This window comes from Nicotiana tabacum, chromosome 6 (assembly GCF_000715075.1).
Source record: "Nicotiana tabacum cultivar K326 chromosome 6, ASM71507v2, whole genome shotgun sequence".
NCBI classification, from domain to species: domain Eukaryota; kingdom Viridiplantae; phylum Streptophyta; class Magnoliopsida; order Solanales; family Solanaceae; genus Nicotiana; species Nicotiana tabacum.
The window spans coordinates 177,574,426-177,646,514 of NC_134085.1; the positions used below are offsets into that span (position 1 = coordinate 177,574,426).

Consider the following 72,089-nt stretch of genomic DNA (forward strand, 5'->3'; position numbering starts at 1 on the left):
TTGGTTGTTGAAAAAGAAAAGGATAAGAAAAGTTTTTGTTTTAGTTTGAAAAACATAAGTTGTTTCATTATTTGTTGAAAAAGAAAGGAAAAAAGAGTCTTTTATTTTTAGTTTGGAAAATAGGTTGTTTTATTGTCTGTGGTAAATGAAAAAAGGAAAAAAGAGTCTTTCATTTTTAGTTTGGAAAAATAGGCTGTTTTATTTGTTGAAAAGGAAAAGAAAAAAGAGAGTCTTGTTTCTAAAAATAGTTTTTATTCGCTTATGAAATGCCAAAAATAAAAATGGAAAAGAGTCATGTTTTAAAATAGTTCGGTTAATTTGCCCGAATTACGCGGGTTTGATTCTCACCGGATGTGAGATACGTAGGCAACCCTCATCGGGTCCAATCCCTTTTTTTTTTGCTAAAATAGCCAAAACCAATAAATAAATAAAAAAACGTGTCAAAATTTTAATTTTTGTCATAAATAAGTCGGGTGGTATCCAACCTCCCCTTTTGCTAAAAATAGCCAAAAAAATATATGTCAAATTTTAATTTTGTCATAAAGAAGTCGGGTGACGCTGTTTTGACAAGACATAGCCGAATGTTCCCAAAAGGGACGCCGGAAGGCTGACTTTGCATAAACAGCCACCTTTTGGGTCATTTTTAGGATTTTTGGTCCAATTGACCCACACAGCCTTAAAAAATCTTCGTCCCCGAGGCGTTGAAGGGCTGTGTTTGCAACACCAGGTTTTTATTGTAATTTGAAAAAAAAATAAAAACAAAGAGTCAACGGTCAGGTAAATACCGTTTGAATTTTTTGGTGAAAATAAGCCAAGCCAGCTTCGGCCACGTCTTAAACCGTTCTTGCCGAAATAGCCTCAGAGTATCTTTCAGTTGTCAAAGGACTATTTTCGTAAAAGAATGGACAAGTTTGTAAAGTGTCATAAAATAATCCTCTCCGGCCTCAAAATTTGGAAAAAGGCCACATTTGCAAAAATAACCGCTTGGTTGCATTTGTCAAACGGAGAAAGGAAGATGGCCATTTGTTTTGGAGTTTGTAAATCTTTTAATTAGAATAGGTGGGTTGTTTGATTTTCGAGTTTGTAGGTCATCTTCAAACCTTTGAAACCCAGTTTTGTTTAATATGAAAATTGAAAAAAAATATTTATTATTGTTTATATTTTATTATGGGCTGGACAATACTGATGCGAAGCTCAGTGGCTAAGAAGCCAATTTTTGATAAAGTGGGAGGACGCTCCGTTCCTTGGTTAGCAAGAGAGAAGCTTGTGGTGGCTTATTTTGTTGTCATTTCTGTTGTCCTGATTATTCTTAGGGCTGTAATCTGAATATTGTCTTGTGTCAAACCTTCTTATATTTCCATTTTGTCATATCAGTTTGTTTAAGTTTTGTCGAGGCTGTGTTAGGATTTTATTCTGGTTGTTTTGTTTGTTTTATTATTCAAACCATTTCGCCGATAGTCTAATGCAAAAGCCGGTCCTTTTTTATTTTCCAGTCAGCTTTTTGTTTAGTCCTTTTATCATTTTTGTTCAATGTCGATTCTAGAGACATGACATGCACACACATTTTGGGCCTAACCCTAAAAGTTATTCATAAAACCCCGGAGAGGTGATCAGAACATTTAAAGAAAATAAGGACGGTTTGAATTGGGGAAAGTAAAGCACAAAGAAAACCGTTTTAAAGCAAGATTCGCCAAATTGGCATGAGGGTCGTTCATGATAATAAGAGTGAGAGTGTCGCCCAATGGTGCTTTAAAAAGGTCAAAAGAAAAAGGCAAATGTATGCATATGGTTATCAAGTCCGACACAATCAGAAGATGTGGCGAATATTTAATGGTGTTGTTTGTGCTTGGCGTGTTTTGAAGACTGGAATGACGAAGGCATTTCGTTCTGCTACCTAAACACTTTATCCTTCGTTACCCCTTTTGAGCCTTGTTTATTTTTTTCTTTCATACCCCTCTTTCGTAATCAGTAGCAAAGAGTAGAAACACAAACATAAAAGATAAGAAAGAAAAAGAAAAAAGAAAAAAAACACAAAAAAAAAACAACAAAACGAAAAAGAAGAAAGGAAAAAAGAGAAAAGAAAAGAAAAATGATAACAAAGAAAAAAAAGTCAAATGAAAAAGAGGAATTGGGAACTACGTTTGACCTGATTCCTCAAAGAGGATACGTAGGCGCTTCACGGCTCGGTCATAGGGTGCATAGGGCGCATAATGTGCGTAATATGCATAGTGTAACATAGTATAACAAAAATAAATAATCCTCAAGCAATAAACTGGGGCAAGGGTTGCGTTTGTGGTAAGCAAAAATTGGTTCCGAAGGTTGTAATTTTTAAACCCCAAATTTATTTTGTTTTTGAGCCTTTAATACCCTTTCTTTCTAGCCTATCCAAAAACCCACATTACGGTCCAAAGAAAGACCTTCTGATCAGTCTGTAAAAGATGCCAAGTCAGACAAATGAGAGTCTTACCGGCGAACATAACATTCTGTTTCACAACAGAAAGGACTCTAATCTCTAGCAGAGAGAGTCATACCGGCAACACTCCAAATCCCCATCTAGAAAGTGATACAAATGAGAGAGTCTTATCAGTGAAAATCTTCACGGACACCATAAGGCGATGAAAGCTGAGAGAAAAACCAAAATGAGAGAGGCTTGATAGTGAAAACCCTTCGGGAACTACAAGTCGAATAAGATTGAGAATCAGATGGGGGATTGCCAATTGAATGTCTTGAAAGACGATTGACGGCGGAGGATAGGTCACATGTGCATGTCATGACCATTAGAGTCGGTATCTGTATTTGATAGGTTTTTATTTATAGTTTCTTTTGTTAAAGAGTCATCTTTTTCCATTGTCTTTTATTCTGTCCCTTTTTATCTTTCTCCTTTCATAGAAAATTCCCCAGTAGAGTCTGTTTGGTCAGAACCAGTGGGAATTGACTTCAAAATATGCCATCAGTTTTACAATTATGCAAGATGAGATCTGGCTAGTACATCCAAGTGGTATAGTCAGCAAGGAACAAGCACGAGGCCAGTGCCAAAAAAGATATCCCCAGCAAAAGGGAATTGACAAAAGGATTGACGAGTGTCAAGAGGGATACCCTTGCCGAAATCACAGGTTATAAACCTCAAGGCCAAGGCCTGTAGACAAATCAGGAAGAGCAATGGGCATGATTTGGGAAATTCATGCAAGACTAACAGGTCGGGAAAATGACAGTTTCCGAGATATGCCACAAAAGAAGAGGGATATCCCCAGCAGAAAGGGATTATCCCCAGCAAATAATATCGTCCCCAACAAGTTATGGAATGCAGAGCAAGGAAGGAGAAAGGGAAAAGCCATCCCAGTGGAGTATCACAACCAACCACCGCGTTTTAAACTAATAAATTTTGTTTGATTTGAAACAGGTAAAGAAAATTGCATTGATGTCGGAAATGCATGCCATAAGGGAGATTGTCAAACTGGGGCAGAAAATTTTCCTTTCATTTAGAAAATTTTCTGGAAGTCAGATACCCATTCGAGGAAGAATAAAGATAACACCAGTCTCAAGGGAAGTGGTCTTTGAACCAGTGTTGCCCCCAACATAATAAGTTTCAATGGAGGAAGTTGTTCCCCAGGAGATAGAACAAAGGGATGACACTTGTGCTCAGAAAAGCAAAAGGCCAATATCATTCCCAACAACCTTCCGAAGAGTGAAACACTAGTTCTGAAGGAATCAGAATCCCCCAACAGTGTTATCCTTGACAGCGTTATCCCCAGCTGATAACATCCTATCCCCCAACAGGTAAGTAAATAATACCCCAACAGGGGTATCCCCAGCAGTTTCGAGGAGTCCAACACAAGTTTGGTGAAAATCGGTATCCTCAGCGGTTCCTTTCGGGGAAAGGCAAAACGAGTCTTAAGGGAGGTAGTCTTTGAAAAAAAAATAGAAAAAGAAAAAGAAAAAAAAGGGGGAAGTAGTTTGCAGAGGAATGAAACATCCTACTTAAAAGGAAGTAGTTTTGGAAGGAGTAAGATAACATATTTACGCAGCAGAGTTATCCTCAGCAGAGTTATCCCCAGCAGGGTTACTCAGCAGTTCGCAGTGTTATCCCCAGCGGATCATCGAGATGTAGAAGCATCATCGACAGAGTTTCGACCAAGTTTCAAGAGGGTCGAAAAACCCAGAATGAGTACGGAAGAAAAGGAAAATTCATCCCCAGCAAAATAATCCCCAGCAGTTTCGAGGGAAGACAACACAAGTAAGTAAATAATTCAGGAATTAGGAAATGGTTCACGCATAGGAGATATATTTCCTCCTAAATTTGTTTCTTTTTTTACTCATAGGAGATGCATTTCCTCCTAAGTTTAGTTTTACCCATAGGAGAGGCATTTCCTCCTAAGTTTAGTTTTACCCATAGGAGAGGCATTTCCTCCTAAGTTTGATTTTACCCATAGGAGAGGCATTTCCTCCTAAGTTTAGTTTTACCCATAGGAGAGACATTTCCTCCTAAGTTTGATTTTACCCATAGGAGAGACATTTCCTCCTAAGTTTAGTTTTACCCATAGGAGAGGCATTTCCTCCTAAGTTTAGTTTTACCCATAGGAGAGGCATTTCCTCCTAAGTTTGATTTTACCCATAGGAGAGGCATTTCCTCCTAAGTTTAGTTTTACCCATAGGGGATGCATTTCCTCCTAAGTTTACTTTAACCCCTAGGAGACGCATTTCCTCCTAAGTTGTAGTTGAAATCAGGAGCCCGCCTGAAGAGAGGAATGGCGTTTATTTTTTTTAAAAGTTGTTGAAATCTCGCCAACCTAAAGAAAGGAATGACATTTTGTTTTTAAAGTTGTTGATGAAGTTGGGAGCCCGCCCATAGAACAGAGGCATACATTTCAGTCTTTACATTTCAAGTGTTGAAGTTGGGAGCCCGCCCATAGAATAGAGGCATACATTTCAGTCTTTACATTTCAAGTGTTGAAGTTGGGAGCCCGCCCATAGAACAGAGGCATACATTTCAGTCTTTTCATTTCAAGTGTTGAAGTTGGAAGCCCGCCCATAGAACAGAGGCATACATTTCAGTATTACATTTCAAGTGTTGAAGTTGGGAGCCCGCCCAGATAACAGAGGAATACATTCAGCATTAATTTTCAAGTATTGAAGTTGGGAGCCCGCCCATACAACAGAGGCATACATCTCAAGATCAAGTCAGAGGACAATAAAACAGAGGGTTACAACAGGAATCCCCAGCAGGAAACAATAAAAATCCCCAGCACCGGGAAGCAGAAGGTTGCAACAAGAGGTCCCAGCACAAACTCAAGTGCATGTGTCAAAAGGAAGAAAAACATCAAAAGAAAAGCACCGGAAGAAATGCAAGCAGATAAGGAAGCAAGGCAACAAAAACAAATTGTACTCTAGCCTAGCTTCTTGTTTTCTTTTAAGCAAGATGTAACAAGGAGATCGGTAAGCAGTAGTAATAGCATGCAACAACAGTAACATTGCAGTCTCACGGTAGTCCCAGCTACCAAAATTTCCCGAACTACATTGACCTGATTCCTGTTTAGCCCAGGATATGTAGGAAACCTTTGAAGCAAAGGTTCGGTCAAATCTTTTTCAAAAAAAAAATGCTTCACACGGAGTACTCGGATGGGCAAAAATCGCTCGCTTTATCTTTGCACGAAAACCCTTCGTGTCTTCGGGCAAAGAGGGGCAGCTGTAAGCACGTGATTTTTGCCCTATATGAGAATTACTCCCAAAAAATTCAAAAATAAAATAATTTTTCTTGGTGTGCAATTTTTGTGATATTTTGTGATATTTTGAATAATTATTTGTATTTGTCTGTGCATGTTTATTTGCTAAATTAATAAAAAATACAAAAATATGTCGCATTTGCATGTAGGAGTTAATTCTACAATTTGTTCGTAATTAAGTTTGTTTACAAAAAATAAAAATTTACAAAAATAGGCATCGTTTGCATTTTTAGCATTTAATGTCCAAATATACAATTTTATGCTTAATTATTACCTAATTGTGCGTTAATTGTTATTTGGAGTTAATTTGCGCTTTTATAACTTAATTTAGTTCTTAATAATAATTTAAGTATTTTTATAATTTAGTTTTAGAGAAATAAAAGAAGAAAAGAGAGCGAAACTATACAAAAAATCGGAATTGGGCCTCTTCTTCAATTTCAAGCCACAGGCCCAAAAAATGGCCCAACCTTCCCTATGACCCAGTCCATTTCGAACTGGGTCGACCCATTCCATAACCCAACACCCCTATTATCTTACAAACAACACAAAACAAAAAAAAGGAGAAAAAAACCCTAAAAAAGGCTAAGTCATCCGCCCCCCTCCTATCTTCTTCTTATTCCTCAAGCTCCCCTCCCTAGCATCAATGGCTGCCCCTCCATCCTCCTCACCCTCACTGCACACAGACACACAATGCACGCAGCAGCCGTTCATGGCTGCTACGACCCCGTTGCCTCCATCTCCTTCGAACCAGTGACGACCCCTCCGCCGAACACCTTCGTTGTTTCTTCTTCTTCGCCCAGCATCCATGGACGCCTCCTCCACCTCCCCAGCTGCTCAAAGCTTTACCTTCTCCATGGAAGCATCATCACCACCATCACTGCTTTATCTCCTCCTCCAAAAAAAGACAGGAGTCCGCCATGGCTACTGTCGCCGCTGCACCAACGAGTTTCTGCCTCAGTCAAAGCTCCGACGTCCAGCAGTAGCTGATGCTACTGCTTCACTGATGCAAGGCTGAACATTCCCCTCTGTTCTTGTTGCTATTGCCCACGCAGCTGTTGCTGCTTTCTTCTCCAACGGCTCCCCGTCGTCCTCCTCGACGAACTGCTGCAGCTGCTTGTCGCGGCAGTCGCTTCTGCTTCACGTTGCTTCATCTTCTTCGTCTCGTCAAAGTTTGAAGGTCTTTCGTTGAGTCGAGGCCCGGACAGATTTGTTTACAATCGAGTTCGTCGTTGATTCATCTCTAGTTAGTTGGTTTTGAGTTTTATTTTTGTCCATATTTCGTTTTTATATTTCTCGAAGTTAAAATCGTTAAATATTTGATTCTTGTTTTGTTCGTTGTTCATCGTTGAAATAATTCTCTAGTGTGTTCATGTGTTTTGATTGAATTAATTTTCAGATTTCAAATGGAAAGTTAATTAGTGGTTTTTCATGTTTATTTCATGTTTGTTTTATTGTTTAGGTAAGAATTTGTTGGTTTGATGTTTGTTAGATTCAAATTGAAATTTAATTGATTATTTCTTCAATTTGTTTCATGTTGTTATATATTTTCCAAAAATTATTAATGTTGTTTGAGTCATTTAATCCGTCATGTTTGTTGTTTTAAAAAATAGATTCATTCATGTTCATACTTTGTTTGGTTGATCTTGAATACGAAATTTGTATAGTTTGATTTCTTGTTTATCATTTATGATTATTTCTTGAATTTGTCTCATAATCTTGTTTAAGTTTAATATAGGAAATGTTGGTTGTAATGTTGTTAGAGTTAATTTTAAGTTCAATATGAGTGAATTTAGAAATCTAAATATACTTGTTTGTTGTTGTTGTTGAATCTGAAAATAGGATTGTTTGTTGCTAAAAATATTGTTCAATCAAATTTTAGTTGTTCTTTGTTGTTCAATTTGTGTTCATGTGATTTGTTGTTGAAATGTTGAAGAAATTGTGTTCATGTAATTTGTTGTTTGAACATTGTTAGAAATTGATCATATTGTCTATATTTTGGTTAAGTTTGATTAATTGATTGTTATAGCTGATGGGGGTAGTTTGGTAATTTGTAGTACGTTCAGGGGTAAAATGATAATTGCAATAAGGTCGGAGGGGTAGTTTGGTAATTGAACATTTTGTAATTCTTTATATTAAGCATGGGGGACAAAATGTAATGGGGTGGGCTTTGATATTATTATTTAATTGAATGGGGGACAAGACAAAATGTAGTGGAGGGAATATGGTAATTATTTATATTAGGCATGGGGGACAAAATGTAATGGGTTGGTTTGATATATTAGTTTAATATAGTGGGGGATGAGTGGGAAGATAATGGGTTTGGTAGGAGAAAGTGATTGATTTTAATTGATTAAAGGGTTGATTATATATAGGAAGTCTTGAATCAGATTTTGGGAAGACACACAGATAGAGAAAAATAGAAGAAAAACACAGAACGAATCTGAGAGAGATAGATATATAGAGAAAAAAAATAAAAAGAGCTGAAAATTGGAAGAGAGAGTAGTACACACCTGATAAATATTCTGATATACGGGTTTAGAAATTAAGGGTTAAACATTAATTAGCTTTTCAAATCTGAAAATTCCCTTAGTTTCTGTCCGTTGTTTGTTGACAGTGTTTCTGGATTTTATTTTGATTTTCAAATCTGTCACTGGGATTTTTGTTGACTGGATTGCTGGTTATTATTGTTGTTGCTGTGTTACGTACTGCGTGGCTGACTTTCTTCTTCTTATTATTGGCAATACCAGGTACACAACTGTAATTTTGGCATTTTGTAAGCTGAAATGAAGAACGGAATGTTAAATTTCTAATTTAGTTTTAGTTTTTTTTAATTGTATTTAGATTATTTCATGTATTATTATTCTGTAAATCACTGTCATTAAGCATGTTATAGCGATATATTAAATAACGCCTTAACCGGATTATTAAGAAATATATTTAAGACTGATTACTAATTAAAACTGTTTAATAATCAAAATAGAAGAAATAACGTAAAAATGGCGTTACGGAATCAGTTTGGCAAAAATTGACTAAGTTCTTTGTTCATAAGGTTTTTTGTCAGCGTTAAGTTAATCGGAATCATGTAGTTAATTTCAGTTAAAACATGAATTAGTTTGCGAATCAAGTATTAGGACATGATGTGAATTAAAACAAGGTTAGTTAAGGTTAAATTGTTTAATTTTTAGAAATATGGCTTAGTAATCAAGTTTTTTTTTTCAATTTTCAGTATTTGTAAATAATTAATTTCAATAAGCTTAAGTCATACTAATAATATGAATTTTAATCCAACTATGGGATAATTTTTTTATTTTTTGACAATTCCATGTTGTTTGTAATTATAATTTTAGTAATATTACTTTCCATTAATATTTGTTTTAAATTAGTAATTAATATGTTATTTTTAAGTATGTAGAGATTGACTTCATAATTATAGACAAACTTAGTAATAATAAAGATGTAGTCATTAAAGGGTATTCATAAAATAAGGGAGGATCTCGCTAAAAATAAATAAATATAAATAATACAAAAATTGCAGTCCTCCAATCTTATTTATTTATTTATTTTTAAAATATAAGAAAATGCCTAGATTCCGAGATGGGCAATTTAGTAGAATTCACAGTCCTACCTAATAATATCATAACGCGTAGTATTTTGGCGCATATTTAATAAGGTTATTTTCTTAAATACGGGTGTACATTTATGTAACCCAAATCACGATCTTGATGAAGTCAAAAATGCATCAACAAATCACGTGTGCACTGGTTGTGGCGTGGTTCGAGATGCGTTTTCACGACGTTGCAATTTTGTATAAAATAAATAATGATAAAAGCGGTTTTAAAAGTTAAATTTGCATATAAGTTCTTAATTGTTTAAAAATCAGATAAACGAGCCAAATATGACAATTGAGCGACCGTGCTAAAACCACGAAACTCGGGAATGCCTAACACCTTCTCCCGGGTTAACAGAATTTCTTATCCGGATTTCTGGTGCGCAGACTGTAATATGGAGTCATTCTTTTCCTCGATTCGGGATTAAAATTGGTGACTTGGGACACCCTAAATCTCCCAAGTGGCGACTCTGAAATAAATAAACAAATCCCATTTTGATTGTCCTTTAATTGGAAAAAACTCCCTTGTACCCTCGCGGGGGCGGAAAAAGGAGGTGTGACAACAGGTATTATTTCAGTCTGCCACAGAGATGCCTCTGTATTATTTGATCCTGGTTCCACTTTTTCTTATGTGTCATCATACTTTGCTCGTTATTTGGGTACGCCCCGTGAGTTTCTTGCTTTACCTGTTCATGTATCTACCCTAGTGGGCAATACTGTTGTTGTAGACCGTGTGTACCGATCATGTGTGGTGACTATTAGGGGTCTAGTGACCCGAGTGGATCTATTGCTATTGAGCATGGTGGATTTTGATGTCATTTTGGGAATCGATTGGCTATCTCCGTGTCGTGCTATTCTAGACTGCCATGCTAAGACAGTCACTTTGGCTATGTCGGGTGTACCACGGATCGAGTGATGTGGTGTGACTGATTATATCCCGAGTAGAGTGATCTCTTTCTTGAAGGCCCAGCGTATGGTTGGGAAGGGTTGACTTTCATATCTAGCGTTTGTGAGGGATGTTGGAGCTGAGACTCCTAGTATTGATTCTGTCCCAGTTGTGAGGGATTTTCCCGATGTTTTTCCTGCAGACCTGACAGGCATGCCACCTGACAGGGATATTGATTTTGGTATTGACCTGGTGCCGGGCACTCAGCCCATTTCTATTCCGCCATATCGGATAGCACCAGCAGAGTTGAAGGAATTGAAAGAACAGCTTCAGGAACTCCTAGATAAGGGGTTCATTCGTCCTAGTATGTCCCCTTGGGGTGCATCAGTTTTGTTTGTGAAGAAGAAGGATGGTACAATGAGAATGTGCATTGATTATAGGCAATTGAACAAAGTAACAATCAAGAACAAGTATCCTTTGCCTCGCATTGATGATTTATTTGATCAGCTTCAGGGAGCGAGGGTGTTATCCAAGATTGATCTCCGTTCGGGTTATCACCGGTTGAAGATTAGGGATTCAAATATTCTTAAGACTGCTTTCAGGACCAGATATGGTTATTATGAGTTTCTTGTTATGTTCTTCGGGCAAACCAATGCCCCAACAACATTCATGCATTTGATGAACAGTGTATTTTGGCCTTATCTGGATTCATTCGTTATTGTATTCATTGATGATATTCTGGTGTACTCGCATAGTCAGGAAGAGCACGCGGAGCATTTGAGAGTTGTGTTGCAGAGACTGAGGGAGGAGAAGCTTTATGCAAAATTCTCCAAGTGTGTGTTTTGGCTTAGTTTAGTGGCTTTCTTGGGGCATGTGGTGTCCAGCGAGGGTATACAGGTTGATCCAAAGAAGATAGAGGCGGTTCAGAGTTGGCCCAAACCGTCCTCAGCCATAGAGATTCGTAGCTTTCTTTGGTTAGCAGGCTATTATCGCCGGTTTGTTCAGGAATTTTCATCCATTGGATCGCCCTTGACCAAGTTGACTCAGAAGGGTGCTCCATTCGTATGGTCGAACAAGTGTGAGGAGAGCTTTCAGAAGCTCAAGACAACCTTGAGCACAGCTCCAGTATTGGTTTTGCCATCAGCTTCAGGTTCATATAATGTGTATTGTGATGCTTCAAGAGTTGGGATTGGTTGTGTGTTGATTTAGGAGGGTAGAGTTATTGCTTATGCTTCTCGGCAGTTGAAGCCCCATGAGAAGAACTACCCCGTTCATGATTTGGAGTTGGCCGCCATAGTTCACGCATTCAAGATTTGGAGGCATTACTTGTATGGCGTATCTTGTGAGGTGTTCACTGATCATCGCAGTCTTCAGCATTTGTTCAAGCAAAAGGATCTTAATTTGAGGCAGCGGAGATGGTTGGAGTTGCTTAAGGATTATGATATCACTATATTGTACCATCCGGGAAAGGCCAATGTGGTGGACGATGCTTTGAGCCGAAGGCAGTGAGTATGGGGAGTTTGGCATATATTCCAGTTGTGGAGAGACCTCTTGCAGTTGATGTTCAGGCCTTGGCCAATCGGTTCGTGAGGTTGGATATTTCGGAGCCCAGTCGGGTGTTGGCTTGTGTGGTTTCTCGGTCTTCTTTATATGATCGCATCAGAGAGCGCCAGTATGATGATCCGCATTTGCTTGTCCTTAGGGACAGAGTCCAGCATGATAATGCCAGAGATGTGACCATCGCTGATGATGGTGTGTAGAGGATGCAGGGCCAGATTTGTGTGCCCAATGTGGATGGGCTTAGAGAGCTGATTTTGGAGGAGGCCCATAGCTCGCGGTATTCCATTCATCCGGGTGCTGCGAAGATGTATTAGGATTTGAGGCAGCACTATTGGTGGAGAAGAATGAAGAAAGATATTGTGGGATTTGTAGCTCGGTGTCTCAACTGCCAGCAGGTGAAGTATGAGCATCAGAGACCGGGTAGCTTGTTTCAGCAGATGGTTATTCCCGAGTGGAAGTGGGAGAGAATCACTATGGACTTTGTGGTTGGAATTCCTCGGACTTTGAAGAAGTTCGATGCTATTTGGGTGATTGTGGACGACTGACCAAGTCTGCGCACTTCATTCTTGTGTGTACTACCTATTCTTCAAAGCGGTTGGCAGGGATTTGTATCCGGGAGATTGTTCGGTTGCATGGCATTCCTGTTTCCATTATCTCAGATAGAGGTACTCAGTTTACTTTGCAGTTTTAGAGAACCATGCAGAGAGAGTTGGGTACTCAGGTAGAGTTGAGCACAACGTTTCATCCTCAGACGGACGGACAGTCCGAGCGTACTATTCAGATATTGGAGGACATGTTGCGTGCTTGTGTTATTGACTTTGGAGGTTCATGGGATAAGTTTCTACCACTTGCAGAGTTTGCTTACAACAACAGCTACCAGTCAAGTATTCAGATGGCTTCATATGAGGCTTTGTACGGGAGGCGGTGTAGATCTCCGGTTGGTTGGTTTGAGCCCGGCGAGGCTAGACTATTGGGGACAGATTTGGTTCAGGATGCCCTAGAGAAGGTAAAGGTGATTCAGGAGAGTCTTCGTACAACGCAGTCACGTCAGAAGAATTATACGGACCGGAAGGTTCGAGATGTGTCCTACATGGTCGGTGAGAAGGTCTTGCTAAAGGTTTCGCCCATGAAGGGTGTTATGAGATTTGGGAAGAAAGGCAAGTTGAGTCCTCGGTTCATTGGGCCTTTTGAGGTGCTTCGGAGGATTGGGGAGGTGGCTTATGAGCTTGCTTTACCACCTAGCCTGTCGAGTGTGCATCCGGTATTTCATGTTTTTATGCTCCGGAAGTATATTGGGGATCCGTCTCATGTTTTGGACTTCAGCACGGTTCGGTTGGATGATGATTTGACCTTTGATATGGAGCCAGTAGCTATTTTTGGTCGCCAGGTTCGGAAGTTGAGGTCAAAGGATATAACTTCAGTGAAAGTGTAGTAGAGAGGTCGGCCCGTGGAGGAGGCTACCTGGGAGACCGAGCGGGAGATACAGAGCAGATATCCTCATCTGTTTGAGGCTTCAGGTATGTTTCTTGACTCGTTCGAGGATGAACGTTTGATTAGGTTGGCGAGGATGTGATGAACCGACTAGTCGTCTCATGAGTTGCCGCTCCATTTCCCCCATTTCAGCTTTTTTATGCTTCGTTATCCGTGTTTTATGTGATCGAGTTTATTAGTTCGAGTTCGGAGAGGATTTGGTAAGAAATGAGACAGTTAGTCTCTTTTAAGAAGGCTTAAGTTGGAAAAGTCAACCGGATGTTGACTTATGTGTTAGAAGGCCCGGAAGTGAGTCCAGATAGTTCAGTTAGCTTCGGGAGGTGACTTGTGACTTAGGAGCGCGATCAGAACGGGTTTTGGAGTTGTAGAGAAGATTTAGGCTTGAATTGGCGAAATTGATATTTTGGCAAATAGAATTCCGAGAGTTGCATTAGCTTCGTTGTGTCATTTGGGATGTGTGTGCAAAATTTCAGGTCATTCGGACGAGATTTCATAGATCTTTTGATCGAAATCATAATTTAAGAGTTCTTGGAGCTCTTAGGCCTGAATCCTATGTTAAATTGGTGATTTGATGTTGTTGTGAGCGTTCCGAAGTTTTGAGCAAGTTTGAACGATGTCATGAGATGTGTTGGTACAATTGGTTTGAAGTTCTGGGAGTTCCGGGTAGGTTCCGGGATGTTTTAGTGCAAAAATCATAGCTGTAGCAGGTCTACAGGGGTTGCAGGCCCCAGAACTCACCCATGCGGTCCGCACAACAATAGGTGTGCCCGCGTTGAGTGCTGCGCGGACCGCACAGACGCGACCACAGTAGGTGTCATGCGGACCGCACAAAATGGTGTGCGGCCGCGGTGGGGAACGATCTGCTGGTCCTACTTCGGAAGCTCATATCTTTTGATCTACAAGGAATTTTGACGTGATTCAAAAACGACCTTCGTGTCTAGTTTCCAGAAAGGTAAAGATATCGCAATTTGGACATCTGTAGCAAAAGTTATGGCCAAAATACTAAAGCCTATCACTGCAGAGGGAGGCCTGTGCGGCCGCACGTTGCCTTTGCGCGGACCGCACTGGCTTGCGCGAACTGCGTGAGTTTTGGTGCGGCCCGCGGTAGCTGATACCTGAGGGGTACCTATAAATACGATGTTTTGGGTTATATTTGATATTTTGACCTAGAGAGCTCGGATTTTGGCGATTTTTCGAAGGTTTTTCAAGAAATTCATCGGGGTAAGTGATTTTAACTTAGATTTGGCTAGAATACATGAATCTATCACTGAATTCATCATTTAATTCGTGATTTGAGATGGAATTTGGGAAGAAAATTGTGAAACCTTTCAAAAAAATGTAAAATGATGATTTGAAGGACCAAATGTTATCGGAATTGGATAATTTTGGTATGGTTAGACTCGTGAGGGTATGAGGATTCTGAAAGTGTAAATTTTACCCAATTCCGAGACGTGGGCCCGGGGCTCGGGTTTTGCTAATTTCGAGATTTTTGATATTTTTCGAATGTTTTTGCTTGGCCTTTGTTCCCTTAGCTTATTGTGACGTATTCGTTCTGATTTTGGATAGATTCGACGCGCGTGGAGGCTAATTCGAGGGGCAAAGGTGTCGCGAGCTAGAGAATTAGCTAGTTCGAGGTGAGTAATGGTTGTAAATGATGTCCTGAGGGTTTGAAACCCCGGATTGCACATCGTAGTGCTATATTGAGGCAAGATACACGCTGGATGATGAGCGTGGGGTCTTTCACTACTGGTGATTGTGACTTGGTCCATCCCAATTGATGACTTTACTGAATATTTGACTGAAATTCATTTGTTGTCATCATGATTTAGGCTGATTGTCATATTTGGGCTTCGTGCCAACTATTTGAACCCTCCGGGGATTTTTTTATAACTGTTTCCTTACTGCTTGACTTATTATTTGAACTCAGTCCTGTTGATATCTACTATTTTACAAACTCAGCCACTTTTACTCAGATTTGAAACTTAAATGATATTTCTACATCATGTTTTGGGGTGAGAACTACTGTTTTACTAATGCCCAAGGGGCTTATGATGATTTCTGGACTGAGTGAGATTGAGGGCTATATGTGAGGATATGCTGAGTGATATGAGGCCGAGGGCCTGAGATACTATTTATGTCATGTGGTGGCTTGAGTGATGTGAGGATACGCTGAGTGATGATGCCACGAGGTGGATTGATATAGCGCTTGGGCCGTAAGGGGCCCCTCCGGAGTTTGCACACCCACAGTGAGAGTGGGTACCCATGTGATTTGAAACAGTGGTAATAATGACACTGTATGATGCAATTTGGTCAGGTAACAATGGCTGACCATTATGCTGAGTGATTGTGAGGTAGCCCGAGGGGCTGATAATGTACTGAGAGTGAGCCCGAGGGGCTGAAACTATGCTGAGCGATTGATACTGTGCCCGAGGGGTAGATTTCTACTTGTTAATTACCTGTTTTACTTGTTTTAAAAAGGAATATCATTTGGTTTCTTCACTGATTTACTGTTTTAAGTGATTTTACTGCTTGATATGGAATTGATTTGTACATTTACGTGTTTTCATACTTTCAGCCATTATTTGTAACTATTACTCACTGAGTCGGAGTACTCACATTACTCTCTACACCGTGTGTGCAGATTCAGGAATAGCAGAGTCCGCACCTGAGCGCTGATTCCTTCCAGGCTAGGCAGTGATTTGGAGTTACGAGGTAGTTGTTGACGTCCGCAGCCCCTTGTCTCTCTTATCCTCTATCATTTATGTTTTCTTCAGACTGTTATATCGGATTCCGTACTGTTGTAGACCTATAGCAGATTCTGTAGTAGCTCATGACTTGTAACACCCCAGTTTGGGCTGTGTCGGGATGGTTCCTGCTATTATTATCGTTAAATTCCGCAATTTATGAGTATTATATTATATGTTATTACTGTTATGATGATTAACTATTTAAAAGAGGTATTCCATTTGGTCTGGTTGGCCTTGTCTTCACGATGGGCGCCATCACGACCGGGTTCGGGGATTGGGTCGTGACAGAAAATGGGGGCCACTTTAATTTTCCTTTCTTGCTTTTGCTTCTTCCGTTCTATTTTGCTTCATTACTTACTTTTTTCCTTTTTCTTTGTTTTCTTATTTTGTTTCAATCTTCTTCTTTTTTTTTTTTTGCTTAACCATGAAATATTAAAAGAAATTAAGAGCTATATCAATGTAGCTTAAACATTATTTGATATTTATTCAACCCTACAACTTAAATACTAAAATAACTAAATAAATTTTATTTTGTTTTTGTTTTTCTTTTGAAAACTAAGTGTCAAGGCTATTTTTGTATATATTTTTTAAGAGTATAACTAACAAGACAAAAATACAAACTTCATAAAATAAATAAAAATATTTTTGTAGTTAGTTTTTTTTTTTTTTAAAAAAAATAATTAGTACTATTAGACCTAAGAATTAATATCTAAGCATTAAAGGTATACGATTTCATGAAGGGTCAAAAATTACATGTCTACACGGCTAATAGTCCGCTCCTGCGGTCCCCAATCCGCATGTGGGGTTATGACAGTAAATCCAGCAGCTTCAGCTGCAAAATTCCAACTCCAAATTCCCCAACAACCATCCAAATCACTCTGAGGCCCCCAAGACCTCAACCAAAAGCATGAACAAGTCATATACCACTATCCAAATTTATACCAATCATCGAAATACCTAAAACAACATCGAATCAACAAAATAACATTGGATTCAAGCCTAAGGTTCCAAAAACTTCTGAATACCGCTTTTGATCAAAAAGTCTATCAAACCTCGTCCGAATTACCTGAAATTTTGTACACACGTCACAAATGACACAACAAACCTACTACAACTTTCAGAATTCCATTCCGACCTCGATATCAAAATTTCCACCATCAACCGGAAAATGCCAAAAATCCATTTTCGCCAATTCAAGCCTAAATCTTCTTCAGACTTTCAAAACTCATTCCGATCACGCTCTTTAGTCCCAAATCACCTCCCGAAGCTATCTGAATTATAAAAACCAAATTCCGAGATCGTTTGCTCACAAGTCAACTTCCGGTTGACTTTTCTAACTAAAAAACCAACTTAAAAGACTAAGTGTCTCAAACTTTTTCAAAAACCATTCCGAATTCGGATTGACTAACCTGATACCATATAACACATATGAACAAAGCATAAAGAAGCATAAATGGGGGAAAACAGAGCGATAATTCATGAAACGACCGGCCGGGTCGTTACATCCTCCCCCTCTTAAACAAATGTTCATCCTCGAATGAGTCAAGAAACATACCTGAAGCCTCAAATAAGTGAGGATATCTGCTCCGCATCTCCCGCTTGGTCTCCCAGGTAGCCTCTTTCATAGGGCGACCTCTCCGCGCACTTTCACTGAAGTTATATCCTTTGATGTCAACTTTCAAACCTGACACTCCAAAATAGTCACTGGCTTCGCATCATAAGTCAAATCACCCTCTACCTGAACCGTGCTGAAACCCAAAATATGATACAGATTGCCAATATACTTTCGGAGCATGGAAACATGAAACACCGGATGCACACTCGATAAGCTAGGTGGCAAGGCAAGCTCATAAGCCACCTCCCCAATCCTCCGAAGCACCTCAAAAGTCTCAATGAACCGAGGACTCAATTTCCCCTTCTTTCCAAACCTTATAACTCCCTTCATGGGTGAACCCTTTTGTATAACCTTCTTCCCAACCATATAAGACACATCACGAACCTTCCTGTCAGCATAACTCTTTTTCCTCGACTGCGTTGTATGAAGCCTCTCCTGAATCACCTTCACCTTGTCTAAAGCATCATGCACCATGTCTGTACCCAAAAGCCTAGCCTCGCTGAGATCAAATCAAACAACTGGAGACCTACACCGCCTCCCATATAAAGCCTAGTATGGAGCCATCTGAATACTCGACTGATAACTGTTGTTATATGCAAACTCCGCGAGCAGTAGAAACAGATCCCATTAACCACCGAAGTCAACCACATAAGCATGCAACATGTCCTCCAATATCCGAATAGTGCTCTCAGACTGCTTATCCATCTGAGGGTGAAAAATTGTGCTCAACTCAACCTGAGTACCCAACTCTCGCTGCATGTCCCTCCAAAACTATGAAGTAAACTAAGTACCTCTATCTGAAATGATGGAAAATGGGACACCATGCAACCGAACAATCTCTCGGATATAGATCTATGCCAACCGCTCTGAAGAATAGGTAGTACAAATAGGAATGAAGTGTGCGGACTTGGTCAGCCAATCCACAATCACCCAAATCGCATCGAACTTCTTCAAAGTTCGTTGGAGCCAAACTACAAAGTCCATGGTGATCTGCTCCCACTTCCACTCTAGAATAACCGTCTGTTGAAGCAAGTCACCCGGTCTCTGATGCTCATATTTCACCTACTGACAATTGAGACACCGAGCTACAAATCCTATAATATCCTTTTTCATCCTCCTCTACCAATAATGTTGTCTCAGATCTTGATACATCTTCGCGGCACTTGGATGAATGGAATACCGCAAGCTATAGGCCTCTTCCAAGATCAACTCCTGAAGCCCATCTACATTGGGCACACATATCTGGCCCTGCATTCTCAATACCCCATCATCACCAATAGTCACATCCCTGGCATCGTCATGTTGAACTCTGTCCTTAAGGACAAGCAAATGAGGATCATCATACTGGTGCTTTCTGATGCGATCAAATAAAGAAGACCGAGAAATCACACAAGTCAATACCCGACTAGGCTCCGAAATATCCAGCCTCACAAACCGATTGACCAAGGTCTGAGCATTGACTGCAAGAGGTCTCTCTCCAGTATGAATATATGCCAAACTGCCTATAATCACCGCCTTTTTACTCAAGGTATCGGCCACTACATTGGCCTTCTCCGGATGCTACAAGATAGTAATATCATAGTCCTTTAGCATTTCCAACCATCTCCGCTGCCTAAAATTGAGATCCTTCTGTTTGAACAAGTGTTGGAGGCTACGATGATCAATAAACAACTCACAAGACACACCAAACAAATAATGCCTTCAAATCTTCAACGCGTGAGCAATAGCAGCCAACTATAAATCATGAACAAGTTAGTTCTTCTCATGGGGCTTCAACTGACGAGAAGCATAAGCAATAACTCTACCCTCTTGCATCAACACACACCCAATACCCACTCTCGAAGCATCACAATATATTGTGCATGAACTTGAAGCTGATGGAAACACTATCACTGGAGTTGTGGTCAAGGTAGTCTTGAGCTTCTGAAAGCTCGCCTCACACTCATCCGACCACTGGAATGGAGCCCCCTTCCGAGTCAACATGGTCAAGGATGATGCAATAGATGAAAATCCCTGAACGAACCGACGGTAATAACCCGCCAAACCAAGAAAACTGTGAATCTTTGTGGCTGAGGATGGCCTAGGCCAACTCTGAACCGCCTCTATCTTCTTCGGATCAACCTGAATACCCCACTAGACACCACGTTCCCCAAGAAAGACACTGAACTGAGCCATAACTCACACTTGGAGAACATTGCATAAAGCTTCTCCTCCCTCAACCGCTGAAATACCACTCTCAAATGCTCTGTGTGCTCCTCCTAACTACGCGAATACACCAGAATATCATCAGTGAAAACTATGACAAACGAGTCGAGATACAGTCGGAATACGCTGTTCATCAAATGCATGAACGTTGTTGGGGTATTGGTTAGCCCAAAAGACATTACAAGGAACTCGTAGTGACCATATCGGGTGCATAAAAGTTATCTTAAGAATATCGAGTCCCTGATCTTCAGCAAGTGATACCCTGAACGGAGATCAATCTTGGAGAACACCCTCTCTCCCTGAAGCTGGTCGAACAAATCATCAATGCGAGGCAGGGGATACTTGTTCTTAATTGTAACCTTGTTCAACTGCCTGTAATCAATGCACATCCTCATCGTGCTATCCTTTTTCTTCATAAATAGAACAGGAGCACCCCACGGCGAAACACTAGGCCGAATAAACCACTTATCAAGGAGTTCTTGAAGTTGCTCCTTCAACTTCGTTGGTGCCATACGATATGGTGGAATAGAGATAGGCTGAGTTCCCGGCACTAGGTCAATACCAAAATCAATATCCCTGGTCGGTGGCATGCCCGACAGGTCTGCATGAAGAACATTAGGAAAATCCCTCACAACTGGAACAGAATCAATACTGGGAATCTCTGCACTAACATCCTTCACAAACATTAAGTACGAAAAACAACCTTTCCCAACCATCTACTGGGCATTCAGAAATGATATCACCCTACTGGGAATAAAATCAGTCGAACCTCGCCACTCAATCCGTGGCACATCCAATATAGCCAACGTTACTTTCTTAGTATGATAGTTACGATATGGGGATAACCAATCCATGCCTTATATAACATCAAAGTCCACCATACAAAGCAATAATAGGTCTACTCGAGTCTTCAGACCCTCAAGAGCAATCACACACGACCGGTATACACGGTCCACAACTATAGTATTGCCTACCGAAGTAGATACACGAACAGATGAAATAGGAGACTCACGGGGCGTATCCAAATAACGAGCAAAGTATGATGATGACACATATGAAAAAGTGGAACCAGGATCAAATAATACAGAGGCATCTCTACGGTAGACTGAGACAATACCTGTAATCCCATCATCTGAAGCAATAGCATCTGGTCTGGCTGGGAGTGCATAGAAATGGGCCTGACCACCACCTGATCGACCTCCCCCTCCAGGGAGGCCCCTAACTGACTGACCCCTACCCCTAGCTGCCTGAGCAGGTGGTGAAGTAAGTAGAGTTGAAGTCGAGGGATGACTCCTCTGCTGAGACGGACCCTTAAGAAGATGAGGACATTTCCTTCTCATATGTCCAAACGCTCCATACTCATAACAACTCCCTGGTGCAGGGAACGGGGACTGAAGGGAACCCCTGGCACCGGAATGACAAGCAGATGCACTAGCGTAGAAGAGCCCTGAACTGATGGAGCACAAGACAAACTCTGGGCTGAAAAGGCACTGAGTGGTAGATGGCCCTAATGCGAGATGTGAGAACCATAACCCGATAATACCCCACAATGAACTAGACGAGCTGACTGAGCATGTATGAATGGACGGCCTCTACCGTGCTGAAACTGACCCCTCGAAGGAGCACCACCAAAACTGCCAGATCCATGACTCTTGGCCTCCATCTCATCTCGCTCCTGGCGACGAACTGACTCAATCTCGTGGGAAATTTCAACCACCTCCTCAAAGGTAGCACCTGACACCCTCTCCCTGGTAATGAGAATCCAAAGCTGATATGTGAGACCATCAACGAACCTCTGAATCCTCTCTCTCTATCCGTAGGAACCAACCAAACGGCATGGCGAGCTAACTCTGAGAACCTCATCTCATACTGCATCACAGTCATATCTCTCTATCGCAACTACTCAAACTGCCTGCGCAGCTCCTCCCTTCGGGACTGTGGCACATACTTCTCCAATAAAACAACGGAGAACTGCTACCAGGTAAAGGGCGATGCATCAACAGGCCTACGCCTCTCATAAGCCTTCCACCAAGTAAAGGCAGCTCCAGAAAACTAAAAGGTAGTAAATGCGACCCAACTGGTCTCCAGAATACCCGTTGTACGAAGAATCCTCTTACACTTGTCCAAGAAACCCTGGGCATCCTCGCCCATTGTACCGCTGAAACTCAGAGGCTGAAGTCTACCAAACCTCTCCAATGGATGCTGCTCGTCGTCAGGCATAACTAGTACCACACACTCCTGAGTTGGTGCAACCGGCTGGGCTGGAGGTGCCCCCGGTATCTGAAGTCCCTGCACAAACTGCTCAGGTGTGCGAGCAATGGGAGTCTGAGTGCCTCCCCCGGCCTGAGAAGTAGTTGCGGTCGTAGTAACTGAGACTGCCTGAGCCAAACCAGTGTACAGTGATAGGATCTGAGCTAGAGCCTCCTGAAGGCCTAGAATTATAATAGGCACAACCGGTGCCTGAGCTGGTGTTGCTGGAGCATCCGCAACTAGGACCTAATCCTGAACTGGGGCGGCTAGTGGATCTGCAGGTGTCGCCCTAGCTGTTGTGCGGGCTACACCCATGCCTCTACCACAGCCTCAACCACGTCCTCGGCCTCTAGTGGCCCCAACTGGTGGTACTGGTGGTCGTCCATCCTGACCGGTAGCACATTTCCTCATCATCTATGAGAGAATAAAATAACAGAAGTTTAGTACTAGAATCAACAGATTCGCATGATAGGAATTTCAAGAATGTGAAGTTTTTCCAAAAGATTCTGCATCCTCCCGAGGATAAGTACAGACGTCTCCATAGCGATCCGCGAGACTCTACTAAACCGGCTCATGGCTCGCGAGACCTATGTAACCTAGGCTCTGACACCAACTTCTCACGACCCCAAATACCCCAGTTGTGATGGCGCCTATCACAGTACTAGGCAAGCCAACCAAACATTTACCACAACGAAATCTTTTATAAAAATCATTTTCTAGTATCGAATAAGTCTCAAATTCGTCATATGAAATAGATGACTAAAAAGAGAATATGCGGAAAATCCATACAAAATGCCAACTCAGCCTAACAAATCCGGTGTCACTAGTCAAGAGCCTCTAAATACAACTCAAAACTGACTGAATAATACATCATAAGTCTGAAATAACAGAATACTAAGATAGGAAAGAGGAAAGCAGGGATACGAACGTCGTGTAGCTACCTTGCAGTCTCCGGTAAAGCTCTGAGAGTGCTGGAAGCTCTCACTCTGATGCTCGAGCACCTGGATCTGCACACAAAGTACAGAGAGTAACGTGAGTACACTAACTCAATAAGTAACTAAAGTAAATAAAGTCTAAGTGTAGTGACGAGCATTTAAAATCACATAGGAAGTCTCAACAAAAATATCAACTCAAATTCTGCAATTTAATATCCAGTTATCTCATAAAACTCTAGTTCCAGTTCAAAATCCTTTGAAAATATTTAGTCAACATTTTTCAAAAGAGACTCAGTATAAAGGAAGAGTGAAAACATTAAAATGTCAAAGACAAGCCCCTCGGGCAAGGTTTTACTCATAAGTATAGCCTCTCGGGCAAGCCTCTCAGTCATTCGTGACTCAGCTCTCATCACACAGTACTCACACTCAGCACTCCAGCTCAATAAATATCTCATAGTCATAATAATGATAATAATCACTACGGTGTGCAGCCCGATCCATAGTTCATAGTCAATTAAGCTCACGGGGGGTGTGCAGACTCTGGAGGGGCTTCTACAGCCTAAGTGTCATATCGCTGTGGTGCGCAGCCCGATCTAATATATATCGCTATGGCGTGGAGCCCGATCCATATGTATATCGCTGCGGTGTGTAGCCTGATCCATATATATATATATATAATATTGCTGCGGCATGCAGCCCGATCCATAATATATATATCATCCTAACCATTAGGTCATAAACCTCTCTCAGTTATTAACCTCACGGCCACTCGGGCATATCAGTAAAAATGAGGGAACTCAGCCCAAATAGTTTTCATATATTAAGAAATAGAGTGATGAAACCGAATTTAAACAATAAACATGTAAAACATGACTGAAGATATGCTTCCAAAACAAATAGAGTGAGGAAAGTAGTAAAAATACCCCTAAGGTCGTAAACAGGTCGGCACAAGCCCCCAAACATGGCGTACAATCCAAAATATAGTATCAATCTCTAAAATACGGAATATCATAAGATTTCAAATCAAGTACGCGGCTTAATAGTCGCTACGGAATGGACAAAGTCACAATCCCTACTGGTGCACGCCCACATGCTCGTCACCTAGCATGTGCGTCACCTCATTTATCAAAACAATACAACATACCGGGACTTCATACCCTCAGGTCTAGATTTACAATGGTTACTTACCCCAAACTGGTGAAAATATTACTCTGCGATGCCCTTGCCCCTCAACTCACGTCGAATCTATCCAAAAATAGCATCACAATATCAATATATGCTAAGGGAATGAAGCCCATGCAAAAATAATCAAATTACAACACAAATACCGAAATTGACAAAACCCGACCCCGGAGCCCACGTCTCTGAATCAGATAAAAATTATATCAATAAATCTTTATCCTCCCACGAGTCCATACATACCAAAAATACCAAAATCTAACCACAAGTGACCCCTCAAATCCCTAGATTAAGGTCTCCAATTTCCATGCCCTAAACCCCCAATTTTTGCTACTAATTTCCATATATTTCAAGCTTAATCAGTCAAAAACCAACATAGAAACAAGTTTAGGGTCCAAAAACCTTACCTCCACGAAATCCTCTTGAAATCCCTCTTCAATTTGCTCCCTCAAGCTCAAACCCGTATGAGAAAAATGATAAAATAACCAAAAATTCACGAAAGAAACCTTATATACCTTTTGGCCAGGATTTTCGCACTTGTGGCCCATTTTCTGCACCTACAGAACAGCTTCTGCGGCCAGACGACCACTTCTGTGGTTTCCACTTAAATCCTGAAAACTGCACCTGCGGTCTCGCAGGTGCGACCCAACTTCCGCACCCGCGCCTTCAGCTCTTCACACCCAATTCCACATCTGCTGCTAATAGTCCGCTCCTGCAGTCCCGCACCTGCGGTCCCCAATCCGCAGGTGCGGTTATGATAGTAAATCCAGCAGCTTCAGCTGCAAAATTCCAACACCAAACTCCCCGTCAACCATCCGAAATCACCCCCGAGGCCCCCGGACCTCAACCAAAAGCACGAATAAGTTATATACCACTATCCAAACTTATACCAATCTTCGAAACACCTAAAACAACTTCGAATCAACAAAATAACATCGGATTCAAGCCTAAAGTTCCAAAAACTTTCGAATTTTTTTTTTGATCAAAAAGTCTATCAAACCTCGTCCGAATGACCTGAAATTTTGCACACACGTCACAAATGACACAACGGACCTACTGCAACTTCCGGAATTCCATTCTGACCCCGATATCAAATTTTCACCATCAACCGGAAAACGCCAAAAATCCATTTTCACCAATTCAAGCCTAAATCTATTCCGGACTTTCAAAAATCATTTTGATCATGATCCTAAGTCCCAAATCGCCTTTCGAAGCTATCCAAATGATAAAATCAAATTCCGAGATCGTTCGCTCACAAGTCAACCTCCGGCTAATTTTTCCAACTAAAAGACCAACTTAAGAGAATAAGTGTCTCAAATCTTTCCAAAAATCATTCTGAATTCGGACCGACTAACCCGATACCATATAACATAGATAAAAAAGCATAAAGAAGCATAAATGAGAGAAAATGGAGCGGTAATTCATGAAACGACCGGACGGGTCATTACATAGAGCTGCATTTCTTAGAGATGAATAACCTTAGATGAATGCAATGTTATATTTGGTACTTAATTGTGTCCTATTCATGCTTTCTTATTTTATTAGGTGAAAGTTGATTTGATAACAAAAAGAATATAATTATTTTAAAGCATCTACTCTTAGTTGTGAGGGATAATAAGGAACCGGAAAAGCTAGTAACGATGCACATTGTAGTGTTCTTCAAATATCAATCTGATTTGTTGCCTATAAACACTTATTATTGCTAGCCAAAAACTGTATGTTTCATTTGTATAAGTAGTTATCTTCTGAAGGTATAACTAAAAATAATTTAGAAGTCTTTATTTGTACCGTAAATAGAAGTTATAAGATGAGATTAAATTTATGCAATCTTGTATGAATTAGCGTATGGATTAACATAAATGCATTTTTCTTTTTAATAAAAAAGAGTAATAGTGTCTAAACTTCTATTTAATTTATTATTGGTATGCTTGTCATTTTTTTAGAGATCATGGGATAAATTTACTAGTATCGTTAATATATCGAAGGATTTAAGTTATACTAGTGTAACAATACCATTAACATATAGAATGATACATACATCTAACGCTAAAAGCTTGCTGGCACCCAATTTTTGCACCAAACTTTATCATGCACGATTAATTAGTAGTAATTATAAATATGGTGAAAATATACATTGAGTCAAAGTTAATTCCAAGAAAATGGTGTTTCAAGAAGCGTATATATACATATATGGATGATGTTAAATTTTTAAATTTACAGCTAGTCCAATGACAAAAGACACGTTTTCCTTTTCTCTAGTTTACGTTGGGGTAAATTTACTAGCTTTTCCATTTCTTATAAAAGAGGTGTACGTATAATATTGTCCTTTAATTTCTTTTCTCACTTCAAAAAATCTGTTAGATTAACCAAACATGTGAAAGGGGATATATTAATGACCAAAATAAAGTAATTAACTCCAATATGTTAAGGACTACTTTGATCATTTCTCCTTTAGAAATTTCTTATTGGATGAGTGCAGTTAGAGAAAATAAATAAATTGTAAACGAAAGAGAAAAAAGTAAAAGAAACAAGAAACTATATTTTCAGTTTTACCTGTTCACAACTGTACTAATTAGTTTAATTGTAAAAAAACTTACGCATTGTATACAAAGATTAGGAAAAAACTAACTTGAGTCCCAAGCTTAACCTTCCGCAGAAATCAACACTTCTTTTCTCTCCTAAAAATTTGTTTCCTAAATTTTCTCTGTTGGAATTAACCTGATCAGATATCTATAAATAGTCCATTATATTACAGCATTCACATCAATTAACTTCCGCCATTCGTTTAGGTTTTTCTTTCATAGTTCTTGTCTTCTTACTTGAGAGAACAAAAGTTCTTCTCTTTGCGAATTGCGGAAATTACTATTGTCTCAGTCTTGTGTTTCTCTATAAGCAAGAAAAAGAGACGGCCATATATACCATGTCGATGGTGCCAGCTGCACGCCGTGGGTGTATCATGGGTGTTCGGTTTCACCCTACTGAAGCAGAGTTGATCAACTTTCTGAAAAGGTTCCTAAAGGGCGAGCTTTTGCCGAGTGAATGCCCTAATTTCCAACTTGCCGATATCTATGGAGACCAACCACCATGGGAGATATTTGGAGCTAATTCTGATCATCCCAAAGAGAAGGTTCGCTATATTTTTACTCGGTTGAAGAAGCAGAAGAGTGAGCATACAAGGGTTCGTCGAACTTGCGCCAACGGGACATGGAAAGGCCAAACCGGTATTGATCCTATCAAGAACGCTAAGGGAACTGTGGTTGGGTTTAGAAGATGTTTCAAGTTTCAAACTAGTCGTAGTAAAGAAGGCGAGCACAATAAAAATTGGCTGATGAAAGAATATTCCGTCGGGAATGATTTCTTTAGAGAAAACAATATTCCTAAGGAGGATATTGTTGTGTGCCGAATCAAGAAGAATATAAGATCAAAGAAAAATCATGGGGTAAATATGGAGGAACAAGATGTTCCAAAAGCAATCGAAGCTATGTTACATGGACCTGATGAAGATTACTGCACAACAGTACAACCAGCAACAATATGTCAAGCAGCTGATCAACATCAAGTTAATGACTGGTCCAACTACCAACAGGAGGTCAATTGGGCTGATGATATGCTCATAGGGATAGACGAGTTTGGAGATATAATCTGGTAAGCATGAGTAATGAAAGGGAAGCAGATATATCGATGGCCGACGGGAGGAGAGACACGCAGCAATCAATTTATATATAACTTTGTTGAATGAAGTACTAGATGAAATTTACAGTAAAAATAGGAGTAGCTTTTAGCTAGGTAACAGTTTCTCAGTAGAACTAATTACTTCGTAAAAGAAACTAGCTAGCTATTGCCAGAAGAATTTCCTTGTATTCACATATATATATATATGGAGTATCACTTAATATAACTTTGACATGATTTCCTGCTATGTATTGTTGTAGGTTTAATGCTTAATATCTGTTCTCTGGCAGTAATTCTTTGTCATCATTCATGCTTATCAAAAAATTCTAACTAATTAATCTTTCACAATTTTTGTTGGATCAAATCCATCCTCTGGCTAGCTATAGAACAAATTACTATCCATATTATTCTCGTAGCGTATCTTGTTGGTTTCACTGAATAAAATTATTATTTGTTGTTTTGATTGCAACGGATGTCTTTCTTGTCATACTCTTACTGGTTTTTGTCTGTAGTGCAGGATTTTATAATGACTCTCTAAAGTATTTATTTTGTTCCACATATGTACATTGGTGACTAAACTCCGAGCTAATCAATATCAGGGACTGTTGATATTTTTTGATTATTTTTTTAAAGTGTAACCTCATATAGTCAAGTTAACTGTACTAAGCTTGTTGTTAAACACTGCTAAAGTAAACTAGTTTGATCACCCCCGTCACGAATTGTTTACACGCAAAAGAAGCCCGTTTTAAATTTTCTCTAGGTAGATTCAGAATACGGTGTAATTTTTGTAATCCGATTATTTCCGTTTCCCATATTGTCTCCATAAATATTTTCCCCAAGTTCTTAAATTATAACTTGGATGAATAATGATGTCCCGTACTATTATCAAGTTTACGTTTAATTAATTAATCACATCTTAACCATGCATGATTAGGATTATGAATAGTTAATTCCATATAAATATTTGCTAACAAAAGATTTGGCGCGCGATTCCAATCATCGCAATTGGAGGCATACTATTTCCATTTACACAGTGCTCGAACTAATGATGTTCTAGTTGAGCACCTGAACACATAATAAAGTGTTCCAATTAGACACTTGCCACCGGAGATATTGGAAAAATGGTTTTCAATTTAACGAGGAGAGCCTTCAAATGTATTTAACGGAATAGGAGTTTGTTTTTAATTGATTGGGTTCTTTTTTAACTGACATGCCTTGTTTTTGTTTGTTATAGTACCTGCTTATATTTGATGTGTATAATTACAGGAGGTGGGATATATATTTTAAGTGGTTAATTTATCCAGGTGACGAACACGAGCAGACAGAAGCTTTTTCAAAGTTTGAGACAGAAGTGTCTAATATGAACATTTTATGATGTGTTTAGATGCTCAATCGGAATAGTTAGTGAGAGTAATCCACAGATTATTGTCTGTGAGATAATTAGTGTGTGGTAGTAATATTGTAGTGAAGTGTGTTAAATAAAGAGTGTTATTTCTTTCAAAGTTGTAGTAGTTTCTTGACACTACTAAGTTGCAATATTATAGTGATAATATTGCTCCAGTCGGGTATTGTATTTTACCCCGCTAAAATATTTGGTGCCATTGTTATTCTCTTGTGTTATTATTATTTGCTGTGGATATTATTCCTGAGCGGGATTATTTATTTATTTTATCCCAACAAATGCAAGTGAAGCAAATTGTGATGAAGTTCACATTCATGCCATTCCTAGAGGACCTGCTACCTTTGAAATATGTGCCAAGTTTTGTTACGGCATCACTGTTACAGTGAAGAAGCTATTGAGAAAGGAAACCTTATTTACAAGATTGATGTTTTCCTAAACTCGAGCTTTTTCGGAGCTGGAAAGATTCAATAAAAGTTCTTCAAACTACTAAGTCTCAGTCACGTTTGTGTGAAGAACTAAAGTTGATCAGCCACAGCATTGATGCTATAGCACCCAAGAGAGTGAATTGGTCCTATACGCAAAAGCTTCCAAAGGAGAACAGAAATGATCCTAATTTGAATGGTATTAGAAGCCGCATGGTGCCAAAATATTGGTGGGTTAGGACTTAAGTGAGCTTGAAGTAGATTTATATAAGCGGGTAATTGTCACCATAAAAAACAAAGGCATTCTTTCTTTTGAAGTAATTGGAGAAGCTATGAAAGCTTATGCTTATAGAAGGTGTTTAATAAAGTGTGTTCCAGTTAAATATAGTCTCTAAATGTCGTGCAATATTGGATATGATTGTATGGTTGTTGTCCTCTGAGAAAGGTTGTGTCTCTTCTAGTTTCTTGTTAGAACTGCTGAGAGCATCAATTTCACTTGATTCTGGATAAATTGCAAAAGCTGAACTAGTTAAAAGAATAGGGCATCAATTGTAGGAGGCTTCTGTAAATGATCTTTTGAATCAAGCCGCGAATGGGGAAGGAACCATGTATGATGTCCATGTCGTCCAGAAAATATTAGAAGTTTTTATAATGCGAGATAAGGATTCTGAACCTCAGCTAGAAGATGGAGATGAAATTCAGGAGATCCGAAAGCCAGGGATTTTATTAGAAGCTTCAAAACTAATGGTGGCAAAGCTAGTAGATGGATGCCTTACCAAAATTGCGAAAGATCCTAATATCCCTTTGTCAGCATTTATTGGTCTAGCAGAGATGATATCCAATTTTCCTCGACCCGGTCATGATGGTATCACTGGTGCAATTGATATGTACCTTAAGGAGCACCCTGGAATCAGCAAGAGTGAGAGGCAGAGAATTTTGTAAGATGATGGACTGCAAGAAGCTCTCGGTGGATGCTTGTATGCATGATGTGCAAAACGAGAGGCTATCCCTTCGTTTTGTTCTACAAGTGCTCTTTTTCGAGCAAGTTAGGGCTAATGCATGCCTCGTCTGGGAGCAGTACCCCGGATCTGGCCAAAGCTATTAGGACCTTAATAATGCTTCATCTGGAAGTTCAAGATCTGCAACAACAAATATAGACGAAGATTGGGATGATGCAGCCTTTGCAGAAGAACTCAGGGCCTTGAGAGGAGAGAGCTTGCAGCCTTTAGAATGGGAAATGGCGGAACAAATACAAAGTTAATGGTGATGTAAAGAGCCATGCAGACAAGGCTGCCAATTGCCATGGAGTAGAATGAAAGGTTTGCTCATGTCAAAGAGGATCTTCTCGAAAATCTGGTCAAACAAAAGGGACAAGGGGAGAATAGTGGGTCAGATTCGTCTGATAGTCTTGGATGTGCTAACTTGGAAGAAGCTAAGGAATGTACTCTTGGTGGCTTTTTTTAATATTGATATTAGCATGTCAAAAAGACTAGTCGTCTTTCTCTGAAGTCCTCTAGAAGAAAACGAAGGATATAGTTTGACAAAAAAGTTTATAGGAGGAAATGAAGCCTCTTATGGAGTCCGGAACCCCATTGTAGTTCTTTTGGACTCAAATTACGTAAATAAATGTTAAAAAAAATACCTTTTTATATATAACTCCAAAATACACCACGCTATACCTTAACAATAACTTTTGCCGTTAAGGTATAGCGTGACGTATTTTTACGCTATATATACTGACGATGCATAAAAATACAGCACGCTATACCCCTAATTAAATAATCCCCTTCGTCTTCTTCCCCGACCAGAATCGCCCTCCCCATTTTTTTACTTCAACCTCCCTGTTTGTGGTCCCGCCCCCCCCCCCCCCCCCCCCAAATCGTCTTCTTTTAAAAAAAATTATGGACCCCACCCGTCACACAAAACGTTAAGAACATAAGTCCCACATCGTAGTAGAGCATCGTATTATTGTGGTTTCACTCTTTCGAACTCAAATATTCACACAAAGCACTACATCGAGGTAATTTGATTTATTTTATGTCGAAACTTGAATAATAATGCATATTAGTTGATTGAATGTGTTTCTATGTCGTTTTATGTTTTATTTGCGAAACTAGTATGTTATATTTATCCGGACTTAGATATTAGTGTTCTAAAAAATGTAAAATTGAGAAATAATTTTTTCTATTAATATCAGGATTTAGATATTAGTGTTTTCATGTCGTTTTGTGTTTTATTTGCGAAAGTAGTATGTTATATGTATTTTTATGAATGTTATGTGATTAAAATGTATTTGTTGTTTATATTTAGTTTAGATTATTTATTAGCGTAGTAAAATATAGAATCTTTTAGCGTAGTAAAGTGTAGAGTATTTTAGCGTAAAATCCCTATAGTTTAAGTATTTCTTATACTGGTAGATGAAAATATATACTTTGTACAATTAAATAATTAAAAATTAAGAATGTAAATTATAAAACAAACACACACAAAATTATCAAAATATTGAATTTGACACACATAATTATTCATGATAGTTTGGTGCTACTGGGCCTCAAATATCGAGCCTGGAACCTAATTGTTATATATACTTTGTACAATTAAATAATTAAAAATTAAGAATTTAAATTATAAAACAACACACACAAAATTATTAAAATATTGAATTTGACACACATAATTATTCATGATAGTTTGGTGCTACTGAGCTCAAATATCGAGTCTGGAACCCAATAGGAATATATACTTTGTACAAGTAAATAATTAAAAATTAAGAATTTAAATTATAAAATAAACACACACAAAATTATCAAAATATTAAATTTGACACGCATAATTATTCAAGATAGTTTGGTACTACTGGGCCTCAAATATCGAGCATGGGACCCAATAGGTATATATATACTTTCTACAATTAAATAATTAAAAATTAAGAATTTAAATTGTAAAACAAACATACACAAAATTATTAAATTATTAAATTTGACACACATAATTATTCATGATAGTTTGGTGCTACTGAGCCTCAAATATTGAGCCTCGAACCCAACAGGTATATATACTTTGCACAATTAAATAATTAAAAATTAAGAATTTAAATTATAAAACAAACACACACAATATTGAATTTGACACACATAATTATTCATGATAGTTTGGTCCTACTGGGCCTCAAATATCGAGTCTCGATCCTAATAGGTATATGTACTTTCTACAATTAAATAATTAAAAATTAAGAATTTAAATTATAATACAAACGCACACAAAATTATCAAAATATTGAATTTGACACACATAAATATTCATGATAGTTTGGTGCTACTGGGCCTTAAATATCGAGCATAGAACCCAATAGGTATATATACTTTGTACAATTAAATAATTAGAAATTGAGAATTTAAATTATAAAACAAACACACACAAAATTATCAAAATATTGAATTTGACACACATAAATATTCATGATAGTATGGTGCTACTGGGCCTCAAATATCGAGCCTGGAACCCAATAGGTAAATATACTTTGTACAATTACATATCATACATACAATTAATGTTGTTTAATTTATAGTTGACGACATGGACGCCGCCTATACATCCCGACTCTTACTCTCGTGAGCTATTAGTGCTACAGGGCGATCATAGGTCTGCTCATATATGAGACGGAGAGTAACTGTCCCAGACTCTCCGCGCTAGGAGAGTGGACGACCTGTGGGATTTTTTGAGGCCCAGAGATCTCCACGAGCGTGTAGTCCAGCGCCTACAGGATACGGGATTTTATAGGATTATTGAGATCGGGCGGATACAGCTCGACTGGGCTTTGATCACGACGTTGATTGAGCGGTGGCAACCGGAGACGCACACTTTTCACCTGCCCATTGGCGAGACCACCATCACGCTGCAGGACGTGGAGGTTTTATATGGCCTGCCCGTTGATTGCATGGCTGTTTCTCTTCCTATTGCTATGAGATCTATGTCGCGCAATGATTATTTGGACATGCCGTAGCAGCTCACGGGTTTCAGGCCACAGGATGAGACTTTTTCGTCGGGTGCCAATCGGTTTTCTTTGACTCCTATTAGACACTACCTGGAGGTACTCCACCCCAATATCACCAACGATACAGAGGAGATACATATTACCCGGTATACGAGGTTGTTGTTGCTTCTTCTATTTGGAGGGGTCTTGTTCCGGAACACTTCGGGGAACCTAGTCAGCATGAGATTTCTTCATAATATTCAGCTGTTAGATGAGTTACCCTATTACAGCTAGGGTTGCTGTTCTCGCCTACATGTACAGGCAGATGTGTCGGGCGAGCATGGGCACTCAGAGAGATGTTTGTGGTTTTTTGCCTCTTCTACAGGTGACAACATATTCGAACAATCTGTTCATCAGTTCTAACTCTACATAGTTAGAATTTATCTTAAACCTGACGTCAACTTTGTATGTTAGGTTTGGGTCTGGGAGCGGTTCTTGCAGTTTCATCCACCTTTACCACAATTACCTCATAATGTAGCACCTTCGGAACTCCCTCTATCCAGGAGGTGGGTTCTCCGCCATACACTTTCACGAGTGTATGATGCTCATCATAATCTCCTCCTCTGCAGGGATGTGTTGGATCTGTTGGAGGGTGCACAGGTAAATATATACCTAAACTTACCTCGTATAGATTAACTTAGTGTTGCGCATATTCACGTTTTGCGTTTTTGTTTGATAGTTCATCTGGATGCCATACAGCGATGATTTGATAGCTAGCCTACCAGCTTATTGCTGGGCCGGCCAACTGATTTGGAGCACTACTTGTCACGACCCATTTTCATAATAGGTCATGATAGCACCCAACACCATTGCCGGGCAAGCCAACGCGGAAAATACTAAATAAACTTTCATTTACCTTTACCCAAAAAAATAGTTGAAATAATTCTTTAAGTTGAACTAAAATCAGAAATGATTAATTAAGTAAAAACAATCATACTACCCCAAAATGATACAGTCTACTAATGTATGTTCCAAGACCTGGTGTCACAAGTTGTGGGCAATTAGTAGAATATACATATGAAAGACTTCTTCAGGCTGCTGAACGGCATAGGAGGGAAGCAACTCACCATAGAAGTCTCGAGTTCACTCAGGGATGCGCACCAGACTGATAGCTAGATACACCTGCCTCAGATCCTGTACAATTAAGTACAAAAGTATAGTATGAGTACATAAACAATATGTACCCAGTAAGTATCCCGTCTAATCTCGAAGAAGTAGAGACGAGAGGTCGACTTGATACTTACTAGGGTCAAATAATATGAGAAAGAATCTGTAATAAGCATGGATAGCACAGTTTATTAGAATTGTATGGCAAGGATTAACTATTATTTTTCCAAATAATATCATGGGTATCCTTTTATGTTTCAAGGCATATATGAAGTTCAATCCACAGAGAAATAATAAGTAAAGCATGTGCAAGCAATACCAAGAGACGTACGGCCCGATCCAACATAAAAGTAAATTGTGCACTGCCGAGGGTCGAACGGCTCTAACCATAGATGTATCTATTACCCCGCTCGCGAATTAGACGTGCGACACGGCCAAATATAAATAAGCTTATCAACAAGTAGATAATAATAATATATATCATCAACAAGCAGACAATAATATATATATCTGAGGAGTAGTTATTCACAGGAATATCCAAATTTTCTTTAAAAGACCAAACAGGATAAGGTTCTACGCACGGACTCTCGTCACCCAGTGCGTACGTAGCCCCTGCATATAATAGCAATTAAATCAATTATTATACCTATGGGGACAATTCCCTCTTACAAGGTTAGAAAAGAGACTCACCTCGCTCCAAAGTGCACTTCCAATACCAAGAACGAGTCCAAGCCCTCAATTCGGAGCCGAACGATCCCAAACTAGTTAAATGAGGTAAGAACTAGTCAATATAGGTTCACATGATAGAATTCTAGCTATTTAAGCAATTTCACAACCTTTAACACAAGTTTCATAAAATCCGACCCCAGGCCCACGTGCCCGGATTCCAAAATATTACGAATGAAGTTGTTCTCTATAACCTAAGGATCGATAATATATGATTTCTAATTTGTTCCATAGCAAATTTCGTGGTTAAATCTAATTTTTACTAAAACCCTGGGTTTTTGCTCTAACCTCATGATTTCACCTTGATACTAGTGTTTAATGTACCTGAGACATGATTATTAAACTAGGAATAGGTAGAACACACCTACCTCAAGATGCTAGGTGAAGATCTTCTCTCAAAAGCTCTAAAATCTCCAATGGAAGAGTGAAGAAGTGATAAAAATAACTTACGACCCGTATTAAATGAACCTCACTTCCTCAGCGATTTCCGTATCTGTGGTCTGATGCGGTCCCGCATCTACGAGAAGAGGACCGCATTTGCGAAAAGGGCTAAAATGGTTGGGACCACTTCTGCGGTCTTGAGGCCGCATCTGCGGAGCCGCTTCTGCGGCTTGGGAGCTGCTTCTGCGGTACCTGGCCTAGCCTGCCCTCGGCCGCATCTGCAATAAAAGGACTGCTTCTGCGGTCCACCAACCGCAGGTGCGGTTATGATAGAAGCAGCAACTTCAGCTCTCCTAATAAATTTCCACTTCACTCGAGCCTCGTTCAATTGACACGCAGGGCTCCCGAGCTCCGCCCAAACATACCGACAAGTCTGAAATCACGAGACATACCTACTTGAACCTTCGGAGCACCCGAAAAAACGCTAAATCTAGGAATTACCCCCTAAAACCAAATGAATCAAACTTATGAACTTCAAGTTCTTAATTTTCCTCTAACGGCCCAAAACGCCCTTAAACTACTCGGATTGACTCCAAATTTTACAGGCAAGTCTTAAATGATATTTCGGTCATGTACCAGGCTTCAGAACCAACATACGAGCCCGATATCTATGAAATCAATCATTAATTAGTTTCTTTAAATCCTTAAAACTTTAGATTAACAATTTCTAATAAAAATTCATTACTCGAGCTAGGGACCTCGGAATTCGATTCCGCGTATACGCCCAGGTCCCATATTTTCACACAGACCCTCCGGGACCGTCAAATCACAAATCCGTGTTCGTTTTCTCAAAATGTTGACCAAAGTCAAACTTAGTCTTTTAAGAAAATTCTAAGGAATCAAATGGGCATATTTCGCTCCAAACTCTTCCAAATCTCAAACCAACCATCCCCGCAAGTCGTAAATTATTTAAGGGAACGGGGTTCTAAATGGCAAAACGACTAGGCTGGTCGTTACATTCTCCACCTCTTAAACAAACGTTCGTCCTCGAACGGACATAGAAAAGTACCTGAGCTACTGAATAAATGGGGATATCTGCTCCGCATGTCCTCCTCGGACTCCCAGGCCGCCTCCTCGACTTTGGCCCCTCCACTGGACCCTCACCGCAGAAATACTCTTGGACCTCAACTGTCGGTCCTGTCTATCAATAATGGCAACTAGCTCCTCCTCATAACCCAAACTCTCATCCAGCTGAATAGTACTGAAGTCTAACACATGGGACAAGTCGGAAGATACTTCTGAAGCATCGATACATGAAAAACCGGATGAACTCCCGATAAGCTGGGGGTTAAGGCAAGCTCATAGGCAACCTCCCCAACTCGTCTCAACACCTCAAAGGGACCAATAAACCTTGGGCTCAACTTGCCCTTCTTCCCGAACCTCATAATGCCTTTCATTGGCGAGACTTTCAAGAGAACCTTCTCGCCAACCATGAATGGCACATCACGTGCCTTCTGATCCGCGTAACTCTTTTGTCTGGACTGAGCTGTGTGAAGCCTCTCCTGAATCAACATTACCTTATCAAAGGCATCTTGTACCGAATTTGTACCGTATAACCTAGCCTCCAGGCTCGAACCACCCGATAGGAGAACAACAACGGCAACTATATAAAGCCTCGTATGGAGTCATCTCAATTCTGGACTGATAGTTGTTGTTATATGCAAACTCCGCCAAGGGCAAGAACTGATCCCACTGCCCTCCAAAGTCAATCACACATGCTCTGAGCATGTCCTCCAAAATCTAAATTGTCCGCTCTGACTGCCCGTCGGTCTGAGGATGGAATGTTGTGCTGAGCTTTACATGGGTCCCCAACTCACTCTGAACGGCTCTCCAGAAATGGGAGGTGAACTGAGGGCCTCTATCTGATATAATGGAAACCGACACACCGTGCAACCAGACTATCTCCCAAATGTAGATCTGAGTATACCTCTCCACTGTATAAGTAGTCGCCACTGGGATGAAGTGAGCCGACTTGGTCAACCTATCAATAATGACTCATACTGAATCAAACTCAAGGTCCGCAGCAACCCAACTACGAAATCTATGGTGATGCGCTCCTACTTCTACTATGGTATAGGCATCTGCTGAAGTAGGCCACCCAGCCTCTGGTGTTCATACTTGACCTACTGGCAATTCAAACACCTAGCTACATACTCCACTATGTCTTTATTCATCCTCCACCATCAATAATGTTGCCTCAAGTCACGGCACATCTTCGTAGCACCCGGATGAATGGAATACCGCGAACTGTGCGCGTCCTCTAAAATCCTTCCCCTCAGGCCAACAACATTAGGAACACATAGACGACCCTGAGTCGTAAAACACCATCCTCACCAATAGAAGCATCCTTGGCACCTCCCTAAAGTACCGTCTCTCTGAGAACCGCCAAATGTAGATCATCGAACTGCCTGGCCTTGATCTTCCCCAATAATGAAGACTGAGCAACCACACACTCAAGAACTCGGTTGGGCTCTGAAATGTCCAACCTTACAAATCTGTTAGCCAAGGATTGAATGTACAAAGCTAGTGGCCTCTCCGCTGTTGGAATGAATGCTAAGCTACCCATACTCTCCGTCTTTCTGCTCAAGGCATCCGCGACCATATTTGCCTTGCCCGGATGATAAAGAATGGTGATGTCATAATCCTTTAGTAACTCAAGCCACATGCGCTTCCTCAAACTAAGATCCCTCTGCTTGAATATATGCTACAAGCTGCGATGATCAGTATAGACCTCACATGACACCCCATACAGATAATGTCTTCATATCTAAGGGCATGAACAATCGCGTCCAACTCTAGATCATGCACAGGATAATTCTTCTCATGAACCTTCAGCTAGCGCGAAGCATAGGCAATAACTCGCCCCTCCTGCATCAATACACATCCCAATCCAACGCGCAAAGCGTTGCAATATACCGTATACATCCCTGAACCGGAAGGCAACATAAGAACTTGTGCTATAGTCAAGGCTGTCTTAAGCTTCTGAAAGCTCGCCTCACACCCATCAGACCAATGGAAAGGAGCACCCTTCTGGGTCAATCTAGTCATAGGTGATGCAATAGATGAAAAGCTCTACACGAATCGTCTGTAATAACATGCTAACCCCAGGAAACTCCTAATCTCAGTCATCGAAGTAGGACATGGCCAACTCTGAACTGCCTCAATCTTCTTGGGATCCACCTTAATACCCTCTCCTGACAAAATATGCCCCAACAATGCCACCGACTCTAGCCAAAATTCACACTTGGAGAACTTAGGATATAGCTTCTACTCTCACAAGGTCTGAAGCACTACTCTCAAATGTTGCTCGTGCGCCCCCAAGCTATGGGAGTATATCAAGATGTCGTCAATGAAGACGATGACAAATGAATCAATATAAAGCCTGAACACCTTGTTCATCAAGTCCATAAATATCGCTGGGGCATTAGTCAAGCCAAAGGACATCATCAAAAATTCATAATGGCCATATCTAGTCTGGAAGGCACTCTTCGGAACATTTGAGTCCTGAATCTTCAGCTGATGGTGCCCTGACCTCAAGTCTATCTTAGAGAACACCCTAGAACCATGCAACTGGTCGAACAAATCATCGATACGAAGCAACGGATACTTGTTCTTGATTGATACTTTGTTCAACTGGCGGTAATCAACGCACATTCGCATAGTCCCATCCTTCTTCTTCACAAATATCACCGGTGCACTCCAAGGTGATACACTGGGCCTAACAAACCCCTTTGCTAACAACTCCTCAAGCTGCTCCTTCAACTCTTTATGAGCCATATGGTACGGTGGAATATATATAGGCTGGGTGCCTGGAGCCAAATCAATACAAAAATCAATATCACGATCTGGTGGCATGCCCGGAAGATCAAAAGGAAAACATCGGCGAACTCCCGAACTACTGGAACTCAATCAATCGTCGGAGACTCTGCGGTGGTATCCCGAACATAAGCTAGATAATCCAAACACCCCTTCTCGACCATATGCCGAGCCTTCAGGAAGGAAATAACCCGACTAGGTGTATCAACTATGGACCCTTTCCACTCCAACCTCGGCAACCCTGGCATCACTAGTGAAACAGTCTTGGCATGGCAATCTAGGACGACATGATAGGGAGACAACCAATCTATGCCCAGGATGACCTCAAAGTCGATCATGTCAAGCAATAAGAGATCCTCTCTAGTCTCGAAACCATAGAATGTGACCACACAGGACTGGTAGATCCGATCCACAATCACAGAATCACCCACAGAAGTGGATACATGAACAGGAGTGCCTAAAGGCTCAGGAGAAATAACCAGGAAACGAGCAAATAGAGATGATACATATGAATAAGTAGACCCTGGATCAAATAATACAGAAGCATCCCTACTACCGACGGAAATAATACCTGTGATGATGACATTTGAGGCCAATGCATCTGGCCTGGCCGGAAGGGCGTAGAATCTAGCTGGAGTGCTGGCTGGCTGGCCTCCACCTAACTGAGTAATAGCTGGCTGACCTCTCCCTGCCTGGCCTTCACCTTTAGGACGGTCCCTACTAGTCTGCCCTCCACCTCTAGGTGGCGGGGCAGCCGGTGCTGAAATTATAGGCTGTTGACCCTGCTGCATTGCCTTGCCCCGAAGTCTGGGGCAGGTCCTCTTCATGTGACCTGGATCTCAACACTAGTAGAATACTCTCGGTACCATAGCCTGCTACCCTGAAGTCTGAGCCTGCTGACCCGAATACCCACTGGAAGAACCCAAGATGGCCGATGGGCAATACAAACTCTCTGGCATGGCACTGGAGGGAGCACTAGAAGAATTCTAATGACCAGAATACCCGCCGGAGGAACCCTAAATAACTGGTGGGTGGAAAGAACTCTCCGGCATCTCACTGAAATAAGACCTCACTGGAGCACCTTGGGGAGGGGGTAGTGGTGCTAAATATGGGGTCTGCTAGGCTGACCCCTCCCGAAGTGACCTCTACCCTTACCTGGGGTGCCTCTAAGCTCTCCCGAAAATCGAGCCCTCTTGTCCTGCTGAATCTTCTCTCTACCCCTCTGGTGATACCCCTCAATCCTGCAAGCAATCTCTACCACTAGCTGGTACTCAGTACCCATCTCCACCTCTCGGGCCGTGCCAGCTCGAATACTGGGGTGCAACCCCGCGACAAATCTCTGCACTCTCTATGCATCTGTGGGAAGTATCATGAGTGCATGGCGACACAACTCAGAAAACCTCGCCTCATAATCAGTCACAGACACTGAACCTGCTCAAGATTCTCAAACTGATACCATAGCTCATCCTTCTCAGATGGTGGAATGTACGTATCCAAGAACAACTGTGCGAATTGACCCCAAGTGCGGGGAGGAGAACCTGCTGGCCTACCTAGAACATAGGACTGCCACCAACTACAGGCCCTGCCCTCAAGCTGAAAAGTAGTGAAGTCAACTCCATGCGACTCCAATATCCGCATGTTGTGTAGTTTGTCCCTGCACCTATCTATGAAGTCCTGGGCATCCTTATGATGCTCTCCCCCGAAGATAGGAGGGTGAAGCCTAGTCCACCTATCCAATAACTTCTATGGATCTCCATCCACAGCTGGTCTAGGCTGGGGCGCCACTGCAGCAACTGGCTGGGGCCCATCTACGGGTAGTGCACCCGGAGTTTAATACTCTGCAGCTGCATGTCCAAGAGCCTGAGCATTAGGGGTATGTTCTCTCCCTCCTGCCTATGATGTAGCTGGATCTGCTAGAAATAAACCAGCCTGGGTCATAGAGTCCATGAACCGTAGTATACGGTCCATGACCTCCTGGAATCCCGGTGTTGTCATAAAGTCCGTCGGGTGGGCTCAGCTGCGGGCACCTCACCCTGCTCCTCGATGATAGGATCTTCTGCGGGATCTGTTGGTGGTACTACTGGGATAACTCTGGGATGCGCTCGTCCCCTACCTCAGGCCGGTGCCCTTTCCCAGCCTCTGCCTCGGCCTCTAGCAACGGGGGAGCAGCTCCGCCCGGATCTAAAACATCAGTCGCGCGTGTCCTCACCATTTGTGAGAGAATAGAAGAGAGAAATTTAGCATAACGTCCTCTGTACGATAGGAAATGAATAAAGAGTAGTGTTTCTAACATCCTATAGCCTCTCGAAGATAAATACAGACGTCTCTATACCGATCCGCAAGACTCTATTAGGTTTGACCAAGACTTGTGAGAACTATGTGAACTTAGTGCTCTGATACCATATTGTCATAACCAATTTCCATAATAGGTCATGATGGCGCCCAACACCATTGTCGGGCAAGCCAACGCAGAAAATACTAAATAAACTTTCATTTACCTTTACCCAAAAAAAATAGTTGAAATAATTCTTTTAGTTGAGCTAAAAATCAGAAATGATTAATTAAGTCATAACAATCATACAACCCCAAAATGATACAGTCCACTAATGTGTGTGCTAAGACCTTGTATCACAAGTTGTGGGCAACTAGTAGAATATATAAAAGAATCACACTATCCTACTGTCCGAAACAGAATAGACAGCAAAAAATACATAAGAAAGACTTCTTTAGGCTGCTGAACGGCATGGGAGGGAAGCAGCTCACCGTAGAAGTCTCAAGTCCGCTCAGGGATGCGCACCAGACTGATAGCCAGATACACCTGTCTCAGATCCTGTACAATTAAGTACAGAAGTGTAGTATGAGTACATAAACAATATGTACCCAGTAAGTATCTCGTCTAATCTCGAAGAAGTGGAGACAAGAGGTTGACTTGATACTTACTAGGGTCAAATAATATGAGAAAGAATCTGTAATAAGCATGGATAGCACAGTTTATTAGAATTGTATGGTAATGATTAACAATTCTTTTTCCATATAATATCATGGGTATCCATTTACGTTTCAAGGAATATATGAAGTTCAGTCCACAGAGAAATACTAAGTAAAGCATGTGCAAGCAATACCGAGGGACGTACGGCTCGATCTAACATAAAAGTAAATTGCGCACTGCTCAGGGTCGAACGGCTCGAACCACAGATGCATCTATTACCCCGCTCGTGAATTACACATGCGACGCGGTCAAATATAAATAAGCTCATCAACAAGCAGACAATAATATATATATCTGAGGAGTAGTTATTCACAGGAATATCCAAATTTTCTTTAAAAGACCAAACAGGATAAGGTTCCCCCTACTAGTCTCATTTACCTTAATCAACATAATTTATACGAATCTGAATTTAACATCACAAAAATATCACGTAGAGCATGCTTTTGGGTCCTAGACTACCCAGACTTAACAGAATAGTCGCTACGCACAGACTCTCGTCAGCTATTGCGTACGTAGCCCCCACATATAATAAATTAATTCAATTATTACACCTATGGGGAAAATTTCCTCTTACAAGGTTAGAAAGGAGTCTCACCTCGCTCCAAAGTGCACTTCCAATACCATGAACGAGTCCAAGACCTCAATTCGGAGCCGAACGATCTCAAACTAGTTAAATGAGGTAAGAACTAGTTAATATAGGTTCACGAGATCGAATTCTAGCTATTTAAGCAATTTCCCAACCTTTTACACAAGTTTCCTAAAATCCGACCCTGGGCCCATATGCCCGGATTTCGAAATTTTTTGAAGGAAGTTGTTATCTATAACCTAAAGATCGATAATATATGATTTCTAATTTGTTCCATAGTAAATTTTGTGGTTAAATTTAACTTTTACTAAAACCCTAGGTTTTTGCTCTAACCCCATGATACTAGTATTTAATCCACCTAAGACATGATTATTAAACTAGGAATAGGGAGAACACACTTACCTCAAGATGCTAGGTGAAGATCTTCTCTCAAAAGCTCTAAAATCGCCAATGGAAGAGTGAAAAAGTGAAAAAATGACTTAGGAGACGTATTAAATGAACCTCACTACCTCGGCGATTTCCGCATCTACGGTCCCGCATGTGCGAGAAAAGGACTGCATCAGTGAAAGGGGCTAAAATGGCTGGGACTGCTTCTGCGGTCTTGAGGCCGCTTATGCGATTCCTGGCCTGGCCTGCCCTGGGCTGCAACTGCGATGAAAGGACCACTTCTATGGTCTTGCACCTGTGGTCTACTAACCGCAGGTGCGGTTATGACAGAAGCAGCAGCTTTAGCTCGCCTCAAAAATTTCCACTTCACTCGAGCCTCGTCTGATTGACGCTCAAGGCTCCCGAGCCCCGCCCGGACATACCGACAAGTCTGAAATCACGAGACGGACCTACTTGAACCTTCGGAGCACCCGAAACAATGCTAAATCTAGGAATCACCCCCTAAAACCAAATGAATCAAACTTATGAACTTCAAGTTCTTAATTTTCCTCTAACGGGCCAAAATGCCCTTAAACTACTCGAATTGACTCCAAATTTTACAGGCAAGTCTTAAAACTTCAGATTAACAATTTTTAATAAAAATTCATTACTTGGGCTAGGGACCTCGGAATTAGATTCCGGGCATACGCCCAGTTTCCCTATTTTTTCACGGACCCTCCGGAACCGTCAAATCATGAATCCGGGTCTGTTTGCTCAAAATATTGACCAAAGTCAAACTTAGTCTTTTTAGAGAATTCTAAGGAATCAAATGAGCATATTTCGCTCCAAACTCTTCCAAATCTCAAACCAACCGTCTCCGTAAGTTGTAAATTAGCTAAAACAAGCATGGGGAGTTTTATTTAAGGGAACAGGGTTCTAAAAGGCAAAACAACCGGTCGGGTCATTACATTTCTGCCCCGCTCATATGCCTCGATATTGTGGAGCATCATGCCTCGGAGCGGGTACTTCGCCAGTCTAGCTGCCCGCAGTATATACCGAGGGGGCCTATATGGAAGCCTAGACATTATCAGAGGGATGATCATTCCAGGGTGGACGACGCATTTATGGCATGGTTAGCGGCGCAGATCCATATTTTGGACCAGCGAGATCAGATGATTCTGCCCCCACCTACACAGATCCAAGAGGTGGCTATTCAGAGGATATGTCTTGGTACCGCCATGTTACCCGACTTTTTTTCGGGAACCCTATTCAACAGGCTGGTGGTCGGTACGTTCCATACGCAGGGCGACACTAGGCCCCGGTATGTTTTCTGTTATTATTAATTATATAACTGTAACTAAGTCCAATATATGTAGTTTATATTTTATACGTTGTGCAGGCTATTGGACTACATACAGTCTATCAGATGGGACTGCAGATGCAGGATCATGTCGGCGATTCTACGACCACCTTGCAGGATTATAGTTGTTGATTTGTAGAGTTGGCTGCCCGGACACTACAGCAAGCCCGGGAGGATCAGCGCTTGGTAGACATGCCTGATTATGTGGAGACAGCAGTACGAGCGAGGCCCTAGTGTCGCACGAGGTGGTGGTGCCTGACAAGGTGGTGGTACCCGACGAGGTGGGGGTGTCGGACGACGTGGCAGCAGGCGGAGAGGAGGTGGTCCCTAGCAAGGGGGCGTTGAGGTCCCTACTGATGATGTTGCTACTGATCTGCCATGTGGCCTACATGAGACGGACATGCCGTCATACAACCTTGGGATGGATCTCATTCTAGGGACTTCGCAGGTGACCCCGTCAGGTCAATTATTGATCACGGGCACGGACCTTTCTAGAGTGGATTGGGATACATACTTTCCAGGCTCGTCTACTGTTGCTGAGGAGCGGCCGACCCGAGATTTACATAGTGGGCACCGGCTGAGTTATGGTTTATCATCACAGGCGCAGGTATGGGTTTCTTAGTATTGAATTACAATTTATATTTATTTTCTATAACTTTATTAATTTCCTTTTTAAGGCTTAATGCGATGCTGATATGGCTGCGACAGATGATTACATTCAGGAGCCTAACAATATCGTGGTAAGACAATTTAAATTGTTGTGACTTATTATATACTTTACTATACTGAGCTTTCTATTATTATGTAGGTTTCTATTGGACTGAGGGCCCCTTTTAGCGATCCTGTCAGCACCACTGATGTTCATGATGCAGCGCATCCGGCTATTAGGACGCGACTTAATGATGACGATCCCGATAGCGTACCCAGGGGGGATGGGATGCGCCTCAGACCAGCAGCTGCGTTGAAGCACTGGATGCGGGACACATTGATTTTCTTACCTTGTTTTTTGTATTTGATGTAAATAATATTTTTGTATATACATTAACAATAATTTTTATAAAATATGAGCATTACTTTTTTAATTCTCCGTTCATTAGTTAGTTTCGTATTACAACACAAACGCAAGCATTAAAACTTAAATTCCATTACAATTAATAAAAATAAAGTTCATTACAACTAATTTAGTTTAATACTACAACACAGACATAAACATAACAACTTACATAATTAAAATTCAATTACAACTAATAAAAATACACGACACAGGAAACATAAAGATAAAGGTATAAACTAAACACATACATGTCAATGTTTAGTCCGTGCCATGAATTATTCTCTACTCCAACCATTTAAATTGTTCTTCCAGCTTATTTTTTTCTTCTTCTACCTCTTTCAGTTTCGCTTTCAACTCCGCAACCTCTCTTTTAAGTTCTCTTTCATATTCTCACTGTTTTAAACACAAATTATGAAGATCGTTCAAAGATTCTTTGTAGTATTCCTGATAATATGGTTCATCAACCCATACCTCAAAATCGCAAATAGGTTCGTCGGGAACCTTATAAAACTTGTTCAAATATTCTCAGTAGCAGCGTCCAGCTTTACCATTATCCCAACAACTTTGCATCTGGCATTTTTTTCCACACTTGCACCTTGGTACATAAAGAGGTTGAGACATTTCTGCGTTAAAAAAACTTGCTTTTAGTTGTTAAGTGCAGAAAATAACTAGAATGCGCCCGTTATTTATAGGCAAGATAACACACATAACGTAGTATTTAACCGCGCTATGCTTACACATAACGTAGTTTTAACCGTGCTATGCTTTGTGTGTTAAAGGTTCTGACGGGTACGAAACAGCTTTATGTCATTTGTGCAGCCTTTTTAGTTCGACAAGACAACACATATAACGTAGTATTTATCCGCACTATATATATACACATAACGTAGTATTTAACTGTGCTATGCTTTGCATGTTAAAGGTTCTGACGGGTACGAAATAGCTTCACGTCAGTTGGGCATCTTTTTCAGTTCAACAAGACAACACACATAACTTAGTATTTATCCTCGCTATATATACACATAACGTAGCATTTAACGGCACTATGCTTTGCGTGTTAAAGCTTCTGACGGGTACGAAATAGCTTTATGTTAGTTGGGCAGCTTTTTCAATTCGACAAGACAACACACATATATAAAATAACAAACATAATTAACATTAAATTAATCAGCTTTATGAAATTTCAATGTTGTTTCCAGTTCTTCCGAATATATAATTTTTTTTAATTATCATTAAAAAAACTGAAATGGAAAAGTTCAACTCATAATTAACAAACATAATTTTATTTTATAAATCTTGCAACATAAACAAAACAACTAAATATTACAACATAAACTCATTGATAGTTAGGCACAATAGATCACACCCACCACGAGCTTGATTACTATTGCCACCCAAAGGACATTTTCGACGGTCGTGTCCTGTTTGCGAGCATATACCACATCTGCGCGCATAAACGGTATCACTAACATCCATTTGGTTTCGTATACGCATTCTCTTCTTAACCTGTATTCGACACAAATAGGACTTGTTACACACCATTTTAAATGGTTTAAGCGGCCAATAATGCTCAGCACTCACTAGCTACAATTGCCCACTATATGTGTTTAGGTACTTCGCAACTAAATATTGTTGATCAACATAGTTGGTTATACCTAAACTAACTTTTTGAAAGCACTTGATGGCATGTGAGCAAGGCATGTGGTAGATGGACCATTTCCCACAAGAGCATAACCTTGTAGATTCATTTACAGTATGTACATTACTCCCCCGATTTTCATGGATAGCGGTGCGAACTTCAAAAATATTTCTTTCGTTATCATACTGCAAAAATGAATGCCAATGTGCTCGCCGTCTGTATTTCTCAAATCTCTTCATCGGCACTGGCATAAATTCAATACCCCTTTCCATCAATGACATTGCAGCTGCAGACCTTTCAACAAACCTCTCCGCCATCTGCTTGAACGACATCCGAACCATGGCCGTGACAGGCAATCCTCTTGCCGACTTCAACAACCCGTTGAATGACTCTGACACATTTGTAGTCAGAGTTCCCTATCGTCTGCCACCATCTGCATGCAAAGTCAACTTTTCAGGGTCATATCGCATTAACCAACGATATGTTGCCTCGTCTTCTTGCCTGATATATTCCATGTGTCTCCGAAATTTATGTTGTTGATGGTCTGTTGCTGCCATCATATCAAATCATGCAGATCCTTGTTGGGATTTTCCTAAAATCCTAACCCCTTTATATAGGAAATGGCTAGCCCGGGGGTTGAAATTTTTGATGTATAGTGCTCTTTGAATATACGCTATACACATTTGAATTATCGTTATGTCAGTTAACTTATTGGTGGGCTTATAATCAGGGGTATAGCGTGTTGTATTTTTACGCTATATATATACATGTCAGTCATATCGTCAGTATATATAGCATAAAAATATGCCACGCTATATCTTAACGGCAAAAGTTACCGTTAAGGTATAGCGTGGTGTATTTTGGCGTTATATATAGAAAGGTAACTTTTTTTATTAACACTTATTTACGTAATTTGAGACCAAAAGAACCACAGTTGGGTTCCAGACTCGCCTCTCATGGGCCAACAAACAAAAGTTTTTTGGGATTTTTACATTATACACTATTGGAAACTTTATTACCCTCCCTACTTAAGTTTCACTTTAATTACCTCCTATATATAAAATTACCAATTATGTACATTTTTAGGATTTAAGGATAATTAATCAATTCCTACAATCATTGTAACATACAAATCCCACTCCCTCTACGTTTCTCTCTCTGTATTCCACTCCCCCCACGTTTCTCTCTCCACACCCACCCACCCTCTCCCACATATCTTGCACAAAGGAGCAGCAATTCCACCTTTGACAACCATTAAAAAGTTTTGAAACTTTGAATTCAAATTTGGGTTTTCAAAAAATCTTATTTGTTTGAATTGGGTATTGTTGCAAAGAATTGGGATTTTCTCTACATCTCTCTCTGTCTCTCAATCCCTAATTTCAGTAATGTAAAGCTAAGGAAAAGAGAGCAGCAATTCTACCATTAACAGGCATTAAAAAGCTTTGAACCTTTGAATTCGAATTTGGGTTTTTAAAAACCATTATTTGTTTGGATTAGGTGTTGTTGCAAACAATTGGGAATATGGTTTGGAGTTTATATCTCAATTTTGAGGGTGTTTTGGTGAAGATTAGACTTGATTTTTGGCTGGATTTCAGAATGAAACTCGAAGAAGAAGAAGAAGAAGAAGAAGAAGAAGAAGAAGAAGAAGAAGAAGAAGAAGAAGAAGAAGACATAACATACATTATACTGCAGAAATTGTAGTAAAATTGTATTCTGTTGTTTATATTTTTTTATTTAAATATTGTATGAAAGTTGAACAATATTGTATAAAAATTGTATTTAAGTTGTATGATATTGTAGATGTATAAAACTGAGTAGAAATAATATATGAAAATTGAAGATAAGTTATAGATAATTTGTATAATATCTAATAAGTTGTATGAAATTTATTTTTACTATGTATAAATCGGATACAAAATATACAAAAAAATTATTGTATAAAAATTGTGTTTAAGTAGTATAATATTATAGTTGTATATAACTGGATAGAAATAATGTATGAAAATTATAATTGTATATCAATTGATAAATGCTTTGTAATAGCATAATACGTCTTAACTTGACTCTGAATTTATCACAATTTTATCGACATTGAAATAAACATATCGTCCACTACTATTAAATTGGTAGATCAAGGGCACCCTCCATTGTATAGGCCAGTGACGTGGAGTGAGTATTTAGGGACTAAGGTAAAGCATTTTGACAAAGCACTTTCGTCTGTGCGGCTTTGCGCTACTCGTATTGGATTTGCCAATCCCAAAGATCATAATAGCATCCAGGTTGGCTAATTTGACTTAGTAGTTTACCCTTTAATTTTTCTTTTTGGTTCTGAAAATATAGTATCTACTTGTGTTCCTTTTAACTCTTTGGAATTTTTTTTGTTGATATTTCGAGAGAAAATGAAAAAGGTGTTAGGTCATTTTATCAATGAAAAAGGGAATTTGCACACACAGCATTTATGCCAAATTATATTACTTGTAGTTTACTATGACTAGTGATTAAAATGAACTATAATTAACTGGTAACAATTTATGTAAAGCTACATGACATATGTCATGTTAAAAAGCAATTTACAAGATACATTTAAGTTAAAAGAGAAGCAATTAGGCGTTGAAGAAGGAAAGAAATAGGAATAAAAAAGATTTGGAGTGTGGGTGGAAGATCCGGAGAGAAAAGGGAAAAGAGGAGAAAAAAAAAGATTATTAAATCTCTTGATTGAAAGCACAAATAATGGATTTGGGAGCCTTTTAAGGTGGATTGTATATATTTTGTAAACAAAACTTGGTTATGCCGGGTAATTAACTAAACATGAATATTAAGGGTAATAAAATTTCAAGTAGTGTATAGGTATGAAAAAATCCCAAGTTTTTATAGTTGTCCATGCGAAAAAAAAAGTTGTTCACTTACTCTCGGGGCCGGCTCCATAGTAAGGAGGGGTAAGGCGTGTGTCTTACGCCCCCAAATTAGGGGGCCCCATTTTTTAAATATAATAAGTTTATAAATATTTAAAAAATAATATTTAGTATTTTTAATATAAAAATAGAGTTTTTAATATAAAAGGGAATAAAACTTTTTAGATATATCAACGAAGAAATGCATTATGAATTTAGCGACACAGTTTGCTAATATGGCGACGAAATTTTGTCGCTAAATGTAGCAACGGATAGTATTTGTCGCTAGAACATCGCTAATTTTGTGACGGATTCCATTTTTCCGTCGTTAAGAGCTTAGCAACGAGCAAACCAGCAACAGAGGAAAATCGATCGCAATTCCGTCGCTAATCCGGCTTAGCAACGGAAAAGGGCTCTTTAGTGACGGATATTGTCCGTCGTTAAATGCCGTTTTTTTTGTAATGGATGTGGTAATAATTCGACTTACTTAAAAAGGGTAGATAAATACTTTTCCCAATGTTTCAGTTTTTCACTTTCTACTCTTTCATTATAATTTTTGCTCTCTCTTCCTTAATTTGTCCAAGTCATTCTTTCTTCGGAAAAGGGTCCAAAATGTCGTTAAACTATTGGAAAAGTTTATAAATATCCTTCATCCACCTAGTAGTCCACTAATTTAGTAAAGTCTTCTTCTTCTTTTTTCAGTTTTTACAAAAAAACAATTCAACTTTTACAAAAAAATATTTTTTTTCATTTTTTCCAGTTTCTTTAAAGCATTATTTTTTGTAAAAACAGAAAAAAAATATTTTTAATAAAATAATTTGGTTTTCTAAAAACTGAAAAAAATATTTTCAACAAAATAATTTAGTTTTTGAAAAATATTTTTTTTTTCATTTTTCTTTTTTAAAAAAGCGAAAATATTTTTTCTTTTAAAAAAATTGAAAAACGAAAATAAAATGAAATGCTTTAAAAAAGCTGGAAAAAATGAAAATAATGGATTTTTTTTTTTGTAAAAACTGAAAAAAATAAATAAGAAGACTTTATTAAATTAGCGGACTATTGGTGCATTAGTTTAAAAAACGTAAATATTTTGCAATTTTTTTTAAGTTTTACAAAAAGAATAATAATTATTTATAATTTAGCAGTGACCTAACGGTCAAATGGCATAAGTGAACAAAAAAAGTGGATGGAGGGGTATTTTTAACCCGATAAGTGGATGAAGGGTATTTTTAAACCTTTTTCAATAGTTTAGGGGCATTTTGAACCATTTTCCGTAAAAAAAAAATATTTACAATTTTGTATCTCAAAAAGTTAGAAGAATACAACAACAACAACAACAACAACAACAACCCAGTATAATCCCACAAGTGGGGTCTGGGGAGGGTAATATGTACGCAGACCTTACCCCTACCCCGAAGGGTAGAGAGGTTGTTTCGAGGCCTCATAAAAAGTTAGAAGAATAGATTTAAATAAAAACATATCTTATAACTGTTTTTTTTTTAAATTTAGGCCTCATATTGGATTATGGCTTTAGGCCCCGTATGTGCTTGAGCCGCCCCCGGTTACTTTGGATCATAAGTCAATGTCAATCTTGCGGTTATCTTAACATATATATAATTAGTCTAACGATATTGGTAGTACTTGATTTCCATTGTTTGAATTTGGTAAGTTTTCTCAGGATTTTTGGGAGTAAATAATTTTGGGCATCATCGAATTAAATATATTTTTGGGTGTAGAGATGGAGAAAATAGAGGAAGTATCAACATTTAATACGAAATATTCATTATTCTAAGTTCTAACTATGGTTCAGACCTGGTTTTAGTAAATTAAATATAAACTGTTGATATTAAAATGTGGCTTGTATATGAAAATATGAATTGTGCCTCTCCTTTGCGGGTATTCTCAAATTTATTTCTAGCTGTTTGATGCTATATATTTCTTTATCTATATTATTTTCTCTCTCTCTCTTTTTTTGAGCGAACCACCAGATTGGCACAAGATATTTAATCATTCAGCAAAACAAAATAAAATTTTGGAATTACATTGTTGATAGAAGTTAGAGGATGTCACTGACCCCAACCCCGGTCATGATGGCGCCCAACACACTGCTAGGCAAGCCCGACCATTCAACAACATTATCCCAAATTCTTATTCAGATTATAGATAAATATCACAGAAAATTTACTAAGTCATTTCATTCAAGTGTATAATTAATAATAAAATCTGCGAAAGTTCAATTAAAATACCACACCATAGCCCAACAAAATCCGGTGTCACGAATATGAGCCTCTAATACAGAATATCCACCTATTACAAGTCTGTCTAGGAAAAATACTGAATAAAAGATAGAGATAGAGGGAAGAGATCAAGGCTGCGAACGCCATGCAGCTACCTCAATACTCCCGGATACTGCCTGCTCAGCTAAACAATTCCTCACTTAGCCTGTGGTGTACCTGGATCTGCACGCAAGATGCAGGGAGTAATGTGAGTACTCCGACCTAGTGAGTAATAAACATAAATAAAGGCTGAGAATAAGAAATCATGGAAAAATACAAAGTAAACTATAACTGGCAGTTTAGAACAACAAATAGTGAAGCAACAAGTCAATGAAGTCAGAGTACCAAATACTGAGACATGTATAACAGATAAAAACAAATGCATGAATGCAATGCAATGCATATGATGGTACACTCTAGTACCCACTGCGGCGTGCAGCCCGAGCCATCCATTTATTTATCGTCGACGGCGCTCACTGGGGGTGTGTGCAGACTTCGGAGGGGCTTCTACGGCCCAAGCGCAATATCAAGCCATCTCATGGCATCAAATCTAGGCCCTCGGCCTCATATCAATCTCAGTATAATCACCCAGGCTCTCGGCCTCAATATCAATGTAATCAACCAGGCTCTCGACCTCAATATCAATGTAATCAACCAGGCTCTCGGCCTCAATATCAATATAACATTGCTGCGGCGCGCAGCCCGATTCATGCTCAGTCCAGAAATCATCATAAGCCCCTTGGGCATTTGTAAAACAGTAGTTCTCAGCCTGAAATATCATTTAAGTTTTCAAATCTTAGAAAGATAGCTGAGTTTGCAAAACAATATTTAAAACCTTGGACTGAGGTCAAATGATATGCAAAATATGCGAAAGTAGTGATATCAATCCCTGAAGGATTCAAATAATTGGCAAGAAGCCCAAATGTAACAATTAAATCCAAGTAAGGATGATTCTCAATTTAGTTCAAGTAGAAAACACGGTAAAAACATCTCTCAGGACGGACCAAGTCACAATCCCCAACGGTGCTCTACCCTACGCCCGTTATCCGGCGTGCAAGTCACCTCAATATAGTGTTACGATGTGAAATTCCAGGGTTTCAAATCCTCAGGACATCATTTACATCAATTACTCACCTCAAGACGGTCAAAGTCTAACTCGCTATGCCCTTGCCTCTCAAATTACCCTCCTCATGCGACGAATCTTCCCAAAATCACAACGAATATGTCGCATTATGCTAAAGAGACAATACCCAATCGAAAGCAATCGAAAAATATCAAAATTCACGAATTTGACAAAACCCGAGCCCCGGGCCCACGTCTCGAAATATCAGAAAATTAACATCACTGGATTCCTTGTGTCGCCACGAGTCTATACATACCAAGAACTCCCAAATCCGAGTTCAAATGACCCATCAAATCCTAATTGTTTGGTTTCAAAATTCAAGCCCTAGTTCTTGATTTGTAGACTTATATTTCAAGAATATATAGGTGGAATTCACAATAAAAACGAGTTCTAAGTCCAAGAAACTTACCTCAAGTCGTTCCCCCTTGAATCCCTCTTTAATCTCTACCAAGAAGCTCTCAAAATGATCAACCATGGAGGAAAAATGACCCAAAATCGCGGATGATTTGTTTTGTAAACTCAAATTTTTCGGAAGTACTGTTCACCCGCGCTGTTATTGTTCACACGCGTGGACACTGTTCACCCGTGCGGTTACTGTTCACGCTGCTAAAAAAATACAGCAGTAGCCAAAGAAATTGCAGCACTTTTCTTTTTACTAAAATGGCTCTAACTCCATCATACGAACTCGGAATTCAGTGATTCTTGTTCCTACGAGTCATAAATAATGATACGAACATAGTCCTTCAATTGAAACTCAATTCGGAGCTCGTTTGCTCAGTGCGATATCCATTTCGCTCGTTAAACAATTAACTCATGTTTCGTGTCAAAACCCAATCGCGACTTGATGAAATTAGACGAAACTTTTCAGATCACTCCTATAATTCATTATTTAAATTCTGGAAATCTCGAAATAAAATTTCGATCTGTAGAACTAAAAATGAACCTTTGGATCATTACATGCTTATGCTCAAACGACAAAAATCTTCCAAAAACTCTTCCAAAACTTATCCGAGCCTAATGGGACCCCGACCAAACATGCCAACATAATTCATAACATTATTCAAACCTCTTCCAATCATCCAAACACCTCAAACAACATCAAATTACCCAAAACTCATCGAATTCAAGCCTAATTTTTTAAAAACTTCCGAAATACACTTTCGATCAAAACCCAACCAAACCACGTTCGAATGACCTGAAATTTTGCACACATATCCCAAATCACCTAACGAAGCTACAGCAACTCTCGGAAATCCATTTTGACTATCAGATCAAAATCTCACCTATCAACCGGAATTCGCCAAAATACTAACTTCGCCAATTCAAGCCTAATTCTACACCGGGCCTTCAAAATTACTTCCGATCACACTCCTAAGTCTCAAATCATCCCTCGAAGCTAACCGAATCATCGGGATTCAAATCTGAGCCCTCTAACACATAAGTCAACGTCCGGTTGGCTTTTCCAAAACAAACCTTCCTTAAAGAGACTAAGTGTCTCATTTCCTACTAAAACCAATTCAAATCAACTCGTTCACACCCAACAGTGATAATGAAGCATAAAGAAATAGAAAATGGGGAAAATGGGGCGGTAATTCACGAGACGACGGGTCGGGTCGTCACATCCTCCCCAACTTAAACAAATGCTCGTCCTCGAGCATACCCAGAGTTGTCCTAGAAGTCAACCAATAGCTGAACGACTTTACCAAGAATATACCCGTGGGTGATCCCACACTACCCTATCTCACATAGGTCCGATAACACAACATAGCTGAAATTTCACAATCCATCTAGTCCATAAACCATAGAACCACAATGCACCTTCCGAAATCATACACAAGATTAGAACTTCACATCCATACTCAGAATAAGCCCGAACCAGCTGTAATAAACCATACCTGCAACATCAGGTGCAATTATCTCATATACCACATAACTCAAACACTCGGAACGATAATTTCTATTAACAGTAGTTGCACATAATAATCGAATATCGATAGGAAACCTCTTAACAACTAAAGCCTCATTCCAACACTTTCACATACTGCCAATGATAAAGGAAACACGCAATAAATCATAACCATTACCTATGTCAACCATTCATGAAGTCATTTCTCTCCTGGTAATTACCATAGCAAATTTTGAACCGAACCTCAATATTTACCCATCACATATACTGAAATCGAATCCATTTGCATTCATTAATGATTTCAACGATCTCTTCTGACCAAATACATTACTCAAGTGACATGACACATCAATACATGCCTAAGCCACAACTTGCATAATACGTGCACCAATAAGAAACAGTCCGAACATACTCAATTCATGAAAATGACTCAACTAAGAGAGCTGTACCTCAAACTCACCAGTACTGCTACAACAGAAGGCTGAGACCCTGTCTCACATCATAGAAACATGACACACAAATTTGACCCGCATTGTCATATTTCCATACAGCTTTGCTGCAACGTGCGTTCCTATCCAAATACTACTCCACAGGAAACACCTCAAGTCACTATGCTTGAAATCGACAACCATGCTCAATTGATGTATGGAGCCAAAGCAAATCATTACACCCATGGTGACACAAATAACACACACCACGCAAACCTGATAGAACATAACCGGTACATTATTCACCGAGCAACACCCAATTACTCATCCCGCTCGACTTCCACTACTACAACTCTTATTGGAGCCAGACGATTCGGTTCCCGATACCAAATTAATACCAAAATCAACAACCTCGCCCGGCAACATGCCTAGCCATATGAAACTCATCTGAAAAGTCCCCCAACACCGGAACTGAATTAATAATAGCAACCTTTGTAGTGACATCCATCACGAATGCCCAATTAAGAAAGCAATCTTTCCCAACCATCCGCTGGTCCTTTGAAATATAAACCACTCTGCTAGAACATAATCCAATGCACTTCATCACTCAACCCGTGGCATTTTCGGTATTGCCCGTAGCACAATAGTTCAGAATCACTCAACACTAAGACAACCAGTCTAAATTCCGACATCACATCCAAAATCTAACATACCAGCAAACAAAGATCCAATCGAGCCTTCAAATCCCGATTGCCTCTAAACGGTGCCGAATACACACGATCTACCACCACAACCTAGCCTGTACATGAGAACTCCCAGTCTGCAACTCCATATGGCACACAAATCATCATACCTGATTCCAGTTTCCACCGTGCGAATACATGCACACCTTTGATACCCAATCATTCCACGACAGATACTCAAAATTTCCCTGTGCTACCAAGCAAACCCGAATACCACCAGTGAACCCACTAAGAACATGCCGCAATACTACCGAAATATTATCAGTTTAATCACATTACCTTTTTCTGAGACATATACACTCATCAAATCACTTCCAATTAGCAATACCATTTCCTTAATCATCTGAAGATCATTCACCCTAATCATTTGAAGCTCATTTCTCTAATCAACTAAAGCTGCTCATACCGCCTAAGAATGTTATGAATTTCCATTCAGAACTGAACTGTAACCTTACACACACAAATCTCAACCCTTCACAACATATCGCATATACCATACCATCCTAAGGTAACATGAGGACTTCACCTCCTTTCCGAACCATGAACGTTTATGTACTCAACTAGTCAAGAACTTCCATTGATCCCATCTAGAATAAAAATCATTACACATCTCATGCTCTGCATGACATACATAGGTCTTGTTCAAATTCTTACAATACCGATACGACGGATGAGATCTGTATAAATTCATAACACCGCCAAATCAACAATTCATTGGGTCTATACTTCTGACAAGAACTATCACCTCATTCTTAACCAAACAATGGTCTTAATCCCTTAATTTACTTCATATACTTAGATTGCACTGATCTCGAATTCAATGATCTCGTCTCACCCATTACGAACTGCTCAGGCAATAAGCCACCCAGACAAAATCAAAAGCCGCATATGATGCCCCAATATGCCAACAGGCTACCAATTCGAACGCGATACAAAAAAAGAAAACGAACTCTGGAAGGAATTACCAATCACATGCACTAATACGGACTTTCCTTAGAAAACAGGAAGCAAGGCATACAAAATAGCATATAGAAAACTATACTCAACATCACACTGTTGCAAAATTCATACTTGGTTTACATCTTTAATCAATCAAGTGATCACATGCCACACTTATATAATCTTCCCATGGGACACACTCCCACAACCTACCACAACAATATCTGGAGCGTACATCCAAACCACCGGTCGCACTAACACTAAAGAGCGATCAAGAATTATTAACCAGGACGCAAAACCCTTTTTACAAAACACCGATCTTAGGTGACGCTGAAGATAATACCAACTTACTGTAAACATCGAAACTTATCTCCTGCTCATCCGAGCTCATGACATCTTGTCAAAAAATTTCCTTCACTCGTGCCATTATCGGCCCAATTTCCACAACCAGAACCGATTCACCAGCATGCATCAAATCGGAACTAGCATAGTACATAACCGCATAATCCGCTAACCAATAGCAAGCTCCCCAACTTGGCTCGAAGCCATAGATCACAACATACTATACTCATAACGCATATACTCCATTGTTGCCTCAATACCATAGTGATATTAAACTCGATCCTTCATAAGCTTGTGGAAACACAAATCATTTAGAATTTTAACTCTTCTGCAAATCTCGCATTCACTCACACAACAGTTAAGCCCATTCTCTAGGCGATCCAATTTAGATTTTAACACATTTTATTCACTTGCAATTGAGGTCTTCTAATAGATAACATAAGGATAACACAACTTTAGAACACCCCGCAAGAGATGACCCACCTGCTTTGCCCCCAACTAACATTTCTGCATACCTTCCACCGTCATAAGCATTACGCAGTCACTTGATCTTCCTGAGTCTGTACTCATACCGCAACATGAAATTTACTTCACTCCCAACTAGGAGACATGAAAAAATTCTTCACACGCCCATAACTCGGGCTATAACTTGAATCACGATGGACTTCAAGCATCTATTAGTTCTTCCATCATTCAGCAGACCCTTCTCGTCGCTTCCAAATCATATAAATACGCCTCGAAGTACTAACATACTCATCACATAGCCACAACCATCATTTCCACAAACAGGGACACTACCGAACATATAAGTTCAAAAACACTTGTTCACACAATCAGCACCTCGGCGCTCCCGTCATAGGCAAAGATCCAACCTCAAGTCCTCCAGACTGGCCCACCATAAACTCACAGAGATAACACCTCGCCCCTCGATAGGGGAATCACAAGCCATCGAGGCACATCTGATACTGAGCACCCATGCGCGCATACGAACGCGTGGAAGGAATTTCAAAAGTTTCATTTCAAGATGAATCAAGGATGCACGATAAGAATTCAAGAATGTAAAGTTTTCCTAAAGGTTCTGCAGCCTCTTGAGGATAAATACAGACGTCTCCGTACCGATCCGCGAGACTCTACTAAACCGGCTCATGACTCGCGGGACCAATTAACCTAGGCTCTGATACCAACTTGTCACGACCCCAACCCCGATCATGATGGCGCCCAACACACTGCTAGGCAAGCCCGACCATTCAACAACATTATCCCAAATTCTTATTCAGATTATAGATAAATATCACAGAGAATTAACTAAGTCATTTTATTCAAGTGTATAATTAATAATAAAATCTGTGAAAGTTCAATTAAAATACCACACCATAGCCCAATAGAATCCGGTGTCACGAATATGAGCCTCTAATATAGAATATCCACCTATTACAAGTCTGTCTAAGAAAAATACGGAATAAAAGATAGAGATAGAGGGGAGAAATCAAGGCTGCGAACGCCATGCAGCTACCTCAATACTCTCGGATACTGCCTGCTCAGCTAAACAATTCCTCACTTAGCATGTGGTGTACCTGGATCTGCACGCAAGGTGTAGGGGTAATGTGAGTACTCCGACTCAGTGAGTAATAAACATAAATAAAGGCTGAGAATAGGAAATCATGGAAAAATACAAAGTAAACTATAACTGGCAGTTTAAAACAACAAATAGTGAAGCAACAAGTCAATTAAGTCAGAGTACCAAATACTGAGACAGGTATAACAGATAAAAACAAATGCATGAGTGTAATGCAATGCATATGATGGTACACTCTAGTACCCACTGCGCCGTGCAGCCCGAGCCATCCATTTATTTATCGTCGACGACGCTCACTGGGGGTGTGTGCAGACTCCGGAGGGGCTCCTACAGCCCAAGGGCAATATCAAGCCATCTCATGGCATCAAATCTAGGCCCTCGGCCTCATATCAATATCAATGTAATCAACCAGGCTCTCGGCCTCAATATCAATGTAATCAACCAGGCTCTCGGCCTCAATATCAATATAACACTGCTGCGGCGCGCAACCCGATCCATGCTCAGTCCAGAAATCATCATAAGCCCCTTGGGCATTTGTAAAATAGTAGTTCTCAGCCCGAAATATCATTTAAGTTTTCAAATCTTAGAAAGATGGCAGAGTTTGCAAAACAGTATTTAAAACCTTGGATTGAGGTCAAATGGTATGCAAAATATGCGAAAGTAGTGATATCAATCCCTGAAGGATTCAAATAATTAGCAAGAAGCCCAAATGTAACAATTAAATCCAAGTAAGGATGATTCTCAATTTAGTTCAAGTAGAAAACATGGTAAAAACATCTCTCAGGACGGACTAAGTCACAATCCCTAACGGTGCTCTACCCTACGCCCGTTATCCGGCGTGCAAGTCACCTCAATATAGCGTTACGATGTGAAATTCCAGGGTTTCAAACCCTCAGGACATCATTTACATCAATTACTCACCTCAAGACGGTCAAAGTCTAACTCGCTATGCCCTTGCCTCTCAAATTACCCTCCTCGTGCGACGAATCTTCCCAAAATCACAACGAATATGTCGCATTATGCTAAAGAGACAATACCCAATCGAAAGCAATCGAAAAATATCAAAATTCACGAATTTGACAAAACTCGAACCCCGGGCCCACGTCTCAAAAAATCAGAAAATTAACATCACCGGATTCCTTGTCTCACCACGAGTCTATACATACCAAAAACTCCCAAATCCGATTTCAAATGACCCATCAAATCCTAATTGTTTGGTTTCAAAATTCAAGCCCTAGTTCTTGATTTGTAGGCTTATATTTCAAGAATATCTAGGTGGAATTCACAATAAAAACGAGTTCTAAGTCCAAGAAACTTACTTCAAGTTGTTCCCCCTTGAATCCCTCTTTAATCTCCACCAAGAAGCTCTCAAAATGATCAACCATGGAGGAAAAATGACCCAAAATCGCGGATGATTTGTTTTGTAAACTCAAATTTTTCGGAAGTACTGTTCACCCGCATTGTTACTGTTCACGCGCGTGGACATTGTTCACCCGCGTGGTTACTCTTCACGCGCGGTTACTCTTCACGCTGCTAAAATAAATACAGCAGCAGCCAAAGAAATTGCAGCACTTTTCGTTTTACTAAAATGGCTCTAACTCCATCATACGAACTCGGAATTCGATGATTCTTGTTCCTATGAGTCACAAATAATGATACGAACATAGTCCTTCAATCAAAACTCAATTTGAAGCTCGTTTGCTCAGTGCGATATCTATTTCGCTCGTTAAACAATGAACTCATGTTTCGTGTCAAAAACTCAATCGCGACTTGATGAAATTAGACCAAACTTTCCAGATCACTCCTATAATTTATTATTTAAATTCTGGAAATCTCAAAATAAAATTTCGATCTCTAGAACTAAAAATGAACCTTTGGATCATTACATGCTTATGCTCAAACGGCAAAAATCTTCCAAAAACTCTTCCAAAACTTATCCGAGCCTCATGGGACCCCGACCAAACATGCCAACATAATTCATAACATTATTCAAACCTCTTCCAATCATCAAAACACCTCAAACAATATCAAATTACCCAAAACTCATCGAATTCAAGCCTAATTTTCTAAAAACTTCCGAAATATACTTTCGATCAAAAACCCGACCAAACCACGTCCGAATGACTTGAAATTTTGTACACATATCTTAAATCACCTAACGAAGCTACAAAAACTCTCAGAATTCCATTCCGACTCTCGGATCAAAATCTCACCTATCAACCGGAATTCGCCAAAATACTAACCTCGCCAATTCAAGCCTAATTCTACAACAGACCTCCAAAATTACTTCCGATCATACTCCTAAGACACAAATCATCCCCCGAAGCTAACCGAATCATCGGGATTCAAATCCGAGCCCTCTAACACATAAATCAACGTCCGGTTGACTTTTCCAAAACAATCCTTCCTTAAAGAGACTAAGTGTCTCATTTCCTACTAAAACCAATCCAAATCAACTCGTTCACACCCAACACTGATAATGAAGCATAAAGAAATAGGAAATGGGGAAAATGGGGCGATAACTCACGAGACAACGGGTCGGGTCGTCACAGAGGAATACCATTAGGAGCGTGCAAGTCTCTCGGAGAAAGTTGTCTTAGAACTTATAAGTGGTTGAAATTCAATTATTTTTCTTCTATGCTAGAATATGATTAAAACTTGAATTGGATTTTGCTGTAAATAAACAAAAGGTCTCCTCTTTCTTCCGCTTCCTTTGATTATCATTTTGTTTTCTACAAAATCTCACTTGTGAGCGTAAATATGCCCTTGCCTCTTGATTTAATTAAGTGCATCTATTATCATGCATGGGATTATGTTGTATTTATCAAGTTAAGATTCTTTTTTATTTTATTTTGGGCAGTGGAAGGAATGTATATCAAGCGCGTAGCAGATATTAAAAGCATGAATATAATTTTATTTTGGAAAGTTCTTGGTTGTTGTTTGCCTAAATGTTTGACTAATCTAATAATTATATGCTCCAAAATAATAGATGGCAAAAAGGAATTAAGGAAAAAGGTTATGTGCAAGATTCATTAGGAAGTCAGATAAGTTAGAAAATGAATGTTACTCCTAACATATTCATTTGCTTTCTTTCTTCTTTGTATTTTGTGGGTAGTTACTTTACTGATATGCAACTAACAGATTGTCAAAGAATATTAAAAAAAATTGTTTCATTGTATAAAAAATAGATAATCTTTCCTTTTATTGAAATTATTTATCCAGCATTTGCATATGAGAAGGTTTGATTTTTGCAAAATAATTTCATTAGTTATATTTGGTCCAGACATAATTGATTGGTAGATATTTAAAAAAAAGCTTAATTTTGTTTGATTTAGGGTCGACAATTAGTGCTACCGGAAAAAGTTCAATGTTTTGGCCAAGCTTCTCCAAGGCCAAAAGTAATTTTTTATATTTAAAAAGTGTTTTTTTTAAAGTTGAGGTGTTTGGCCAAGCTTCTAGGAAGAAAAACGTTTTTTTGAGTAGAAGCAGAATCAGTTTTTAAGAAGCAGAAAAAAGTTGTTCTCCCAAAAGCATTTTTGAGAAAAACACACTTAGAAGTTGTTTCTAAAAGCTTGGCCAAACACTAATTGATTCGCAAAAGTGTTTTTCAAAGTAATTAGCCAAACACAAATTATTTTTCACCAAAAGTACTTTTAAAAAAAAATATTTTTCAAAATAAGTTGATTTAAGAAGCTTGGCCAAACAGGCTATAAATTGTGTTCAACCATTTTTTACCCGGATAAACTCATCTTTATTATGAGTTGAACGCATATTTTAAAACCACGTTTAGAATGTGTTGAGATGCTTGGATTTCTTAGAGATGAATAACCTTAGATGAATTCAATGTTATATTTGGTACTTAATTGTGTCCTATTCATGCTTTCTTATTGTATTAGGTGAAAGTTTGATTTGATAACAAAAAGAACATAATTATTTCAAAGCATCTACTCTTAGTTGTGAGGGTTAATAAGGAACCGGAATAGCTCGTAACGATGCACATTGTAGTGTTCTTCTAATATCAATCTGATTTGTTGCCTATAAACACTTATTATTGCTAGCCAAAAACTGTATGTTTCATTTGTATAAATAGTTATCTTCTGAATGTATAACTAAAAATAATTTAGAAGTCTTTATTTAATTTGTACCGTAAATAGAAGTTATAAGATGAGATTAAATTTATGCAATCTTGTATCAATTAGCGTATGGATTAACATAAATGCATTTTTCTTTTTAATTAAAAAGAGTAATAGTGTCTAAACTTCTATTTATATTTATTATTGGTATGCTTGTCATTTTTTTAGATTTATTGATATCTTTTATGACCGCGCGAAGCGCGGATAAATTTACTAGTATCATTAATATGTTGAATGATTTAAGTTATACTAGTGTAACAATACCATTAACGTATAGAATGATTTAAGTTACATACATCTAATGCTAATACAAAGATTAGGAAAAAACTAACTTGAGTCCCAAGCTTAACCTTCCGCAGAAATCAACACTTCTTTTATCTCCTAAAAATTTGTTTCCTAAATTTTCTCTGTTGGAATTAACCTGATCAGATATCTATAAATAGTCCATTATATTACAGCATTCACATTAATTAACTTCCGCCATTCGTTTAGGTTTTTCTTTCATAGTTCTTGTCTTTTTACTTGAGAGAACAGAACTTCTTGTCTTTGCATATTGCGGCAATTACTATTGTCTCAGTTTTGTGTTTCTCTATAAGCAAGAAAAAGAGACTACCATATATACCATGTCGATGGTGCCAGCTGCACGCCGTGGGTGTATCATGGGTGTTCGGTTTCACCCTACTGAAGCAGAGTTGATCAACTTTCTGAAAAGGTTCCTAAAGGGCGAGCTTTTGCCGAGTGAATGCCCTAATTTCCAACTTGCCGATATCTATGGAGACCAACCACCATGGGAGATATTTGGAGCTAATTCTGATCATCCCAAAGAGAAGGTTCGCTATATTTTTACTCGGTTGAAGAAGCAGAAGAGTGAGCATACAAGGGTTCGTCGAACTTGCGCCAACGGGACATGGAAAGGCCAAACCGGTATTGATCCTATCAAGAACGCTAAGGGAACTGTGGCTGGGTTTAGAAGATGTTTCAAGTTTCAAACTAGTCGTAGTAAAGAAGGTGAGCACAATAAAAATTGGCTGATGAAAGAATATTCCGTCGGGAATGATTTCTTTAGAGAAAACAATATTCCTAAGGAGGATATTGTTGTGTGCCGAATCAAGAAGAATATAAGATCAAAGAAAAATCATGGGGTAAATATGGAGGAACAAGATGTTCCAAAAGCAATCGAAGCTATGTTACATGGACCTGATGAAGATTACTGCACAACAGTACAACCAGCAACAATATGTCAAGCAGCTGATCAACATCAAGTTAATGACTGGTCCAACTACCAACAGGAGGTCAATTGGGCTGATGATATGCTCATAGGGATAGACGAGTTTGGAGATATAATCTGGTAAGCATGAGTAATGAAAGGGAAGCAGATATATCGATGGCCGACGGGAGGAGAGACACGCAACAATCAATTTATATATAACTTTGTTGAATGAAGTACTAGATGAAATTTACAGTAAAAATAGGAGTAGCTTTTAGCTAGGTAACAGTTTCTCATTGGAACTAATTACTTCGTAAAAGAAACTAGCTAGCTATTGCCAGAAGAATTTCCTTGTAGTCACATATATATGTGGAGTATCACTTAATATAACTTTGACATGATTTCCTGCTATGTATTGTTGTAGGTTTAATGCTTAATATCTGTTCTCTGGCAGTAATTCTTTGTCATCATTCATGCTTATCAAAAAATTCTAACTAATTCATCGTTCACAATTTTTGTTGTATCAAATCCATCCTCTGGCTAGCTATAGAACAAATTACTGTCCATATTATTCTCGTAGTGTATCTTGTTGGTTTCACTGAACAAAATTATTATTTGTTGTTTTGATTGCAACGGATGTCTTTCTTGTCATATTCTTACTGGTTTTTGTCTGTAGTGCGGGATTTTATAATTACTCTCTAAAGTTTTTATTTTGTTCCACATATTTAGATGGGTGACTGAACTCCGAACTAATCCATATCAGGGACTGTTGATATTTTTTGATTATTTTTTTAAAGTGTAACCTCATATGGTCAAGTTAACTGTACTAAGCTTGTTGTTAAACACTGCTAAAGTAAACTAGTTTGATCACCCCCGTCACGAATTGTTTACACGCAAAAGAAGCCCGTTTTAAATTTTCTCTAGGTAGATTCAGAATACGGTATAATTTTTGTAATCCGATTATTTCCGTTTCCTATATTGTCTCCATAAATATTTTCCCCAAGTTCTTATAACTTGGATGAATAATGATGTCCGTACTATTATCAAGTTTACGTTTAATTAATTAATCACATCTTAACCATGCATGATTAGGATTATGAATATTTAATTCCATATAAATATTTGCTAACAAAAGATTTGGCGCGCGATTCCAATCATCGCAATTGGAAGCATACTATTTCCATTTACACAGTGCTCGAACTAATGATGTTCCAGTTGAGCACTTGAACACATAATAAAGTGTTCCAATTAGACACTTGCCACCAGAGATATTGGAAAAATGATTTTCAATTTAACGAGGAGAGCCTTCAAATGTATTCAACGGAATAGGAGTTTGTTTTTAATTGATTGGGTTCTTTTTTAACTGACATGCCTTGTTTTTGTTTGTTATAGTACCTGCTTATATTTGATGTGTATAATTACAGGAGGTGGGATATATATTTTAAGTGGTTAATTTATCCAGGTGACGAACACGAGCAGACAGAAGCTTTTTCAAAGTTTGAGACAGAAGTGTCTAATATGAACATTTTATGATGTGTTTAGATGCTCAATCGGAATAAGCCTGGGGTCGAGTATCTAAATAAAATATACTAACAAGTTTAAGCGGCTCTCACTGTATTCCGCATATACTAGCAGGCGTCTTTAAAGGTAGGTCTAGGGAGTTAGCAGAAGAGTACTCTATATCAATCTGTTATATATAGGAACAAATGTTTCTCATCGAGTATGCTTCAAATCGTTGCCAAATATCCAATAATAAATATTTGAGGCACATCAACTATGAATTCAAATATGATGCTTTTTTTAGTTTGTCCTTGATAAGAAATAGTAAAATAGAAAATTCTGATACCAAAAAATTGTTTGTGCTGATTCTAGCAAAACTGCTATGCAAAACTATAAAAGATAGATGCTTGTTGTCTCCTATTTAGGGGGTTCCAATTTGACTGATACCGAGATGCATCCTATTTTCCGTGGCAGTGGTCAGTTGAGTAGTAAGGAAGTATAGTTTCTCAAGTGTTCAACAAGAAAACAGAGATCCTTGGAGTTGCCAAGATGAAGTTCATGAAACTTGGATCCAAGCCTGATACCTTTCAGTCAGATGGGAACAATGTCAGATATGTTGCTTCTGAGTTGGCCTCGGACATCACGGTTAATGTCGGAGAAGTAAAGTTTTACTTGCACAAGTTTTGTCCTGTCCAAGAGTACCTCTTTGCAAAAGCTGGTTGCTAATGCTGTAGGACCCAAAAAAAAAGTGAAACATCTAAAAAGATGAAAAAGATGAAAAAGAGGCCAAATTAGGTGGCTTGGAAATTGAATGGGCGGATGAAGAAATTGAATGGGCGGATGAAAAAAGTCAATTTTGTGTTGCTAAGAGGTTGACAACTTTGCCTATAAATAGAGATGCCTCCTTCTTTGTTAAACGCACCAAAATAAAGAGAGAAGCAACATATAGTTAGTGAGAGTAATCCACAGATTATTGTCTGTGAGATAATTAGTGAGTGGTAGTAATATTGTAGTGAAGTGTGTTAAATAAAGAGTATTATTTCTTTCAAAGTTGTAGTAGTTTCTTGACACTACTAAGTTGCAATATTATAGTAATAATATTGCTCCACTCGGGTATTGTATTTTACCCCGCTAAAATATTTGGTGTCATTATTACTCTCTTGTGTTATTATTATTTGCTGTGGATATTATTCCTGGGCGGGATTATTTATTTATTTTATCCCAACAACGTGGTATCAGAGCCATGGCAAATAATGGTCCGCTATCTTTTCAGTACCCCCGTCTGACAAAAGATAATTATGAGAAATGGTGTCTACTTATGAAAGTCATCCTTGGCTCTCAGGATGTATGGGAAATCGTAGACAGAGGGTATGCAAAACCCGATAATGAGGAAGCTCTGCCCCAAAATAAAAAAGAGGTCTTGGCAAAGACAAGGAAGAAGGATCAACAAGCCCTCACGCTCATCCACCAATGTTTGGATGATGTCATGTTTGAGAAGGTGGCAGATGCTACCACCTCAAAGGAAGCTTGGGAGATTTCACAAAATTCTCTTCAACGAGTTGACAAGGTGAAAAATTTAAAACTTCAAACTCTAAGGGCTGATTTTGAAGTTTTAAAAATGAAAGAATCCGAATGTATCTCGGATTATTTTTCAAAAGTGAAGGCTGTTGTAAATCAACTAAGAAGATACGGGGAGGACATAGAAGATGTCCGTGTGGTAGAAAAAATCCTTTGCACTTTAACACCTAAATTTGATTTTGTGGTGTGTGCTATTGAGGAGTCTAAAGATTTAGACTCTATGATGGTGGAGCAATTGGAAGGTTCTTTACAAGCCCACGAAGAAAAGATCAAAAGGAGACAAGAAGTGCCATTAGAACAACTTCTTAAAACTCAGGCATCCTTCAAGGATTATGGAGGTGAAACAAGCTATCGAGGAAACAGACGAGGACGAGGCCGAGGTCGAGGAGGTCATGGAAGAGGAAGAAGTAATGGTAACAACTTCAACAATGAAGTTAAAATCCACCAAACATTCAAAGGTCGTGGTCGTGGACAAAGAGGAGGAAGAGGACGTGGATACTACCAAGAAAATAATGGACAAAGGTATGACAAATCAAAAATTGAATATTATAATTGTCATAAATTTGGCCATTACTCTTGGGAATGTCGTAGCAATGTTGAAGAAATGGCTAACCTTGTTGACGACAAGAAACAAGAAAATGAGTCAACGTTGTTTATGACACTCAAGGAAGAAGATAGAGATGATTGCAGCTCGTGGTATTTGGACAATGGAGCAAGAAATCATATGTGTGGGTGCAAAGAGAAGTTTGTGGAGATCAATAAAACAGTGAGAGATAATGTGTCCTTTGGAGATACCTCAAAAGTTCAAATCGAAGGGATATGTACGATTCTGATCTCCTGTAAAGATGGTAGTCACAAGTTAATTCAAGATGTTTATTATGTGCCAAAATTAAAAAGTAATATTTTAAGTTTGGGTCAACTTCTTGAAAGGGAATATGACATCCACATGAAAAATATGCATCTTTGGCTTAGAGATTTAACTGGAATTCTAATTGCTAAAGTGCATATGGCAAAGAATAGATTGTTTTCTCTGAATCTTAAAACAATTGATGCAAAATGTTTGAAGGCTAATGTGCAAGATGAATCAATGTGTTGGCACATGCGATTTGGGCACTTAAATTTTGAAGCGCTCAAATCAATGGGAGAAAAGAACATGGTGCATGGGATACCATCAATCAACCATCCAAATCAATTGTGTGAAGCTTGTCTTCTTGGAAAACATGCAATGAGGAGTTTTCCAAAGGAGGCCATGTCAAGATCAACCAAGCCGCTCCAGCTTGTCCACACTGATGTGTGTGGACCAATCAATCCACCTTCTTTTGGTAAAAGAAAATACTTTCTGCTTTTCATTGATGACTTTAGTAGAAAGACTTGGGTTTATTTCTTGAACCAAAAATCTGAAGCTTTTGCTGCTTTTAAAAATTTCAAAGTACTTGTGGAGAAAGAAAGTGGCTATGAAATTAAAGCTCTAAGGTCCGATAGAGGAGGCGAATTCACCTCAAACGAATTTAATGACTTCTGTCAACTTCATGGAATTCGTCGCCCTCTAACGGTACCTTATTCACCTCAACAAAATTGTGTTGCAGAGAGAAAGAATTGAATGATTCTTAATATGGCTAGATGTATGTTGAAAGCTAAAAGTATGCCTAAGGAATTTTGGGCCGAAGCTGTTTCTTGTGCAGTTTATTTGAATAACAGGTCTCCAACAAGAAATGTTAGAGATCAAACCCCTCAAGAAGCATGGAGTGGAAGAAAGCCAAGTGTCAAGCACTTAAGAATCTTTGGGAGCATAGCCTATGCTCATGTGCCACATCAAGGGAGAGCGAAGCTTGACGATCGAAGTGTCAAGCATGTGTTTGTTGGCTATGATACGAGTTCAAAAGGCTACAAGATATACAACCCAAGCAGCGGCAAGGTAGTGGTAAGTCGTGATGTTGAATTTGATGAAGAATTGGCATGGAATTGGGAAGCTGAGGAAGAAACTTCATATGATTTTCTTCCATACTTTGGTGATGAAGAAGAACTAGAGACCGTGGAACCTGTGCAGGACACAACTCCACCTCCTTCTCCAACAAATGTTGCATCTCCCTCTTCTCAAGAAGGTTCAAATGAACAGCTGCAAAGGACAAGGAGCATTCAAGAGCTCTATGAGGACACAGAAGAAGTTATTAATTTTGATTTTTTATGTTGTCTCTTTGCTGACAGAGAACCAATGAACTTTGATGAAGCTGTTACAAACAAAAGGTGGATACAAGCCATGGAGGATGAGATCAAGTCAATAGAGAAGAACAACACTTGGGAGTTAACAACTCTTCCCAAAGGTCATCGAGCAATTGGAGTGAAATGGGTATACAAAATAAAGAAGAATGCTGATGGAGATGTGGAGAAATACAAGGCACGACTTGTGGCTAAAGGCTACAAGCAAAGGCAAGGCATTGACTATGAAGAAGTCTATGCACCTGTTGCCCGCATGGAGACGATTCGTTTGCTGATCTCTTTGGCGGCGCAAATGAAGTGGAAGATTCATCAACTAGATGTCAAGTCAGCCTTCTTGAATGGCTATCTTGAAGAAGAAGTCTATGTTGAACAACCATTGGGCTTCGTGGTCAAAAACCATGAAGATAAAGTGTTGCGGTTGAAGAAAGCTTTATATGGATTAAAGCAAGCATGGAATAGTTGCATCGACAAGTATTTTCAAGACAATGGGTTTACTCGTTGTCTCCATGAATATGCTCTTTACCTTAAAGTTCATACTAATAGAGATATCTTACTTGTTTATCTTTATGTTGATGATCTTATTTTCACGGGTAATAACCCAAGTTTGTTTGAAGCTTTCAAGAAAGATATGTCCCGTGAGTTCGAGATGACAGACGTAGGGCCCATGTCATATTACCTGGGCCTAGAAGTGAAGCAGATGGAGGATGGAATTTTTATCTCTCAAGAAAGCTATACAAAGGAGATATTGAAGAAGTTCAACATGCTCGATTGCAACCCCGTGAACACACCGATGGAAAGTGGGACAAAATTGTCCAAGTTTGATGAAGGAGAAAAAGTGGATCCCACATTCTTCAAAAGTCTTGTGGGAAGTTTGAGGTACTTGACTTGTACCAGGCCAGATATACTCTTTGCAGTTGGAGTAGTTAGCCGGTTCATGGAGGCTCCTGCCTCTACTCACTTGAAGGTCACTAGAAGAATTCTTCGCTACCTAAAAGGCACGATTGACTTTGGGCTATTTTATTCTTCTTCTAGTGATTTCAGTCTTATGAGATTTTGTGATAGTGATTATGCGGGAGATATTGATGATAGAAAAAGTACAACTGGTTTTGTATTTTTCTTGGGTGATTCTGTTATTTCTTGGAGTTCAAAGAAACAGTCCATTGTTACTCTCTTGACTTGTGAAGCCGAATATAAAGCAGCAACATCATGTATCTGTCATGCTATTTGGCTAAGGAGATTATTGAAGGAGCTTAATTTGCCACAAATTGAAGCTACAAAGATTTGTATTGATAACAAATCAGCGCAGGCACTCGCAAAGAATCTAGTGTATCATGATTGAAGCAAGCATATAGATACAAGGTATCACTTCATCAGAGAATGCATTCCGAAGAAGGAAGTCGAGCTCAAATATGTGAAGTTTCATGA

The 72,089-nt window shown here is 39.3% G+C and overlaps 2 protein-coding genes and 2 pseudogenes across 2 annotated transcripts; all 4 read left to right on the plus strand.

Moving 5' to 3' along the window:
- Positions 1–27,115: 27,115 nt before the first annotated feature.
- Positions 27,116–27,854, plus strand: LOC107784369 (NAC domain-containing protein 78). The gene has a single exon (XM_016605527.2). The coding sequence runs from the start codon at positions 27,116–27,118 to the stop codon at positions 27,842–27,844; it is 729 nt and encodes a 242-aa protein (XP_016461013.2). The 3' UTR covers positions 27,845–27,854.
- Positions 27,855–28,988: 1,134 nt separating this feature from the next.
- LOC107784285 (phototropic-responsive NPH3 family protein NPY2-like) lies at positions 28,989–31,155 on the plus strand (annotated as a pseudogene).
- Positions 31,156–64,785: 33,630 nt separating this feature from the next.
- On the plus strand, positions 64,786–65,514 carry LOC142161806 (NAC domain-containing protein 78-like). Its single transcript, XM_075254436.1, has one exon. The coding sequence runs from the start codon at positions 64,786–64,788 to the stop codon at positions 65,512–65,514; it is 729 nt and encodes a 242-aa protein (XP_075110537.1).
- A 1,904-nt stretch (positions 65,515–67,418) lies between these two features.
- The window catches only part of LOC142182090 (phototropic-responsive NPH3 family protein NPY2-like), a 7,157-nt pseudogene continuing 2,486 nt past the window's right edge, over positions 67,419–72,089 (plus strand).

What these genes read in the sequence shown, in the direction of transcription:
- LOC107784369 (XM_016605527.2), top strand. Translation starts at nt 27,116, where the DNA reads ATGTCGATGGTGCCAGCTGCACGCCGTGGGTGTATCATGGGTGTTCGG.
- LOC142161806 (XM_075254436.1), top strand. Translation starts at nt 64,786, where the DNA reads ATGTCGATGGTGCCAGCTGCACGCCGTGGGTGTATCATGGGTGTTCGG.